Source organism: Porites lutea, chromosome 6 (assembly GCF_958299795.1).
Source record: "Porites lutea chromosome 6, jaPorLute2.1, whole genome shotgun sequence".
Taxonomy (NCBI): domain Eukaryota; kingdom Metazoa; phylum Cnidaria; class Anthozoa; order Scleractinia; family Poritidae; genus Porites; species Porites lutea.
Window position 1 is genome coordinate 13,389,387 of NC_133206.1, and position 71,727 is coordinate 13,461,113.

The 71,727-nt window shown below is 39.3% G+C and overlaps 4 protein-coding genes across 5 annotated transcripts; 3 read left to right on the forward strand and 1 right to left on the reverse strand.

Moving 5' to 3' along the window:
- Positions 1–6,674: 6,674 nt before the first annotated feature.
- LOC140940198 (uncharacterized) lies at positions 6,675–12,910 on the forward strand. The gene is made up of 4 exons (XM_073389115.1): positions 6,675–6,730; positions 8,350–9,363; positions 10,767–10,875; positions 12,523–12,910. The coding sequence occupies exons 2-3, from the start codon at positions 8,416–8,418 to the stop codon at positions 10,854–10,856; spliced, it is 1,038 nt and encodes a 345-aa protein (XP_073245216.1). The 5' UTR covers positions 6,675–6,730; positions 8,350–8,415; the 3' UTR covers positions 10,857–10,875; positions 12,523–12,910.
- Positions 12,911–14,589: 1,679 nt separating this feature from the next.
- LOC140940197 (cAMP-dependent protein kinase type I-alpha regulatory subunit-like) lies at positions 14,590–26,684 on the forward strand. Of its 2 annotated transcripts, none has more exons than XM_073389114.1 (9): positions 14,590–14,745; positions 18,781–18,939; positions 19,035–19,126; positions 19,222–19,283; positions 19,540–19,586; positions 21,695–21,793; positions 23,769–24,011; positions 25,203–25,284; positions 25,760–26,684. In XM_073389114.1, the coding sequence occupies exons 1-9, from the start codon at positions 14,692–14,694 to the stop codon at positions 25,930–25,932; spliced, it is 1,011 nt and encodes a 336-aa protein (XP_073245215.1). In that variant the 5' UTR covers positions 14,590–14,691; the 3' UTR covers positions 25,933–26,684. The 2 variants fall into 2 exon arrangements, with proteins under 2 accessions (XP_073245215.1, XP_073245214.1); XM_073389113.1 differs by lacking the exon at positions 14,590–14,745 and adding an exon at positions 18,431–18,634.
- Positions 26,685–28,057: 1,373 nt separating this feature from the next.
- LOC140940196 (short-chain dehydrogenase/reductase family 42E member 1-like) lies at positions 28,058–40,108 on the reverse strand. The gene is made up of 11 exons (XM_073389112.1): positions 39,888–40,108; positions 35,713–35,814; positions 35,151–35,208; positions 34,407–34,522; positions 33,461–33,536; positions 32,922–33,004; positions 31,679–31,816; positions 30,076–30,141; positions 29,549–29,612; positions 28,925–29,001; positions 28,058–28,414 (listed from the first exon to the last, which is right to left on the reverse strand). Exons 1-11 carry the CDS (start codon positions 40,083–40,085, stop codon positions 28,163–28,165), a joined length of 1,230 nt encoding a protein of 409 aa, XP_073245213.1. The 5' UTR covers positions 40,086–40,108; the 3' UTR covers positions 28,058–28,162.
- A 135-nt stretch (positions 40,109–40,243) lies between these two features.
- On the forward strand, positions 40,244–42,550 carry LOC140941900 (D-inositol 3-phosphate glycosyltransferase 1-like). Its single transcript, XM_073390904.1, has 2 exons — positions 40,244–41,447; positions 42,194–42,550. Exons 1-2 carry the CDS (start codon positions 40,244–40,246, stop codon positions 42,286–42,288), a joined length of 1,299 nt encoding a protein of 432 aa, XP_073247005.1. The 3' UTR covers positions 42,289–42,550.
- The last annotated feature ends 29,177 nt before the right edge of the window (positions 42,551–71,727 follow it).

Below are 71,727 nucleotides of genomic sequence, written 5' to 3' on the forward strand. Positions count from 1 at the left end.
ACATTCCATGTTTTGCGCAAATTACCTTTGTTTTACCTGTAAGTCCGCAATGCACGTAAGACTATCTTCAGAGTTCGACAGGCAGTAAGGGAGGAACATAGTCGGCCCCTAAACCCTCGGTGACTATGACCTTGTCCATCTTTATGGACTACCTGTAGGACAATTTTTTAAATCATCTGCGAATCGGTTCGCCTTTATTCTGGGCCCAGAGGTTTTTCTTGAAAATTTTCTCCGCGAAAGAGCGAGCAAGCCGACATCGCTCGCTGACAACTAGTTGAGAGAGAGGGTTTTTTTTCTCCCTCTCTCCTCGCCGCTTCGGGATCTCTGAGACAACGAGTAGTTCGCCGCCAATTGACACGGTGATCTGTTCATTTCCGGGAATAGCTTCGACCACCACTAATTTTCATTTCGTGAATGGGTTGGTGCGCTACGTACCAATTTTCATCATAGACACGAAAGTACAGCATCTGTAAATGGGTTCTCCTGCAATCTTCGCTGGTCTTTGCCAAAGGTAGATAAAGCAATCTCACATCATCTGCGAATCGGTTCGCCACCAATTTTCATCATACGCACGACGATGAATCGGTTCGCCGCCGATTTTTTCTACGGGTAGACACGGCGATCTGTTGATTGCAAATCTGTCGCAAGGGCGCTCTGGGCAGCTTCTCCCACGGCAGTCATGCGGTCTCTGAAATGACCGTCCGTCATGACAAAAGCTAGAACGGGCTTCCTCCCTTTTGAAAAATCAAAATTTGTGTCTTGCTGTCTCTTCATATGTGGGGAAAATCCCAGACGATCGGGGATTTTACCGTTTCCCGACTGTCCCAGATTTTGCCGACTGATGAAAACTGGAAATCGTAAATATCCCCGATCGTCTTGGATGGACGGGGACAAATCTGGAGAATCGGAAATTGCTGGGCTCCAGTACCCCCGTCACGCAAGTTTCAATTTTTGGCGCACTTTCCATTTCCGGTCAAATCAGAGAGAGAATTGTGGCGATTATCCGATATATCTGGGACGGTCGGCAAAAACTGAAAGCCCCGATCGTCTGGGATTTTCCCGACATATGAAAACCAGGCTTTATAGTGCTAAAGTGGCAGCCTATTTATAACACAGAAGTTACGTAATCTTAAAATGTCAGGATTCGGGAACTTTCTTATTGGATAGCAGCTAAAAATAGCTTGTTTTCGTGATATTGTGAGATAGGCAGATAGCGGATCTCAACCGTTTTTGCGGTGTCATTTCGAATTAATACATCTTTTTTTTATGGTCGTCAACTCAATTTCAACTTATATCCCGGTGCTTGACGACCATTAAAGATGTATTAATTCGAAACGACATCGCAAAAACAGTCGAGATCCGCTATATCAAGAACACAAGCTATTTTTAGCTGTTAAAGCCTGGTTTTCATATGTCGGGAAAATCCCAGACGATCGGGGACTTTTTTACGGTCGGCAAAAAGGGAAAGCCCCCATCGTCTGGGATTTTCCCGACATATGAAAACCAGGCTTAACCAATAAGAAAGTTTGCGGATCCTGACGTTATAAAAATTAAGATTGTTTAACCGCTGTGTTATAAATAGACTGCCACTTTAGCACTATAAAAGAGACATCACGACACAAATTTTGATTTTTCAAAACGGACGACGCCAGTTGTAGTTTTTTGTCATCACCGACGGTCACTGCGTTGATTACATTTCAGAGACAGCACTGTTGCCGTGTGAGAAGCTGCCCAGAGCGTCCTTGCGACGGCCCTGCTTTAACCACCCGGTTATAGATTTTTATTCAACAGATCGCCTTGTCTTCCCGTGCAGATGATGTACATATCGTCGTCTCCGTGACGAAACGTGGTGGCGAACAGTTTGACGGAAATGTACAGTTCGCCCTGTCTCCTCTTGACGTACAGATCACCGTACGACGAAAATTGCCGCCGAAAGCAATTCACTGATGCTGTACATACCGTCGTGTCAATGATGATTATTGGTGGCAAACCTACCCACGGAAATGTACAGATCGTCTGGTTTCCTTGATGAAAATTGGTGGCGAATCAGATCGCTTTATCTACCTTCGACGAAGACTGCCGGCTAACCTATTCACGGCTGCTGTACATTGGTGTCTATGATGAAAATTGGTACGTAGCGCACCAACTGATTCACGAAATGGAAATTGGTGTTCGAAGCGCCTATTCCCGGAAATGAACAAATCGCCGTTCCGAAACTGAGAGAAAAAAAAACCCTCTCTCTCTCCTCTGCGCTTCGCAACTCGTTGTCAGCGATGTCACCGCTTCGTGGCTCGCTCGCTCTTTCGCGAAGAAAAATTTCAAGAGAAACCTCTGGGACCAGGATAGCGGTGAACCATTTCGCAGATGATTTGAAATTCATCGAACAGGTAGTCCATACAGATGGACAAGGTCATAGTCACCGGAGGTTTAGGGGCCGACTATGTTCCTCCCTCACTGCCTGTCGAACTACGAAGGTGCGTGTATTGCGGACTTACAGGTAGTCCATGTAGATGGACAAGATCATAGTCATCGAAGGCTTAGGGGCCGACTATGTATCTCCCTCACTTCCTTTACACATCGATCCAAAGGAATAACGACGTTGTCGTTGCCCAATGTGTTGTGTTGAGCAGACGTACAGAAAAAAAAAAACAACAACAACAACAACAACAAGAAAAAAAAACAATAGGGTTGTTATAAAAGGAAGGTACTAATGGGACACATAACAGTTATAAGCAGCACTACAAGACAACAGTTTGTTAGAACTATATCTTTTCAAGAAAAATGTTTCAAGTATCTCACGAGGAACTTAACTTCATGCAGACGAGCGAATGTCCAATGCAAGAGGAATGCGAGATCCACGAAGTTGACGACGAAGAAGAGCCCATGGATACGAGCAACGACTCGTCGATGGAAGGGCAGTGGCTGAGAGTGGCCGGTGATGTATTCTATGAGAAGCCTCCTAAAGCCATGGATATGAGTTGCTCTCCGACAGAGTGGCCCAGTGACCGCAGAGTTATCGATGCGTTGAAAACCTACATTCAAAAAACTGTGTGCGATGAATTGATAAATACCGAGTCTACCATGAAAAAGCAACTCAATGGACCTTTTGTATTGGACATGATGATAATGGAACAAATTTGCTGTTTGATGCAGGCAAAGCTGCAAGAGCGCCTTTGTTGTACAAAGCAGACAATGCAGTCTCCTATAATGGAACGTGTAATTTGTATGATGGGGCTGCAAACGAGCGTAAGAATAGTGCAGAATATCATGGAAGATATCAACGGGACAGTGGACAATATAATAAGCGAAATCTTCCCGACAATGAGGCGCTGAAGTCTGTGTTGAAAAGAAGAACACTTGTACTCTTTTGATTATTTTCGTATCAAGCGGGTCTGGAGAGACAGCGGTACCGCAAGCAATGTATCTTTCACTTAAGAATTTTGTAACAAAGTTGAGTTAACTATGGAAATGTTTTTATTGTCGTGAATAGTGCTACATGCAATACATTAAAGGAAGTGTTGATGTACAATCAGCTTTGAGTAAATGCTTATCAACATGAGATTTTGTGATGCGATCGGACCTTCTGACTGTAAGACAAACTTAAAGCAAGGGGCACACATACACCAACCCACGGCCTGGGCAATACCTCACGCATGCACACAGCCATATAACGCGGGCAGTGGCAGCTATGGACAGCTGTTTCGCCCTTCTTGGGGCTCATCAGCATGGCATAGCTGTCGGGTCAATGAACGAGGAAAATCCCCGTGTATCAAAGACCCTTTCTACTGTAGTAGGTTCGATTGTCACCATGATTGGAGATGATTTCCCTCAGGTAGTGTGGGTATATTTGAAAGTGTGGTAAGTGGGCCTTTTAAGTTGGTTTCCCTAATAGAAGAAGAAATTCGATGTCTAACTTGGACAAGGGTCGTTTTTGATACTGAAAATACTGTACAAAGCCTGATTTTCAATGTTAAAAGTCTGCACATATACAATTCTCACTACTTTACTTAAAATTTAGCTGGGATGATAGGCTAACCCTTTAACTGAAAGAATCCGCTTTATAATGTTAAAGAATTCGACTTTTTAACTAACGAAATGACGATTTTAGTCACTCAGCTTTGCCAAAGTCTATGCCATTTTCTTGGCACATTTCTGCCTGTTTAGCCCACCTCAACGGCTCCGCAGTGATATACGTAAATGTCCAACGAGTTCTCCCGAAGTCTGCTGGATAATGATTTATCCGGGGGATAGTAGAAGTTCTCAATGGGGTGGTGGCTTTTACGGTTATCGGCTAAAATTTTGGCTCTTTTACGGCTATCGGTTAATTTTTTTCAGTTACGGTTAAGGGAAAAGTTGAAAATTAACTTCTTTTGTTTCAAAAAGTTAAATATTAATTATCCTGTATTTTGTTGTATCTTTAAATCAAAATAAAGGTCTTCGGATCATCTCGGGATGAAATAAGCTATTCTTTTGAAAAATTTTAACATTTGATAGATCATACTTTTTATAAAGTATTGCACTTCTGATATTATTTTACACATAGAAATGTCAATAGTCAATTTAAAAATAATCTTTGTGAAAAAGCAAAAGCAGACACGCGAACGCCCAACTCAAGGCCGGGGCGCGACATTCATTATAACAGAAATGGCCGTTTTCACACTAGAGAAGGATTATTCGTGTGAGACGGGTTATCCGTTTGATGATTCGCGTCAGATAGGTGATACGTCTTAATTTGGCAATGGAATAGTTTTAATTTGGAATAAACAATCCGCCTGACTTTTGAAGACAGGATTATCCGTTCCAGATAGCCTGTGTACAGCCGCCCCCTCCCCTCAGAAAAAAATCGGAGAAGAGGTGTCTGTGGGGAGGGCGCGACTGTACACAGGCTAGTCTCAGACGGATGATCCATTTCTAGGTCTAGTGTGAAAACGGTCAATAACAAAATTTCCGTGTCCAGTGTTTTTAATGATAGCGAAGGACTGTACGGAACGACTGTCTTGCCGTTGCCTTGTCCGTAGGCCGCATTATTCCGCACGGCTGATGCCTTTCGGGTCATGTGGTCCGAGCGAGTTCGCCACTGAAATGTCTTGATGGAGATTGCGTGGGAAGACGCCGAACAGGTACAAGGCATGGCGATGTCTACCATAGCGTCCGAGAAAAACAGGGAATTGTTGTTTATCGGCAACGTGTTTTACAAACAGTGACATCTCTGCGTGTTGTTTCACTAGAGTTTTGAGGGCACGGCCTCCTGAAAATTGCAAATATTAATCCCCAGCAAGAAGCCACACTTTCGCTATGGAAAAAATTAGTTCCCCAAGAAAGCGCCGGAAATGGAGCCTAGGTCTTGGTTAACACCTAAAAGGCGCTTCCCCTAACGTGCGTACGGATTCACAATAGCCGGGAAATAAAAAACACAACCATAAGTGAGTTTAGTACCTTCCTTAAAAGTAGCAAATCTAGGGAACACTTTCTTTTACGGTTAACTCTTTTTTACGCTATTTACGGCTAACGGTTAAATTTTTTTAATTTTTACGGCTATCGGCTAAATTTTTGGCCGTTTTACGCCTATCGGTTAACCCCATTGAGACCCTCATAGTAAAGATGATGTGAACTGTGACAATACAAATTTAAATGAAGATATGCTAGTCGCCGTGGTAATTACAATTTAAGCAATTGCAAATTAACCCGTAAAAAATGTCCGGACCTCATCAAATTGGCCTGCTCCCAATGAATGGGTCTTCATAGCTCAAAGGGACACAGAGGCCATGGGTTCGAATCCCGTGAAAGTCCCGAAATTTTTATTCGGCTTTAATAATTTGCAAATATTGCTAAAATTGCAATTAGCACTGCGACGATGATATCTTCATTTAAAATCCAGGGATAAGCTAGGGATAGTCTTATCCAACTTTTGAACAACCGGACCCAGCAGATTTTAAACGCCTGGAACAGGCTAGAGCGTATCTAGACCTCTTGCTTTTAGCAAATAGAGAAACTGGAATTGTTGGAATCGGAGTCTGATTACGATTTAAATCGGAGCTTCCTTGAACCGGGTTTTAGGCAAACTCGATTGCTTGCTTTAATGATCGGTTTGGTTAAGGCGAGTGTTCTAGAGTATGGCTAATGAAATATTGAAAGGTAAATTGAAAAGCACAAAATTTCTACATAACTCATACCTGCCAAAGAGGCCAGACTCGAGATAGTTTCTTTGGTCTAGCCTAACATCCCAGATGGTACCATCACGTGGTCTGAAATGGGAAAACACAACTATAGACATTATAAAAAGGTCTAGTATGGATCTTACATGTAGAAGATAGCAGAAATTGCATTCCGTAGACGAAAATAAACTTGTCGGAACAATTAGAGTAGAGGGAATCTCTCCGGTGGTTATCTGGCCTGCGAGCAGGCTCACTACTTGTGCGAGTTCGGGGAAAATTTTGGCGGCTGAGCAAGAGGAAAAGTGACCTTTCCTCGTGCGAGGGCAGTGGAACCGCCAAAATTTTCCTAGTCCGAAATGTCATGCGTTAACGGGGTGAAGACATGTGACAGTTTCCCCGATCGTAGCACAAGCTCCAAATATTACTACAAAAAACCCTACAAAATATGAATAAAGGCCCCAGTCCCCGAACTCAATTACACAAAAGGCATGGGAACAAGCGAATAATCTTTTTTCCAACATGGCGGATGCTGTTGCACGAGTAGCACAGGAAGAATTGCTCATCAACCAATTCCAGTGGGTAGAAATATTTTTTTGTTCCTTCTTGAGTATTTAATGGATAGTTTTCATCACCTGTGTTAGTTACTTTGCATAGGTCTGGCTGGCTGGGTTTATAATTCAAAACTGTGCATTCACTATTCAACATTCGTTTTTCGTAATCTAATATTCAACTTCTCTAATTCAACGTTGTGTATTAACAATTTCACGTCCATATTTCAAATACTATTCACATGCAAATATTTTTTTATTACACTACGACGTTGTCTGAAAACGATGAGTCTCAAAATTAAGCTTACATAGGTCGTGTGAAGCTTTTTATGTGTATTAAACTAGTGTCAATTATAAGTATTTTACAAACAACATTTGAAAATTTATCTGAACGCAAATATGAAGTTTTCATTAAGATGTCCATTTGTCAAAAGGATGCACAGGGAGTACAGTCTGTACATGCCCAAAGTTGAGTTGTCTCCTTTGCAGATGTTATTTTGGTGGTTATTGAAGTCATTTTGATACAAGTTGTTTTGATACCAGTTTATTTAGTAGAGATAATATCAATGAGCTCGCCCCCTAGTGAATTAGCCCTGTATGTTTGCCCCCTACTTTCCAAGTTCACTATGCAGTGGAATAACTCCAAATTCTATTCAAATCACACATTTAGACATTTATTTAAAACATACCTGTGAATTGGCTTGTGTTATCGAAGGAAATCTCTGTAATGAAAGTGAGGAACACTTCAATAAGAAAACACCATCTACTTGTTTCAAATCCAACCTAAATCTAACTCGTAAGTCATGTATCATACTAGCCAAGCTTGTGTCTCTTCTTTGGCCTGTCAACACTGTATATTCTACTCATAATTAACCTGAGATTAGACAATCGCTTGGTGCGAATTGGTTCTCTGGTAATGTGCACTTGATCTCCCACTGGTATTTGTTAACAAAAGGAAACGAATTTAACCGCTCGTTTCAGCAGATGTTCATAGGGAAGAAATGCATGATAAAGCCCTAAGAACATCTGTGTGGTGGTAAAAGTTGAGTTTCCAACTCTAGGATTAGGGTTAGGGTTGAAGATACAAGATCTTTGATCACACCTCTTCACCTGCCATTTGAAACAAAATCTCAGCTAAGATCAAGGGTTGCAAGGGGTAATACAGATCACCAGCCATCCAGGTACAAAACTAAGGATAGATCAACAGCTCAATGTGACAGGGCTTGTAGAATTCATGTAGTGAGTGCTGTTGTAGGATTCAGTAAGTTAGAAGTATTGATGCAGTCTACACTGTTTCATAATAGCTTGGTGAACTCTTTAAGTTGTTAGAGGATACTGTAACATTTATTTTCTACAGACATTTTAAAGTATATTTCAGGTCATACATCCAAATAAATGGCAATGAGTTCAATCAAGTTTTAATTGTCAATAATGCCGCGAACAGTAATGACAGATTATGTGCAATGGTGAAATTTTGCACAATTTGACCTCAAATCACATCTTATCATATAACTGTAATTCAAGGAAAATTGAGTGATTTGTACAAAAGCATTAAGTAAGCATTAATTCTAAAGTTTATTAAGCTTTTCCAAGCTTTTACACTAATAATATATTTATTTTTCTTTCACTATCAATTTTGCTTGCAGGTAGTGGCATTTCCCCATATTAAGCAGTAGGAAAAAGTGAAAGAAGAAAAGCAACAGAACAAGAAAATGAAATCTGATAAAGTTCATTTACAAAAAGCAAAGAAGAAAGACCATGTCAGATATATTGAGGAAGACCGAGAAAAGCAAGATTCAACAAAGAAAAGAAAAACTGAAGATAACTGTCCTGATGAAAGAGAATTAATAAAAAAGCAGAAGAAAAGCAAGAAGGATAAAGAGCATACAGCACTGTTTGGTTCTAGTGAAAGTGTAAAGGAATTAAAAGAGAAAAATAAAGATATATTTTCTGACAGAAAACGGTATGAATGTACCACACATTTTGCAGCCTTGAATGAAAGTAAGGACTTCAAAGAAATCTCTGACAGTTTCAGCGGTAGTAAGAAAAAGAAGAAACAGAAAGAAGAAAGGGAAATTTATTTTGCTCAGGTGTCAGAAGAAATGGACAAGTCAGTGCTCAAACATAAAGAAAAGAAAAGGAAATCAAAAAAGGAGATAAGTGTGGAAGGTGACTTGAAAATTGGTTGCAGTGATGGGATTGTAGATAACAGACAGAAAAGGAGAAAGCACAAAGGAGAACCAGAAGGAGAATACTCCCTGGATATTGGAAGAAGGAAAAAGGAGGATGCTGAAATCTTAGTTGGTGATAGTGATCAAGTGAGTGAATTGACAGATGTTGTTAAGAAGAAGAAGAAGAAAAAACTTGATTATGGTGATAATGTTGATAACAGCAAGAAGACAAGAAAAAGAAAAGCAGAACCAGAAGAAGAATACACCCTGGACGTTGACAATAGAAAGAAAAATGAAGTCAATGGAGAGTCAGAAGTCGTCAAAAAGAAGAAGAAAAAGAAACCAAAAGATGATCCAGGAGGGAACTCGAAACCAGCTATACATCCAGGTCTTAGTTACCTACGTACATGGAATAATGACAAACAAAATTGGAACTTTAAGAAAGTGCGTCAAGTCTGGCTTCTTCAGAATATGTTTGACCAACAACAGGTCAGTAAAGCTAAATGCATCTGCTTTACTTTTTCATTATGTTTTCCCTTATGTTTTAACCATTTTTTCTTTAAAATATGCCAATTTTCTTAAAAAAGATCCAAGAACATGGTAGGTCCATTGAAGGATATAAAGACTAGCCCTACTGTACAGGGTGCAGAGGAATTATTTGTGACCTTAATTGCAGTTAAATTTTTCAGTTGGCTGCGCCAATCACCTTTGTTTGCTGTAGAATCACCCTGTTACATTTTTGTTATGTAACATATTTACATGTACTGCAGACCAAAAGGACTGAGGATGCCAATATTGGCTTAGATTGTATACTAAAAACCCTTAATGACTGATCCCGAGGGAAATAGTTAATTTTGTTTCCTGTGAATCTCATTGTTTGACAACATTGAGATTTCCTGAAAAAGACATTAAACCTCGCTGTAATAAATGGCAGAGGTCGGTGAACTTTAATGGGTTTTTTGAATGCGTCATCTTTCAGGCGACAGTCGCTCTCACTAAATGATGGATAATGTTTTGCCAGGTTTGTAACTGGATCGCATGACAGTTTGATCGGTCAAGTTCAAATTCGATTCCACAGTAAACAAAGGCGATTCATGCTATCAGCTAAGTAAAATTTAACTGCGGTCAAGGTCACAAATAACTCCTCTATACCCTGTATACTTGTGGGCAACGGACAAAATACTTGTTTTGCTGTTTCTTTACCAAAAATTTATGTCCTGTTTGGGATGAGATCTCAAGTCCTGGTATTCTGTGGCACATTCCCGTATAGGCCCCCGTGCAAGGGCTAAGAAAGGTGGATGTAAATCTTACAACCTACATAACAAATAGTTTGTTTTCAGTATCCACTAGTTTGAGATTTATCACACAGCTTGCTATCAGAAGAAAATGGTAACATCCTTTATACTCTCTACACAGTTACTCTTTAATACCGGAAATTAGTAGAGGATGGCAGACAAATTTTGGCCAAAAAATGACCTGGAAACAAGATTTCGCCTAGCCTGCGTAGCAAGCGTTTCCGCGCGGTTTCGGAGTAAAGAACAAGGAACGAGAGTCAAAGACCGCGCAAAAAAATGGCGTGAGTAAAAGGGGGGGGAGGGGTGGGGAAGAAAGGAAGGAAACCTACTCCCTCCCCCTACCCCCTCTTTCATTTTTTGGCTGTCGTTCCATTTTTCGCGCGGCCAAAACCGAAAATCCCATTCCTCGGTCTTCCTTTACTCCGAAACCAAACGGAAACGCTTACTACGCAGGCTAGATTTTCCCATACCCCAATCCTGCCTATACCCCTGATAATTTATGCCACAGAAAGTTGTTCATCCGGGATGAAAAACTCGTCACGCCTATCCTGTAGGCAAGCCGAGAACAGCCATCAAACCTTGATTTTTTTTTTTTAGATTTCTGATGAGGACTTCTGTATTCTGCTCAAATATTTGGAAGGCTTAAAGGGAACAGCCAAAGACAAGACAATTGAAATGGCGGAGTAGAGAATCGATAGTGGCACAGGTACATACATGTATTCTCTCTTTCTAAACCTGAGGTACTTTTTGAGCCTTAAAGGTTCATGCAAACTGATTGTTTGATGGACTGATATTTTTTTATTACTGCTTTTGCGTCATTTGTGATTGGCTAACTAATTTCACGCCACTTTTTTTTAACCAATAACAAGTAAAACGAAAGCCCTCTGTGACACTTTTTCACGCGATTTCCCGCGTTTGACACCGCTACCATCTTGCTGGTTTTTGATTGGTTTGTTGGATTGGCCGCATATATTTGGTTTGTTACTTTGGGACAGCAGTACACGAAATGTTGATTACGTGAAAAAGTGATAACACTACATTGATAACGAAGAGTAAATTTGTACCACAAACACAAATTTCTCTTGATACTACTTGAAAACTCCACTTCTGATGTTCAATGTCATATTTGGATTGAAGTTTGAATAACGAAATATTAGTGTTCTGGTTCAAGTAATTACCCCCGCCCTTCGAATTAGAGCCCCCATCTCGTCGAAGAATTTAAGTTTTCGAAAGCTTCCAGGACACTAATTTACAGTACTTTGGTTTTAGTTTTTATGTCAGGAAATTTATCGAATTTAAAACTGTGGAAACTGCCATCAAATTGAGAGAAGCCTAAAAATAACCACTTAAAACATAAAAAGAAGATATAAACAACACAACAAATACAAAAAATGAAAGAGACAAATGGAAAAACTTAAAGAAGATTAAAACGTATTGCAGTTGTGATTTGGGAAACTTGTTCAGGGCCTAACAGTTTTGTAAAGGTCGTTCATGTTTTGTAACGTTTGATATAATGCTTGGGAGACATAACTGTTTGACAAGTTTGAAGCTGAAGTGATTTCGTAATTTTCAGCAGTTTCCTCTCCCGGCAGCGTTAAGTTCCCTAGTAAATGAGGACACGTCATTGGCAATATATTAGAGACCTTTAGATACACCGTTTTCGTGTACGGTTACGGGTAAATTACCCGTAAACTGCCGCTTTTTAGCCCATCCGCTTATAAGCCCCCCCCCCGGTTATAGGCCCACCTACATGTAAACAAGAAAATACATCCGATTATAAGCCCATCCGGATATAAGCCCCCCCGTGTTGTTACAGTTTTGATTTTGTTTTGAAATTTAACTGAATTCGATTTATTTCTGCCTTTTTAAGGCTTCAATTGTAAGAGTAATAAATTTAAATCATACGTCGATCAACAGTGCTGTTGCTCATTTCGAAACGTTTTTTTCGTCCACTTATAAGCCCATCCGGATATAAGTCCTCCCGTTTATAAGCCCACCTAAAACCCTTTATGAACTTGTATAAGCCTAGGGCTTATAAGCGGCAGTTTACGGTACCCGTTCACGTAGCCGTAAATACGTGTAGATTGCCTCTTACCCCGCGGGAGAAACGGGTAGGCTACCGGTTAGGATAGTTACGCCATTATCGCATCTGGGAAATAATGGTTGCCTTTTATAAAACTACGAGGCAAATATGTTCGCTTACCCGTACCCGTACGCTTAAACGGTGTATCTTAAGATCAGTATTAACACAAATCAACTTTAAAGATGGCCGAGACGTAGCTCCTTTAAAGCACTCAGTAAGTAATCTTGTCTGATATGTACGCTGCTCACCTTGTTGCTATTTTGTGAACAGGCGAGCAAGATGCTGTGGTGGAATCACGAGTGCGACAAGTTCTTCAGCTGTTAACGAAGTAAAATTAATTCAGCTGTTCAAGATCTCTGCTGCCAGATAGAAAGAACCATTGCCCCCTGCCGTGGTACGAGCTGACGACGACCGTGAGCTGACAACCTCGTTTCCAGGATCCTCTCCTACTCGTCCCTCAGAGCGAGAGAGCTCCGGGGGGACTTTAGGAGAGGATCCTAGAAACGAAATTGCAGGAGCTGAAAGTAGAACACCGTATTTATTCGAATAAGCGCCCAACCTCGAATTAGCGCCCACCTCGAATAAGCGCCCATCCTAAAGGCAGAAAAAGTTAATAAGCGCCCAGCCTCGAATAAGCGCCCACTCCACCCCACCTCCCTCCCACTCCCACTTAAACTCAAGTAAGCGACCACCCCCACCCCCACCCCCCCCCCCCCCAAATTGAATAAGTACTAATAAGAGACTTCCCCGAAGACGGAGTTTTCTACAAAGTATTTTACAGGAACCTTGCCTTGTTACGTCTTCGCGTTTTGTCATTACCATTTATTGTTTTGTTGCAAAATAAACCTACTACACTTGCTGAAAATGCTGAAAATTTAATAAGCGCCCAGCCTCGAATAAGCGCCCACTCTCAAGGTCCAAAAATTTAATAAGCGCCCAGGGCGGTTAATCGAATAAATACGGTAGCCTGCGCACATCGCTTTCCACGCCACAGGGAACATTGCACGGGAAACAACCGCGCAAGAATCATTAGCAACAAACCTTCTATAATGACTGAATCTGACAATCTTCTGCCAAATCATCCTCTCACCTCCCCTCACAATGCCCTCATTCCTCCCCCCAATATCCATGAGACATAAGAAGACTGACCAAGACTTCGTTCCAAGGAGCTTCTCCTCGTAATTTCCGAGCGGTAAAGGAAATAGTCGGCTGGACTGATTGTGGTTTTAAGAAGAAACGCTTTGATGCATTAACGCTTTAATTGACTGGATATAACCAGACTTCTACAATAGTACCAGACAATAGTACACTACACATGGCCGCGAAGGCATGGGCTCCTTCTCCATACTACGTAAAACTGAAACAACCTTACCAGGCAACAGACACAGATGACAGACACGATAGCAACTAAGTTATCAGCTGATTTACGCTTTGTTACGTATGCATTTCTTATTCATTGAACAAAGAATATTCTTCTTCTCGGCAGGACATGTCTATTCCGCTTTAGACCGCGTCTTGTGATACTTTTGTAATTTACAACCTCACTTATGAAGTATTCTTCGTTCTAAGCATGAAAAATGTTGAAGTTTTCTGACTCAGTTTTTGACATTAGCGTAACATAAATCACCGTTTATCACTAAGATATCTTTCATTTTTGTTAAAAACATGTAGTAAAACAATAACAATAAAAGGGGGTGGTAGGCCTACTCGACTTTTACCTCATGCCAAAATGCTGCTCGTTCCAATAAAGTTTTTTTCCTCTGCTGGGTAGATTATGCTCTGGAAGGTTCTACATTTTCACTGAGCAAATGTGATTTTTAACCGCATGTTTCACGGCTGAGAGGTCATGGCACAGATATCGATTTACTGTGCCGGCAGGATTTGTCCTCTGATGCAAGCGCATTTTCTTTGTCTTCGTCAAGTCTTGAACAGCCATCGTTGTTTTTTTGGAAATTCGAGGGTCTATTTATTTATTTTTGAGCGACGGTAGAAAGATGACTCCGTCCCCAGAAACGGTGAGTGATCTATGATCCGATTTATGCAGGCTTACCCATTGGTAATTACATAGTTGGATGCTTAAGGCTATTTCACTTAGCGTCCAAAACCGAAATTTCGTTTTCGTCAAAGAAAATTCCATCAAAAAATAGGCAAAGAGGAAATTTTGCCTGATCCAGACGGTCTCCGCAAGTTGCTCAAACGTCCTTTTCAGTGGACCAAATTCTCCACTAACGGGGGTAAAGATGGGGGACGGGAAAGCGAAACATTTGACAACAAATTAAAATTCCAATTAAGTCTTGAATTTAAATAGTACAACTAATTATTTTAAACGAAACATTTTTCGAAGTTCCGCCTGACTTGTAGCTCAGCCAAGAAACAAGAATGTTTCATGTTACTTGAGTTTGTGTGGACAAGACGGTTTTGCGCTGTGCCCGGGCCATAATGTCGATAAAAACAGCTAGCTGTATCGCAAAACTGAGTGAAGGAGACAGAAAGGTGAGAATGGGGATGAGGAGTCTAATTCTCGTTTAGTAGCCTTGCCTTGTGCTCGCCTTATGGTTTTAAGTTTGCTAATTTCTAGCTTCTTGCTCTAAGGAGAAAAACTATACACATACTCTTCACTGAATCAGTTGCACAGAAGTATTGCCCCTGAAAGCCATATTTTGTGAATTTGCAACTTACACCATCAACAAAGCTCGTGCGGGTAGAGGAAGTAAAAATCCATCGGTTTAGAGCGGATTCATTCTGTCGATAAATTTGTTGAAATTAAAGACAGTGACTGTACTTAAGTGATCAAAAGAGTGCGACCCTTCTAATACTTCAACGTTTCCGCTTAAAGAGACTTGCTCGAGGATGATCTTATTTTAAAATGATTATAATTGAAATAGTGGTATGATTGTTAGATTTTGTGATCATAGCCGTGGTTAATTGATTCGGCCATGCTTGAGAAGGGCGACAGGTTGCTTACAAACAGACCTAATCCACGACAATTGCCAGAAATTGCGTCACTCATAGCTGAGTTATTGGCACCTCACATGTTGGAGAGAAACGCTTGCAAACATCTTCCTTTAAACACGCTTTTAAACTAAATAGCCGATTAAAAAGAATAGACAGATCGATTTTACATGGCTCTTAGCCAAGTGGAACGTGATTAAAATTGTAAGTTTCAAAGGCTTTTTAAAATAACTTTAGCAGGTTCTCATTTTGCCGTCTTGTTTTGGCAGCAGACAGTTTGTGTCATACAGGACGGATCCGAGTAAACTTGTAAATAGGCAAACGGGAAGTCTAGCTACAGGGGCATCCAACGACTCTTTTCTGTAAAATATCTGTTCGGAGAAGGAAAATTGCCGAGAATTTTCTCTAGCTTGAGTGAAGGCTAAAAAATTCTAGATACGGACCTTTCCATTCGTGTATAATTTCCGAAGGTTATCTATTGAATTCCGTACGATTTTCTTAAGTTAATTTCTCGCATTTCACTTCCCAGGTTAAGCTCTTTTTTAGAGAAAGAAATCCTAAAATTTTCGGATTCGAAAATGTGATGGGAAAGGAATACTGAAAAATTCTCACTTTTGAAAACGTTCAATAGCATATAAAACGTTCGGGAAAATAACACGGAAGCCCTTGTAATTTCGAGAAGACGCAAGTTGCCCTGACCGAACAGATATAAATTTATAGCGCCGCTTAAAATGCATTTTTAGAGATCCAAGAGTACTCTGGATAGCCTAAGGGCCTGTTTACTTGGATGTGGAGGACCCCATGTCCAGTAGATAGGTGAGGTAACATGTGGCGGGTCACCCCACCTATCATGTATAACGTGATCAAATTAAAATGAGAGATTGTATCCCCCACCTCCATGTAAACAGGTCCTAAAAAGCATTTTCAATGCCGTCCGGTTAGCTCAGTTGGAAGAGCGCCGGTCTGCTGACCGGGGGGTCGTGAGTTCAAACCCCGGCCGGACCATCAACCAAGGTCTGTGAAAAACTGGTGAGATCATGCTAGCTGTGAAACTCCTTTCTCAGTTCAGAGGCGGTGACCTTGTCGCCTTCATCCCTGTACTTCAGTTGGAAGAGACGTAAAAGAACCCGTGACATTGTTCGAAAAGAGTAGGGGACGTAGGCTCCGATGTCATGGTCTATCTGACTTGTGCTGTCTTTGGTCTGGGTGGGCGTGGTGTGATCAAAACATGGACTGAAGTGGGTACAAGAGTGCGCCTTTACATGCTGACGTCCGATCTCACCTCTCTGGTTCCTCCGCAATTCAGCCATTGGCTGCAAGTGAGGAAAGTTGGTACCGCATATTTTTTTCAAGGAAGAACCGTCGATGGGTGCCCCTGTAGCTAGCGCTCCCTTTGCTTTTACGAGAACGCACGTGGAACTGGAATATATGTGACAATCCGAAGTATCTCGATCCTTATCAGTCCTTATGGCACAGCCTCGTCCCCAGGTCTTCTCGTTTTCCAATATGGCGGTGGCATATTGCTTCTTGCATTAAGTGATTCAAAAGATATGCGACGTGACCATTTTTTTTTAAACCCTTGCAGACTAACCTGACCTTATGAAAAAATTTCGAAAACGCTATGTTCAAAGATTTACAGTAAATGACATTGAATATTTACAACCCTACCAAACGACTATGTGGGAAAACGTCACGTCAAAGGCCAACTGTAGTAGCCCGGGGGGAGGGAGTACTCTCTTATATAAGCCATATAGGTATGTGCCACCCCATCGGGTAGGGTTTTTGCGCCGTTTTAGTCTGAAAACGGGTATACACTTTGCCCATTTTGGTCTGGAATCGGGTATGGTTTTCGAGGGAACTACGAGAGTGTATGAACGTATTTACCGTTTCAATTCCAAATGAGTAAGAAAGAAGGAGAAATATGCGAATTCGAAACGGATTTGAATAATTTTTTTGTTTGCACTCTAATCTAAGTAATGATAACATAGTTTCTAACTAAAGGCCAGGTCTGAAAACGGGTATGGATTTTAGAGGTCTTGTCTGAAAACGGGTGTGGATAATTACATTTTTTGGTCTGAAATCGGCGTGATCCGGATTTGAAGAACCGGGCGGCACACCCCCACCAAGAATTCCAAGAAGTACCCCCCCCCCCCCCCCGGGTGTAGTAGTCTCTATTTTTCAAAACTAAAGCAACTGTAGAATTCGAGTTCATCATTCGATACAAACAAAAGTAGCGATAGAAAAGGGTGCTAAATACTCAAGTAACAAGGGTTGTTTTTGTTTTTTTTTCTCGAAAGTACGGTAGTCCGGAGGCCCTTGTTATCCTTCACTGAGTTAACTGTCTGCAATGCCGGAAAAAAAACCGTTTCTTTATATTCGTATTGTCTTAACTGCCATTTTTTATTTTATTTGTGAGGATGATCCCGTCTTGGAAATAGTTAAAAATCTCTCCAACGTTTTGGGGATTCAAGGTGGCAGTTACGCGAGCAGAATCATTCTGGAACAAGAAAAAAAAAAAGCCTGTAGGCTTGTACAGACTATAATATCATACTCAGAGTACCACATCATTTTAGTTCCTGATCATAATAAATTTCCTTACTTGTGTGCAACAGATAGGCTTATCATTTCTCTCGTTGTGTACCTTTATTAAAAAAAATAGTTCCACAAAGATAACAATTTTACGGTTTAACATCCGCACGCGTTCGAAACCGAGGATTTCTCTAATTTTTCGTTGAAACATGATGCACTTAGCGGCGGCGGATCGATTTAATGTTCTTGATTAAAACAGTAGAGAGGAAAAGATAAAGACATGACTTATTTCTGTAGATCTGTGTAAATTGACGTAATATAACGACGCAAATAGGTACTAATAATATTGCCAGAAATTAAATTTAAAGGGCTGCAAAAATGCGGGGGCGACAACCTATATAAAACATGTCAGCTATTAAGCGGGTCTTATTTCTGTTATTTCTTTTATTCTCTCATTAAAAGAACCAATCCTCTGAGATTATTTGCTTATTTTTGTTTCTTTTTAGTCTTCGAACAAAGTTTTCTCTTTTGCATTGGCGTAAAACGAGGAAAATCTTGGTGCTATAGTTTTTGTCAGCTTCACAATTTCTTGCAGTTTCTCTGAATAATTTGACTGGAAGTACCCACGCATTTATTTTTCGACGTCATATTGACGTCATAGCGCAGCAGTTATTGGATAAGTCAGTGTGACGTCACGCCAGTTCTTCTCCGAACGGCATTAGCAGCAAAAATGGCGTCGAAAAAGGAGGATGGAGATGCAGCAGCGCTGAGACAGTGTGAAGTCTATGTCGAAAAACATAATATTCAAGCTATTCTTAAAGACTGTATCGTGCAGCTGTGTATTAAGAAGCCGGATAACCCACATAGATTTTTTCGAGAATATTTCGAAAAGCTAGAGAAGGTGTGTTGTGTTTTTAGCTCCGTCCATAATCGAAGCTTTGTTCCACCGACATTTTCTTACTGGTATTTCTCCATGATATTTGCCTTAGAAGCCCGGTAGACTAATAAACAGCAGGCCAAGAACCTTATGTATTTTATTTCCGTTAGGAACATGAGGCAGAGCCGCAAGACTATAGCGAACCTGAACAAAACCATGAAATCGAAGATCACCTCGGGCCTGTTGGCGGCTTTCCTAAAATGAAGCGTCGCGGTGCTGTGAGCGCTGGGCCAATTTCTGAAGATGAAGCAACGTCGTACGTGAAAAAGGTAATTTAGACGAAGATTTTTTATTACATCTTTGAGAAAACTGAGCATTATTATTTTCAAAAAAACAAAACTGATGATGGTTGACTTGAATGTAGGTTGTTCCGAAAGATTACAAAACCATGGCTGCCCTTTCGAAGGCGATTGCGAAGAACATCCTATTTTCTCACCTGGACCAAGAAGAAAGGAGGTCAGTGCGATGAAAATATCACAGCTTTTAAAGCTACCTCTTCTTAAGAAAAATGGCTGATCGTAGTTAACGAATGATGTTTTTCTATTCGACAGCGATATCTTCGACGCCATGTTCTTGGTGAAACACAGTGCTGGGGAAACTGTAATCCATCAAGGTTAGAATACAAACGCGTTGATATTTTTTAAGATAGTTCTGTGTTGACTTGACTTTTACATCTTACCTATCACAAAACGTCCCTTCTCAGAGGATTGTACAGGCCAACAGTCTTGTTCTGTATCGATTTTCTTTTTTGTACAGTACGCTGTTATCTACATTTTTTAGTTTTATAATGTTCTGTATGCAGTAGAGCGTGTTGCACTGGAGCTCGACGTTTCAGTACCTCAACCAAATTTTCTTTTTTGCCGTTTTAGGCGACGAAGGAGACAACTTCTACATCATTGACAGTGGCGAAGTTGATGTAAGCATAAGTATTTCTCTCGTCTGTTTACATATCTTCAGGTAGCTGTAAACAGTTGATGGAGCGGTATTACCTCACACAAGACATTCTTTTTTTTCACCTTAGCCTTTCAAGAATCCAAAGTTCTATTCAAATTTGTGTGGAGAAACAAAAATTGGATTGAAATTGCCAAGACATTGAATTTTTGCTGACAATTGCTATAATATCAATATATTTCGTGTTACAGTTTGTTTCTTGTCTTTTCTTTTCCTGGTATTTTTTATCATATAGGCTCATATTGGTGAGAGGGATGATATCTCATGTTGGTTTATACAGTAAAACATGTACAGAACAATGCTTTTTTAGCACAGAAACCATCTTTAGTTGTTGGATTTGTTTTGACCGAGATATTCCAAGTCCATGTGATGCCCTTCCATATTTGAAATCAGGAGCTCTTAAACAGTCATCTTCCTTTTCTATCCCCTTCCACTTCTCAGGTTTAAAGGGACAGGGTCATGGTTCAGCGCATGCTCATTGATTAAATCACCTGTCCAATTTATTATTAATTCTATTGGTTAATAAAGCCACTCACAAGTATCTCAGCGATCTCAGAGTGTATTTGAAAGTTGAAGTGTATTTCAGAAACACTTGAAGTAGGATGGAGGAGTACTAAAATTACCAACATTGAACTCATTGTTGACCCGAAGGTTTTATTCCATGGTTGATTAATTTACAGCTATTTGCAAATATTTAAGTTGGTCAAGTGCAAGTGACTGCCAGGGGATTGTGCAGATTGGTTCTTCGACAACATCATGGCATGATCGTATTGATTGCATAGATGATTACAGCATGCCCCCGCAGAAAAAGAGCATTTTGATTAATGAGCATGCGCTGAACCATGAACTTATCCCTTTAAACTTACAGTACAACCCGAGAATAATCAAGTACTTTTTTCCTTGACATCGAAATTTAAAGAAAAGCTTGGTTTTACAATTTTCCAATTCTGTGATGTGATATGTGATGAATACAAAAGAAAATTAATGTTCTTCATCCTACTTGACTAAAATACTACCCTGTGAGCAGAGGCTACATTTTCGCTGTGTGAGCTGGCATGCGAAAAGTAGCCTCTGTCGACAACTGTTTAATTTTCTATCTTGCATGTGTGAAATTTGTCACACGATTTGCAAGCAAAATTAATCGTCAGGTCTGTTGTCAAATGGTGCGGGTTTCATGGGAATGAAAAAATTGTGACAACTCTGATCTGCTATGCAAGACTTAAGCTAGACTCATCCAATGCTCTAAACCGGTCAAGAACATGAAAAAACCTGTTTTTTAAATTTATTTGTCCTGATTTCTGGACAGATTTGCCTCCTACTGATGAACAGTTGGGACACGTAGATATATTTTTTAGCAACTACTATAATTTGCAGTCTGTCTACTTTGAATTGCATGGTTGTTGGTGGAGGCTACTTTTCGCATGACAGCTCACAAAGGGTACTAAACTACCAGCTAGCTTTATGACTCTCTCCAGGTCAGGGCATTATTTTTAATTGAAGGGAGGATAGTAAAGTCTCGTTAATGCTTCATCCAAAAAGGCTTTGAGAATTTGGTGGTACTAATGTTACAGTCCCATCAATGGGCTTTGAAAATGACCAAATGTTTCTAAGTTTCGGCTGAAAGATTGAAGTCGCCAATGGCAACAAGTCGTGTAAACAGGGTGGATTCAAGGTGTACTTTTAGTGTTTCTCTATACTGTGCAGGTGGCCTATGGAAGGTTTATTTTAGGCAACTTCAGGAGTGACTATTTATTTTCTATTTGGAAGGGGGATACATTAGGAAGGATTTGAAATTTCTACTGTGTACTACAACCCCCAGCTTGTACCAATGTGCTGTCATGAATTCACAGTATAACAACCTTGGGATGTGCATTTAGCTATTTGCAAACATTATTACAGTGAGATGTAAGATAAAGTGGGCCCAAGCATGAACATGATTTCACCATCAAGGTGGAGAAATGAAGAAAATGTGGGATATAAAATTCTCTTATTCCTTGTGTTACAACTTCCATGTAGCATTTTTCCTGCAAGAGTGCAATCAAGAATTTGTTAAAATAGTATGTTTTTTGCTAGGTGTTTGTTAGTGACGAGTATGTCTCTACCATTGGGGAAGGAGGGAGCTTTGGTGAGCTGGCTCTGATATATGGCACTCCCAGAGCAGCAACTATTAAGGTTGGTGATACTTAACTTACTTATGATACAGTACTGGATTCCTAAGATCTAAGTTTTGAGAGGCAAGGCAAGGCAAGGCTTCAAGTGACTCCTGATCAATCATCAAATTCTCTGTTTGATGAAGTTAGATGGAGAAGTTATGACATCATTAGTGGGAGTCACATAGGGGAATTTTTTATTTCTTTTGTAAGTGCATTAAGGTCTTAAAATAGAAAGAAGTCGTTACATCATGTTGCCTTGGTAGCAAAATTTTTCAGTAACCACAAATCAAAACGTCACTTAAAAAGTGAATTTTTCTGGGTTGAATCCAAAAGGACCGTATCTAAGTGTAGAAAAAGAGAAAGAAAAATTTGTGTTGTGTGTGCCTACTCCTTAAAGCGGGTGCTTGTAATTAGGAAGTTCCATGTCACAGTCGTGCAACAATGGCTAAGAAATGTACAAAAAAGCATAATGCTCATGCAAAGTTGTTTGCCAATCTAAACCCATTGCTTTTTTGCTATCTGCCTTCGCTATTGCAAAAACTCCCTGTTGGTGTGGGGGGGGGGGGGGACAGGGGGGTGACAACCTCCCACTTCCCGTACCCCGTTCTCCCACCTCCCGTACCTTTTTGTTCCTTTGTCTCCCGACTCCTGCCCTTTACTGTATTTTTCCCGTCATCATGTAAATTAAAAAGATCAGAAGCCCGGGTTTAGTGTTAAAGCTGTAGGGTAATTTGCCAAAGGTGAAAATTGTTACAAGTCAGTTTTCTTAGTTTAACTGAGTTTTCACTAACCTGGTTATCTAGGTTTGACCACCGCTTCTGACATCCCACTACAGCGACAATAGTCTCAGTCCACTGTGCAGTGTAATAGCTATTGCAGTTATCAAAGATGCATTAACATGCATTTAGGAATCCTGAAATTACGGGGATCATGCCAAAATGAAGTCGAAGGGCCAGACGTTACGGTAGAGTTCAGTACTCCTGTCTAGTTCCCAGCGTCTAATTGTACTAATTGCATATCCACGGCGGTTAGTTTTCGTTATTTTTCGTAAGTAGTCGTAAGCTATAAAAACTGACTTCAACGAGACAATAATTGCATGTTCGTTAACCATTTGCCTTTTAAGAAATAAGCGTTGACAGGCCAAACACGACTCATAAGCTCGTGATAATGTGAAACGTGACCTTGAGAGTCTGCTTGAACAGTGGTTCTCTTTCTTTTTTCTCTCGCGCGAAGGTTACTAGCACTACACAGTGCAAGACGTGTAGCATTCTAAACTTTGACTGAGTAAATCTTGTTTTTGCCGTACTAAGTCTTGTATTTAGAGGTCATGAAGCAGGTTTGTTACATGCATACTGAGTAATCATTTCCTGTGGTTTATGCTTCTGTACTGGGTGTCCCTGACGTGTACATGTGTCACGCCACCTCATTCATGAGGACTCGTGACCTATGATGTAACCGACTTGGAAAGGTTTCCAATTTCACCGGAAGTAATGCTCTTTTTTCTATCCCGAGTGCAAATTTACGTTTTTTGACTTTTCTTGCATTAAAATTTTGATTTAGGGCCTCGGAGAAAGTTAATTGGAAGTCAAGAAAAGTTGTTGGGTTCGTTTCTTTGACTGGATGATGAGCAGTGACAATTAACAAAAGCTTGCCTTTTGGAATTTCTCTCCCGCTTCCCGCCATCATAGAGATCCCGCTTCCCGCCCTTTCTTCTCCCGTCTCCCATACCCCTCCCGCCCCCCTGTCCCCCTCCACTGGTGTGATCCAGAAATTCTGCTGCCATGGTAATGTGAGGTCACACTTCTCTCTATTCCAGTAATTTTTTTAATTGCATTATTGGCTTGGACAGCCTGTGTTTTTGTGAGTTACATTAACATTAGCCTTGGCATTATTTCACTGTGTTGAAAATCCTGATTTGATGCAGTAATTTGTTTGTGTTTATTGTGTAACATCCATCTCATAAGTTTAAATGCCTTCACCTTTCCTCCATCCAGTCCAAGACTGATGTGAAGCTCTGGGCCATTGATCGAGTAACTTATCGGCGAATATTGATGGGAAGTCAGATTCGAAAGAGAAAGATGTATGAACAGTTCCTAGAAAAAGTCAGTATCCTTGAATCACTCGACAAATGGGAGAGGCTCACTGTCGCTGATGCTCTGGAGGCTGTTACTTATGAGGATAATGAAAATGTTGTGGTCCAAGGAGAACACGGGGATGAGTTCTACATAATTGTTGATGTGAGTTATTTCTTCAGTGCTTTGCTTTATAAATATAATCATTTACAATAACTGAGCAATTTTTCACGCATTTATTGGTCAAGAGCTATGGTCAGTAAGAGTACAGACCATTGAAAAAACATATGTGATGGTGGTGAAATTTGTTTTCCCTTTCTTACATGTGCAATTTTCCAAGAAATCTCAGTGGAAAGGGAGATTGAGAACTGTCACTAATTATAATAAAGAAATCAGTTTGAAGTTTGAAGTTAAAGTTTATTTATTCATCAATACAGAGCAGTTCGAAAACTGAATTGCACATTTATGTTACATAATAAAGTTGCCCAGAGCTACTGTATTTTTTGCTTACAAGGTGAAGCATTTTTTCTATGCAAGTTTGCTTGATTCTAAATCTGTTGTAATTTTGGGGTGCATCTTATAACCAAGTTTTAGGCAACAAAACAAAATTGAGGCAAATTTTTTACTCAAAAAGCTCTAGCTGCTCATCCTTTTCTTTGTTATTTGTTTTTAAAGGACTAACGAATCATTTTGCATTCGAAACAAACCATCTGGCATTGATCGCTTTGAACTGAATGCTGATGCTAGGTAACCAGGCAAATTTTTGAGCACGTGCTTGACCTTGTTTAAACTGGATTACCATTTCAGTCATAAAAACTGCTATCAATATGGGTCCTGTGTAAAAATAAATGAATAAGTAGATAACCTTTTTCACTGTTGTTCACATAGGTGAATGGTGGTAATCAGTGTCTTTGGAATAGTTAAGGTGCCCATCGCCAAAAATCAGCAGCTGTGCCTTATAGCTGGGTATTTGGCTGTTAACTTAGAAAAATCGCGTGGAATAGTTTGTGGTACGTCTTATAACGAGTGCACCTTTGTGTACAGGGAAAAAAATAAGGTCGGGGTATTCTCACAGAAGCCAATAATTTCGGAATCCTGTCAGGGCCACACAACTTAGAAGGATTGAGTTATGATGTCAACAATTTCCCATGGTCTGTACTCTTATCAATCAAGCAAGTGACGTTAACATGTTCCCCTGTTAAAATGTTTAAAACTTTGCGATGTAAACAGTCACCTGTGATTCATGGTTCACTTGAGTTTTGAACATGTTGATTGTTGTTCATTTGTTTCCTTTCTAATAAGTTAAGATTTTTTGATTAACAAAGTTGTTTTGTTATTTTTTCATTAACACTATAGGGAGTAGCTGTGGTTTTGCAGCGTAGATCACCAAATGAAGATTACATCGAAGTCAGCCGCCTAGGTCAATCAGACTACTTTGGTAAGTGGAATATTCTAAACTATGGTGGTGCCCTCTTGCAGGATCGACATGGGTATCTTCTTTCCATTTTGCTGATACATAAAGCTGCTTCATGGCTCTACCCTCTTTTAAGGCACCTGCCCCAACCTGATTTATTGTTGATGAGTTTAACTCGACCTTGTCCAATTCCCTGCTTCAGAAACTGTAGGGAGAATGCTTACAAGATTTTAGTGCAATGATTTCTGGTATTATTTGGGTTTGGCATTTGTTATGATTGGTTTGTTAGCCCATCAAAACTAATGCTTGTCCACCTTAATGATCCCAGATGTTTTTGTACTGAAAGCTTGTTTCTGGAGTGGGAAATATTGTTTTTGCCAGTGAAACAAGAACATAAATTTGAGTCTTACATTGTTCTAAAGAAGTGTTCTTCAACTTACAAGGGTTTGTAAATTAAGCTGTATGTGACATGACTTGAATACAATATCTGTTCTTGTAGGTGAAATAGCTCTGGTGCTTAATCGACCTCGTGCTGCAACAGTGCGAGCAAAGGGAACCCTCAAGTGTGTCAAACTGGACAGGCAGCGGTTTGAACGAGTGTTGGGTCCATGTATTGACATCCTCAAGAGAAACATTCAACAATACAACAGCTTTGTCTCTTTAGTTGTGTAAAAACGTTAGCATATCAAGTAAAGAAATGTGTGAAAAAGAGATGCATTGCATAAAACAGATATACAGTACTTAAGATACCCTGTTGGTCATCTCAATACTATGACAGTTGGGTCAGGGTCATATAAATATGTTTTTTAAGTTATTAAAGTTTGATTTGATTAATGTCTGTCAAAAAAATGGTTTCCCCATTGTTCAGCATTGCTTTTCTCTTTTTTGTTCTTGTTGTTGCTAGAAAGGAAACTTTATTTTTTGGATAACAGCTCAAGCTCTACTATGTGATGAAAGCTATGCAATGTCTGCTTCATTTACTGTTGTATTTAAACTTTTGTTTCTTTGGTTTTTTAAACCCTTATGTAAACTGGGGCATGTAATTACTTGTAAAAATATTTTACATGACAGTTTCAAAAATGTGCAAAAGTTAAATGTACATGGACTTGTTTGCAATAGATTAATTATGAACACAAAGTGATTATATCGGCAGAAGTATAGACAAGAAAGCGGTGATTTCCTTATCGAGTTTTAACATTTTGTTAGTGTAAAAGACCAATAAGAAGAACTTGTGATCAAAGTCTACTATCACTGCAGTGTGCATTAGAGTTCTTCAGTGTATTATTAATAGGCTTTACTTGTAGCTTACAGTGTTTAAGTTGTTTCTGAATATTATTTATTTAAGTTTTATCGTGGTTTGTTCAAATATGGTAAACATGTGCTATGTGACTTAGTAATTTAAAATAAAAATATCTATATCAAAACATGATTGAATTTGGTGTTGATAACTTTACAAAAAAAAACTTATATTGGCATGCATATCATTAATCCTATACTGACAGTTCTCCATACTTTTGAAATAGTTATGGGGCCTGCAAACGGGGATTTGTATAAAAAGTATGAGGCCTCATGAGGCCTTGTACACAAGTATCCAACTATTTTTGAAAACAGCACCACTTGTATTCTTTCAGATCAGGTAAAGCGTCCATAAATTACAGCCTTCATGGTTAACTCCATTGCCACTGCTTTTAGGTGGTTGTAGCAGTGTTGCTAACATTGGATTTTTTCTTCTTTTTTGCTGCCTGCGTTGGTTGGTAGCGAGGCATTCAATCTTGGCATTTTTGTAGTAAGTGGAACTTCTCCTGAGCTTTTTTCAATTAGCCACGGCTTCCGTTTCAGACACTTGACACCTTTCTGCTTCTCTCAGTTTGAGATAACTCTGTATTAAGCTTCTGTGATAGCCCTGTAGAGGTTTCTATCATTACCTCTGCTGCACTTATGCCAACTCTATCGCGCTCTATCTGTCGACCACAGACCCCCACAGTCAACTAACAATCCACTGTGCACCACCAAAAGTTAAGAGGAAGACTGGGTGCAAATTTGAGGAGCATTTTTTTGCAAAAACCTTTGTGACCTCAAAGTTTCCTGAATTGTGGATTTTTAACTACCAGTCAGACATTTATTTAAATTTTTAAATATTTCTTGAATTTTCCATGAAAAAGGCTTAAACTATAGGAAAATATAGGAATTTGCCCAATTTATAGGACTTTACAGGAGAGGTCTTTAGAAAAAGGATTTTATAGGAATTATATAGGACTTGCTTGACACCCTGCTATAGGATACAGAACCAACTTCGTGTCTTGAACAAGTTGTGCGAAAACACAGTTTATTTGAAGCAACCTCAGTTCCATGCAATGCTTTTCATCATAATCATTATCAGATCCTTGTCCCCATGTGGGAATCTTCCTTCGCCAACGGTCTCCTTTATCCAAAAAACAGTAGAAACCTCAACCCACTACCCCAGCCCTCACCGTGTATGTCTCTTTCCCTTGCCTTCTGGCTACCATGCAGAGATGATGGGTGAAATAGCTTATAGTAAAAAGAGTGGTATTCATTCACAGAGTTCCAATTTTAAAGTAGACAGCTAGGGCGTAATGTAGGTGACTTAGTAGTTGAGTGCAGCAGGCAATTTTAGGCTTCACTTCCTTACCTTCCCCTTTTCTCTTCAAAAAGTAGATGGTTTAAACCGGGGTAATGTAGGAGTTGATAACAGAAAACAATATCATTGTTTATCATTATTTCCCATTATTTCACGGTCAGGGTATCGAACCAATTGACTTTTAGGGTTAGGGAGCTGCTACATGACCGGGTTTAAACCAGCCAGTTGCTGGCACTTAATGAGAAGCCTGCATTTAATTGTGACTAAATAATTCATTATTACGCTTGAATTAAAATAACCTGGTTAGGAATAACAAGAAATAGAAGAAGTATCTACTCTGGGAAGATAGCTTAGAATCAAACACGCAAACATAATTCCTATGATGATGTTAACTGTATGATAAAGAAGACGCGAGGGTCGCCTTCTATGTTTGCCGTGTCCAGTCGTTTTAAAATGTTCTACTACTCCATCCAGAGAATACTTCTTTGGACTATAACCAAGGTGGCTCCGAGCCTTTTTCATGTTAAAGTAATGTGTTACAGCAGTCTTGTAAACCTGTAGGGAGAAAATAGAAAACAGCTTGTCAAACCAAATATAGCCTGCGTAGCAAGCGTTTCCAATCGAGTTATTGCGCGAAAGTTAGAACTGGAGAAAAAAAGATGGAAGGGAGAAGGGGAGGGGAGAAGAGGAATTCCTTCTTTTCCCTCCCCCTCCCCTGTCATTCCTTTTTTTTGCTCTCGTCTCAACTTTCCTGACAAACTCGCGCAGAAACGCTTGCTACGCAGGCTAAACCAAATACTGAAAGTTCACTCATTCAAGAAATTGTGTTTTGTTTGGAGTGTTGTGTAAAAATAGCCTGCGTAGCAGGCGTCGAAAGGGGTAGGGGGTAGGGGATAGAGAGGAAGGGAAAAAGGGGAGGGGGATTGGGGAGAGGGGGAGGGGACTTTCTCCCTCCCCCCTCCCCCTCCCCTTTTTGCGCCTGCCACGCAGGCTATGTAAAAAAGCTTATTGCTCTAAACTAAATAAAATGGCTTAGTTAACCAAAGAGTTATTGATTTCAGTTACCTCTGTTCTGGTAAGCAGCGGTTGAAAGTTATAGATGTATTTTCCAACAACTGAGTGCACTATTTCTGTTATAAATGCTGCAATAAAGAAACCATATTAAATGATTCAATCACTTGACATAAACATGTGAATGAAGTACGTGAAAAACATTACCAAACAAAATCAGATCTGAGATGCTGGTGTTTGAAGTGCTGTGTTGAAAATATATATTAAGTTGTTAAAATGAACACACAATAAAAAATATAGTTTCAAATATATCCCTGGAGTGATCAATGCATAAAATAAATTATGCAGAGCAAAATACAAAAGCAATTAAAGAATAAAAGTTGTAACTCGTAGTTTCACACTCCAACAAAGCAATCATCACACTGAATTGTGTTTTCAGTTTAAAGTTAGAAATTTAAAATTCATGGGCGGTGGGAGCAGTGCGTTAGGTGATTAGTCGCGAAAAACTTGTTTTCATAACAACACCTGGTTGTAACCAGCTCAGATCTTTTGTTGAGAAGCGAAACATTGTAGGCAGCCAAGATACAGAGTTTCTCATGAGAGCCCATCATGTTTACTTTAGGGTTAAATTTTGTCTTAATGAAACTGGGTCACAATATCACGGACCTTAATACTCACCAAAGATATAAATCAAGGTTATGGGTAATTTTAATCTTGGAAAGCTATACCCAAGGCCTTCAACCTGTCAACAACAACGTACAACAACAACAGTTTATTAAGGTATTTTCATTCACATACGTGGCATTACCTATTCTCTTAAAAAAGTAAATAATTATAATTAATTGGTTAAGTCAAAAAATTGAAATTACATGATCATGTCTACAATTCATAGTCTCAAAAATAAAAGCAGCGAGTGATTTACAAATAAATGGATCAATATTGTTGAAAAGGAACAAAATTTTTGATTCCACATCTAAATCATTAAAAAACTTATATATTTGGTAACGATTTCATCAAAAAATTTGTTGCGAAGCGTATCATATAGAGTGCAAGAAAACATAACGTGACATCCATTTTCAACTTCATTGGCTTGACTGCTTACTCCATGAACTCCATGAGTCAATCAAACTCCATGAGTTTGCTTCCTGTTCTGGCCCTGGTTGTTGTTACATAAATCTTAACTTTGGACCTAAACTGTCACTTACTAAAGGTCTGAAGAACTCAAAGTTGTTCATAGGTGAATCATCAGATACAAAGTATGCTTCCCCTGCCTGGAAAAAAAGGTACAGTGACTGTGCTAGTTACACACACAATTTATACAACAGGGCATTTTACAGTTCTGTGCTCAGTGCCCTGGCCTTTGAATAGAAGTGAGGCTGGTGGTGACCTTGTTCTGTTAAAAACCTTCCTGCTTTTCATCGGCAAATCGTGGTATTCTCATGCTACCAAGCCTGTGAACATGATCATTCACATATGAAAAACAAGAAGGTTTGTAACAAAACAAGGTCACCGCCAGCCTCGCTTCTATTCAAAGGCCAAGTCACTGCATGAGCACACAACTGTAAAATGGCCTATTCATACAAATCAAAATACACCATAAGCTGTCAAAACAGGCACATTATTTTACGAAAGGTTTAATACAGTCCAAGCTCTCGTAAGCCGGCACCTGGGAAATTAAAAAAGGTGGTCATAACTAGAGGTGGCCTCTTACGAGAATGAGATCTCATAAGCAACCAGTGGTTATTAAAAACAATAGAGGGTGTCCCTTACTAGGGTTTCGGAACTCATTAATAATTCATGAAGAAAAACAAAAGAAATTAATGTTAAATGAATGTCTTTGTATCTGGTATAGACACAGCTAAACTTTACCTCCAATTTTTCTTTGGACCAAAGTAACCCCAAGATCTTCATCAACAAACCGTTAGTGCAGTGTACGGTTTTATTGAAGTGTCGATTTATATGAATAAGACTCTGACTGGTCTCTTACGAGAGCTTAAAAACAAAGGAAAAGTCCAGTTGGGTAATCTCAAAGGTAGTTGCGGTTGCTCATAGGAGCAGTCGTTTGCCAGAGCTTTTCATCTGAATGGACAGGTTCACCGTTCAGTGCATGCTCGTTAATCAAAATGCTGTTTTTCGTCCGGCCGAGGCATGCTGTATCGTCTATGAAAGCAATATGATCCTGTCATAATGTTGTCAAAGAACCAATCTGCACACTCCCCTGGCAGTCACTTGATCAAGGTAGGTGCAAATAACTGTGAATTAATCAACCATGGACCCTTTGGGTCAACAATACATTTAACATTGGTAGTGTTGGCATAATCCACTAATTTTTCTGCAATTTTAGTGCTCTTCCATCCCACTTCAGGTTACTCTGAAATACATGCACATCCACTCTGAGAATACTGAGATACATGTGAGTGACATTATTAACAGATAGAATTAATAATAAATTGGAAAAAAGCAATCTAATTACTGAGCATGCGCTGAACCGTGAACCTTTACTTCCCTTCAAGTTTGAGTCACAATTCAAATGGGGTTTCACAAAGTTACAAAGGTGGTCGTAACCAGAGATAGTCAATAATTACAAAAGTGGTCGCAAGGAGAGCTTCAAAAGTAATAATTTTTCTGTAGTCATTCCAGCTGGAAACTCAACCTTTTACCACAATCAATACCTTCAATGTTGGTCATGTAATGATTCACCCTCCAATATTATGTGGGGGTGGACGGATGGAAGGAGGGCCCGGTGCAAGAGGAAATTGGGTTGGTAATCCTGTGGTTGCATAATTTTTCAGAATGTCAGATACTCACAGCAATTGCATTTTTAGATGCATGAAGAGCTTCTCCTGCTAAAACATGAGCTTGAACCAGATTATTGACATGAACAAAGTCAACCACAGAGTCGCCTTGTCCATAAGTGAAGCTAAAAAGTCCTTGTTCGATGTATGACTGAGAAAAAAAAACAATATTATGCATTTAAAGACATGATCGTCTGGCCATTGGTGAGCATATTGCTCATTAGAACTGTTGTTTATGTAGTGACTGACATCTTGAAAACCTGTGGCATGGGAGTCGACAGGTTGTCAAAACGTCAGTCACTGCCAACCATAGTCCTTGATCCATGCTTCACCTAGTCATGAAATGACTCCAATCCAGAGTTAAAATCTTTGACAATATTATGCATTGGTTAACAAAAATACTGGGTGAGGTATGTGCATCTGTAGCGTAAGAAAGGAAACTTGGCTTTTTTTAGTCAAATCTGCACAGATGCAAAATAAACTTTTGGCCAATTACAGGGAGAGATAATTTAAAAAAAAAAAAAATCACTTGCCCTTTCAGCAAGCCCTTGTTAGAGTTTACAAGGGCAACACAGTCATGCAGGCCTACTAAAACCCCCTTTTTACTGACATTTACTTTTAAATGTTGCTTGCCCAGGGACTGTAATATTAAACCCACTAGCCTGATGGGTCATTCTGCTAGCCGCTGGCTATCAGACAGCACATTTGTTGTACCCTGTAATAATGAAGAGATTCCTAGAAAATGGGTGCTTGTGACTGTTTACTAGGTCGTTACGAGCACCTTTTTCTAAAAAAACCCTTCATTATTATTACAGTCAATATACTACCTGCTTTAGAACAATTAATATATTTAATAAATTGTGATTTCATCATTAAAAAAGCTTTAAAAATATTTCCAGGCCCAGTCAGAACTGTTTTATCACGATAAGTGCCCGGGGGATTCCCACTGTTCTCTGACCTCCAGATAGTGCGTCCTGTCACTCAACCTCACTGCCTCTTTGGTAGTTTGTGTATTTATGCATAGCAAATATTTACTCCATAAAATATTCCTTCCTAATAATTAGCTGCTACAGGGACACTGACAAAGAATAGGGATATAATATGGCACTTGGAACAAAGACACCCACAATAAAGAAACATCAATATTCTTGCCTATACACACACTACACTATATTAGTAAAAGCAGTCATTATTCAAAAAGCCCCACTAATGTATAATCTTAATATTATTCAATAACTTAATTACCGGTATCTTACCACAATTCTTGGCAAATGCCGTAATTCACCTTCCCCATAAATACCAGCTGGTCTCAGAGCACATGTCTTTAGACTGTTTCCACCTGTAAAATAACAGAGATTTTAAATAAAGACAACTACTAATGTATTTAAACTGGACTAGTCTGTAAGGTGACGTTTATTAAGGCAAATACTTGGGAATCGTGTGTAACTGTGTCACAGGGCTCTCACCAAGATTTCAAGTTGCTGGGTACAGCACTGTACCTGTAATTAGTAGGTGGGGTCCAATTTATTAAACAGTTAGTTTCCTATGACAGTAGCAATATTGTAAAATTAGAATGAATATTATTTATTATAAGGGCAATTAACAGCAAAAATATTAAAACTTCAATGCAGAAATGACTTAACTTTGAAGTTAGAAATGAAACTTGAATTTTTTGATAAACAGTTTACATACAGATCACAATCTTTTATTAAGTTCATAGAGGTAAATAGTAAAATATATTAGTAAGCTCATTCAGTAAGTTCATAGATCCAAAATGGCAGGATGGAATTTTTACCTTGTAGTTGTAAGCCATTAGCACTAAGAATAGCCTGCTCTGCTATAGACTTTGTTCGTGAATAATGATCTGGATGCTGATGCAAATAAAATGACAATGAATATAAAATATATACATATATAAAATATAAAGAATATGTTGTGGTCCAATTTTGTCCTTGATTTAAATTTTATTTTTCTTTGTCTTTAGGTATGATAATGTAAGATATTTATGAGTTTGAAACAAAAGAAAATAAAATTCAAACAAAGGACAAAATTGAACCACAACAAATATGTCAATAATATTTCACATATAATTTGTACATGTACAACAGAATGAAGAAGCAAGGGAGGAGGAGCAAGGGATGGTGAAGTGGTGAGAGCCGTCGCCTCCCACCAATATGTGGCCTAAGGTTCAAATTCCAGCATCGATGCCATATTTGGATTGAGTTTGTTGTTGGTTCTCTCCTTTGCTCCAAGAGGTTTTTCTCCAGGCACTCCGGTTTTCCCCTCTCCTCAGAAACCAGAATTTCCAAATTCCAATTCCACCAGGATTTAGGTAGACGAAGAACCACTTTGTGGATGTACTACCTCCAAATCATTATTTATTTTATTTTATTCATTTAAGAATTTAAATGCAAAGAAGATCATTGCAGTTTAAGACAACTTAAAAAACACTTGCCAAGAGAAAGCCTGAAAGCCTGTGTGATACTGTTGAAGCACTCTAACCAATAGGGTTTATAGATACTGATTAGATAGTGATATATGTTCACTTTCTTTAAATATTTTTTTTCAGATTAGCAAATTCAGACCTGCAAAATGAGAATTTGCTTTTCAAAATTGTACTCTGTTCATGGACTGCAAATTGATTAATCCAGGGCAAAAACAGATTTAGCCACATAATAATAATTATCGTGATCTCTCATGTTAATATATCCCTATTACAAAAATAATTTACATGAACTAACCTTATCTAGTGGTAAATAAGGTAAAGATTCATCCCCATTTTGTATTATCTGTCCACCAAACACCACATTATAAGTACTGGTATAAACCAAGTGTGCCACATTGTATTTGCAACAAGCTACAAACAAACAAGCAGACTTTTAATCAATGTCATCTAGAAGTTACAGTTTTAATGTACCTGCGCAAAAGTAAATACAGATCATTGTTTGCAAGACATATTAATTTCCTGCTATTTTCTGAACACTCTACTGTCTCAAAGAATCAGATGCTTTAAAGTACATGTGTGTTTTCTCCTGGTTTGCCATTTCATTAACGCCCAAGTCTACAGTGTAAAATCATTTTAGAAATTCCTAATAGTTCAACCCTTCAAAAGTAATAGAGTAGTAGAAATACCGGTCAGCTCTCCACATTTACAAACATATATGTTTAAGGAAGTAAAACATAAGATAGAAGTGAGAGTGGTACTGTAATGGATGGGTGAAGGTTGATCAAGTAAGAAAGAGAGGTGTGAATCGGGATGTTGAGAGTTAAAAAGACACAGCTTTTAATTCATTACAAGGCTTTTTGGTCACAGTTCAAATGGGGTTTCACAACTCATAATGAGAGCTGGTCATTTGTAAGAGTGTCTGGTCCGAAGAGCTTCAACTGCATTACATTTCAGTTTGCATCTTCAAGTGTTTGTTTTCCTGTGGTAAATAAATAACAAGCACAATAATATTATAATTTTGTAAGGAATTATATCTGACCTTCAATGACAAGTTTGGTTCCTAAAACATTCACCATCTCTATCTTCCTTCTGTTTAACTGAAAAAAAAAATGTTACAGTCTAAAAATTGAGAAGAACATGTTGTTTTGGCCATGTTTCCTGTTTACTGGCATGAAAGAAATGGTAGTTTTAATTTTCATACAAAATAGGTCTGCTGGTAATCAGGCGAGCTCTGATGTCTCAGCCTTTACATATTTTACACTTGATGACTAAATTTGATTTTATGGCAATACAAAATTTACCCTGTGAGCAAAGGTTTCTCTCTTGCATGGCTTTTAACATTACCAAAGTCATTCACGTGCCTTATCAGTTCTGTACTTGGCCTGTTTTATACACAGGACGTAAACAAACCAACTACGTGACAGACAAGCCATGTGAATGACTTTGTAAATGCTACAAGTCCTGCAAGCAAGAAACCTCTGCTCCATCTGAGGTATACAAAATTAAGCTTATCTGTTGGAATCAACTGCAGACTGCCTGATCCTTGTTTTCACTTCTAAAAAAGGTTTGAACCATGATCTTCCACCCCTTAAAACACATACCTGTTCTCTGCCAGACATTCCATATGATGCACAATGAAATACTGTATCAAACTGATGGTTACTGAATAATTGTTCCACATCTTCCTTCTGGGTTAAATCTCCCTGAAAACATGCAATCATTTGAGTAAGCATTGAGCACAAAGACAACATAAATCCCTATAAGATTCAAAAAAGATAATTCTTAAAAGGACTTGGTTCCTTGAGTTCTGTGTGCATAATAAAAAATTTGACCAAGCATTTACAATGCCCAGACATCCAGTCCACGTTATTTATGTGTGCATTTCAGATATCAAACAGGCATGTCTATTTTTTTACCAATTATCTGACAGGCTATTTGTTAAAACACACTGAATAGTGAATTTTCTAAGGAAAAATAAAGGTAGGTACAAAAGTCGGACCGGATCAACTCGGACCGCCAGTCCGGGTCGGATCAACTCAGATTGACTCGGACCAACCCGGATTGAATAAAAAAATAAAAATGAAATAAAATTGGACTCGGATCAACTCGGATCATAAAAAACAACAACAACTCGGATTATAAAAGGAAAAATAAACTCAGTCGGTATCACTTAACTTTCACCCGCCATTTTGTTTTTTTCTCACGAACTCATGGTTGCGTAAATTAACTTAATTTTTATTATTATTAATTTTAATGATATACTAGTGAGCAGCACACATACACTTCCAGTGAACATTTTCAACTTGGAAGGAGGAGAAATCATACTCGCCCGGGACAAAGAAAATTTTCGTACCCCAGGCGAGAATTGAACTCATGACCCTCCGAATACTACATGTTTATCGGACGTTCCAACCACTGAACCGGAGGGTCGCGAGTTCGATTCTTGCTCGGGACATGGAAATTTCCTTTGTCCCGGGCGAGCATGGTTTCTCCTCCTTCCAAGTTGAAAATGTTCAATGGAAATGTATGTGTGCTGCTCACTAGTGTATCATTAAAATTAAGTTTCAGAAGTCCTGCAGAAAAAAAACAAACAGGAACAAACAAACAAACACTCTTCGGTAACTATCTAAATTCGGTCAGCAGACCAGGCTTTTGATGCTTTTCATTGAGAAAGATGGTCGAGATTTTACCTTCCTCGAGGTCATCCATATCCGTGAAGCAGAGCGCGTCGTGTAACGCAACCACAACCACGAGTTTATAATATGATCTGAGAGGAACTGGCACTAGTAAAACAAAATGGCGCCTTAAAGCCACGGAGAAAAAAAGGATGATCTGGCCTTTTTTACCCTCCAAATGGGTTAAACTTTCAGTTTTGCTGATTTAATTTAATTTTTTTGATTTCTCCGAGTTGATCCGAGTCCAATTTTATTATATTTTTGTTTTTTTATTCGATCCGAGTTGGTCCGAGTCGATCTGAGTTGATCCGACCCGGACTGGCGGTCCGAGTTGATCCGGTCCGACTTTTGTACCTGCCTGAAAAATAAAAACCACTATAGAGGAGAATTAACATGTGGCGAGGTGAATTGCTTCTTACATGGCATTTCAACAAAGACAACTGCTGTTTTGGCAATGTTATAAAACAATATGGATCTTGCTTTTTGCTGTGCATACATTGAGTACCAAAGCGATTGTAGGAAGTTTGGAAAGCACTCAAGAGGAAACTTCCTGTGTGCTTCACATCTCAATAAAAATCATTGTCAAGGCTGTGCTCTAAAAAAAACTTTAGGGAGCTCAGTGCTCTAAACTGTGAAATCCAGGGTGCCCAGCATATGATTTCTATAAGAAAAAAAAGTACATGTATTCCTTGTCACCCAAGATGGTACACAGGCCACCATACAAAGATAGATTCTGGTCAAATTTGCTTTGTGGTTAAATTTTTTTAACCTGGGTTGATTCTCAATTTCCCTTGTCTCCTAGCATGTATTAGGGCTAGGAAACAATGGATATTGAGAATCAACCTAGGTTAAATCAAAATTAACCTGAAATCAAATTTGACCTGAAACATGTATTGTGATGGTGTCCACCCTGATGTCATGTAGTGTGTGATGTCATGGAGCATTTTGTGTTTCCAGTTACAGTTTCCTCAGTTAACACTGAGGAGCATCTAGCTTGCTTTGGCCATATTTCTATCTGTTTGCCATGGGTTTTTTAGCCGCCGTTTTAGGAGTTGGTATGTGCTCTTTGCAATGAGTTTTGAATGCAAAAAGTATTTTTACGGGCAAATGGAAGCAATAATATTGTGAATAATTGGCCATTAGATATGAGCAAAAATCAAGGTAACAAAACATGCCTTGCTCGCAGGCGAGTTTATATCATATCGACTTAGCTGGTCATCTAATCTTTAAATACGATGAAATAAGTTTATGTTGGGTTTTCATGGTCAAAACAGCAGTCATTCTTCTGAAAAGTATCTTTGAATTTGTGTTTAAGAGGGCTCAATCAACTTTATAAAGGGCAGCTGGCAGAAGTTCTAGGGGAAAGGCTTATAATAAAATATTGTTGTTGTCTTCACAGTGTGTTTCACGTGGCATAGTGGAAACGAAACAGCCTTCAGATTCCAGGCAATATCTGTTTTCCTTCTTCTCTTCTTTTCTTTTACTTCCAGTTTTCTTTTAAGCTATTGTAGTCTTATCTTGTTTCTTTATATAGCTTAAGTTTTTTTAGTTATAAATTTTCTTTCCCATTGCCTTATTTCCTGCGATTCACGTATTTCTAGCAACAGTAAGAATAGCTGAGCCTGATCGGTATGGGTACCTGTGGATGTCAAATCAAGTTTCTGTCAAATTGTGGGTTTTTTAGGTCAAATCCTCACATATCAAGAATTTTTGCATGGTAACGCTATTAGCTAGCAAGCTCAGCACAGCTACAACAATGACAAAAATGAGAAAATACGCTTTAGCAAAAACTCTGAACATTCATCACACTATTTGGCAGGTTTCTTTACCATCATTGCACGACTAACGTAGACAAACTTGACTGAAATGGCAATGCGATTGTCATTTTAATCTAACGATTGTTCCTTCATCAAGCAATCGTTGTGACTTGGATTTTGTAGGAAATACCCATAGAGAAGCTCAAGGTTGGCATATGACAGGGTAGCGGTAAGTGCCTAATCTAGAAAAGGATAACACCCTTGCAGAGTCCCAGGTCCTGGGGGGGCACTCCCTTATATAAGCCATATAGGTATGTGCTGTCTCAAAGGATATGGTTTTTGGGCCTTTTTGGTCTGAAAACGGGTATAGGCTTTGCCCATTTTGGTCTGGAATTGAGTATTGTTTTCGAGGGAACTGCGGGAGCGTATGGACATATTGATCCTTTCAATTTTAAATGACTAAGAAAGAACTAGAAATATGAGAATTCAAAGTGCATTTGAATAAATTTTTTGTTTGTGCTCTCATCCCCATTATAATTCTAAGTAATCGTGACATAATATTTCTGGTCTGAAAAAGAGGAAGGATTTAAGAGGTCTGGTCTGAAAAACAGGTGTGAAAAATGAAATTGTCTGCTCTGAAATAGGGTCAGGGTTTGGAGAACAGGATGGCACACTCCCACCAAGAATTCCCTTCCCGGACCAAGGTCCCAAGAACCCGGGGGGGGCGCACTTGGGTATTTTTTCTGGTGGGTATGTGCCGCCCGGGACTCCAAATTGGCACCCCGTTCTAAAAAAATTATTCCCTAAAATTGATACCCCGTTCTAGAAATGGGCCATTTTTTTACACCCCGTTCTAGAATTCGCCCTAAAACTGATACCCCGTTCTGGAAATGGGCCAATTGTTTATACTCCGTTCTAGAAAGTTTGTGAATTGAAATAGCCCTGTTTTTTTAAAAGGATTTTTCTTTATTTGTTCGACTTATACATCAAATAAATGCTTCTTCATAATCAGCAACAATTTTAAGCAGAAGATAAAGCGGTGACCCACAATTTTTTATACCCCGTTCTAGAAAACGCCTCTGAAATGGATACCCCGTTCTAAATCAGGAGCTTCACGACCCCGTTGGGCGGCACATACCCGTATAGGTAATGTATGGGAGTACCCACCCGGGCCCAAGAATGACGGGAATGGAAACACCTGTTTACAAAAGAACAAATAAATTCCATTTTGCCCGCTATTTACCTTTGATTGTATTCAAATCAAAAAGAAAGATTCAGAGGAAATAAGATTAAAGCTACCGTAATTTGCTTATGGATTTCTTCACAAGGGTTTTCAACACAAACCTGGATGCATTTCATGCGAGTGTAAGCCATCTCATCAAAGGGCCAAAAAATGTCAAATAAAACCACCTCTGCTCCTTGCATCTTAAGTTCATTTCCTAGCTTGTGACCAAAGTAGCCTCCGCCTCCCGTAAGAAGGACTTTTTTCCCACGAAATATTGCAAACAAATTCTTCTTTAAATCGACCTGCTCACTCTCCATAACGCCTAGCCGACCATCCAGCCCCAGCCCCAGCCATTACATAACCAGCAAAGACTCCGCAATATTACTAAGCAGCAGATAAACGATAAAACAACTAGACCATGCGCAGATTTCCTAATATGGCTCTAGATAAGGCGCAACAGAAATAGCCGGAAAATATGGCCGAACCTGAGCGGGCCATTGACATTTTGGCTATTTGTGATGAGTGGAAGCCCTCAAAGGGTGGATTGTCTGCTTTCAATAGAGAATTGGTAATCAATTTGGCAAAATTATCTGGGGACAATGTCAATATACATTGCTACGTGTCCCAAAGCGATGGTGCGGACAGAGAAGACGCTAAAAAGAATGGAGTGAACTTGGTGACTGCTCAGAAAATTCCAGGAACGGGAAACCCTCATGAATGGCTGAAGTTTCCACCACCAGAATTACCCAATATTGACATAGTAATTGGCCATGGTAGGAAATTTGGATTACCTGCCTGTTTTATAAAAAAATTCATGAATAAGTTAAAATTGCCATGCAAACTGTTGCAGTTTCTGCACGTATGTTGCCTTGAGCTTGGTAAGTACAAAACGTCGAGAACGAACGATACAATCCACGAAAACGAAGAAAAGCACAAAGATGAAGTAGACCTCTGTGAAGAAGCCGATGCCGTTGTATCAGTGGGAACGGCGCTACAGCAGAACTACCAAAGATTTCTACCAGCTGTTAAAGTACATGCTTTTACTCCAGGTATTTTTGACAGTTTTGTGTCGAATCAGCCTCCAGAGCAGCTACCTTTGGCAGAAGATGAGGAATTCACATGTCTGGTTTGTGGTCGAGCATCCAAGGAAGATCGTTATCTCAAAGGTTATGACATTATTGCTGATGCGATAGGAAATCTTGGAAAGAATTTTAAGTTGGTATTTGTTGGTTCGCCTGCTGGTAAACAAAGAAAAGTAGAGAAGTGGTTCCTAAAGGAAACCAAGATAAAACGCGAGCAACTGACCATTCGCGGCTATGTTGACCAAAAGCAGCTGAAAAAACTGATTCGCACTTCAGACATGGTTGCACTTCCATCTCGTACAGAAGGTTTTGGTTTGGTTGCTCTGGAAGCCATTTCGGCTGAAACTATTGTTCTTGTATCAAAACAAGCTGGTATCTCCCGGGCCCTCCAAACCGTAGAGGGTGGTAGTTCTGTTATTGTTGAATCACATGATGATCCTGACGAATGGGCTAACAGAATCCGACAACTGTCCAATCAGACCCTTCAGGAAAGACGTGAAAGAGCTGTTTGTCTTCGCAAAAACTATGCAAAGAAGTACTCTTGGGGAGAAGAATGCCAGAAACTATTGACCTTGATTAAAACATTAGTGATAAGAGGTATGTCGGCTTGAAAAGGTTTTTGAAAAACTGTTTTATTTCACCATAGTTAGTGGTTTCACTATATAGTCTCATCCTCGGGAAACCTGCAAATTATATGACAATTTTTTGAGATGGTGCTCTTTAATGGTTTGCAATTCTTTTCACTTGCCTTGCCACCAGAATTTGCTTTACCAAGTATAATGAAATGATATGGAGGCAGTTCCTCTAAAAGTCTCTCCTTCAAACAATAAGACGGACAGATCACTTTAATTGCAGCCCTTCTATACACCTTTCTTTGGGCAGGGGGGTTTGGGGGGGATTATACTGTATTTATTTGTTGTCAGTTTTGTTTGTTTATCAATGAAACATTTGAACGTGCTGGTTACTGCTGATTTCGATTCAGAAGCATTGTGGGTCAGTAATCCAGCTTTCCAAAGTGAGTTGTTACTTGAAGTCTGTACAATGTGTAATGCATTTAGCAGAATCATAGTCAGTGGAACAAACATCATGATTTTAATTGACAGATGAACTATAAGAATGTGTTTTGATTGGCAGTCATGCCAATGATCAGAATTTAATTTAATACCCTCAACTAATTATACACAATTCTTCTAATGATGGTTACTACACAGATTGTCAAAATGTTGGTCACTGTCAACAAAAACACTCACCTGGATGATCATATTCCACCCACTTCTTAACAATGAAATGGAGGCACCCTTTGATTTTCTAATAAGTATGTTTCTAAATATCTACATGTATAGGTGATAACAGCCAGCCCTCAGAATCAAACATGAATGCCACCACAGCAGCTGCCCGGGTAAACAGAAAACAAACTCGAGCTGAGGTTGATGGTTAGATTCAGAAAAGCATTCCAATGTACTTACAAGCAGCTCTCTGCCAATGTTTTGAAAGGATGAGCCATGCCTTGAGATGGGGCGATGTTTTTCTACGAGATGATCCTGTGACAGGCAATGAGCGACTGTTTTTAAAAGTTGGCAGTTCCAGAGCCTATCAAGACTATGATCAAGAACAGGGAGAGCATCCATTGCTACCAGGGGCAGTGAGATTGAACAAATTCTTTGCAAAATATGGGCCCTCAGAGGCAAAAAAGGCTTATTCACTATCTGAAATATGGATGGACGCGTGTTGTTTTTTTGCAACCATAGCAGTGCTGATCTTAGGAAAGCTATGCTCAAATCACTATGAAGATTCCAAAGCTTTAATTGGTGCTATTTGTGCTCTTATATTTAGTTTTATATTTACAACTCATGAGAGGGCTCTCCATCTGAAAAATAACAGAGCAGGACCTGAACAATTGATGAAAATCGATGATCAGAAAATCAATCAATCAATCAATGACAATCGATTAATTATTGTTGATTAGCATCGATTGGTATCAACCAATCAATGATCAATCGATAATCACACTTAGGTGGTGGCAAACTTCATCGATTGCCATCGATTGGCACAAAATTCATGTCTCCGTATTTTCAGGTATTGCAGGAGTGTACGCAGATTGTATGTTATTTTTAAACCTCAGTAGCAAAGTTTGAGAATTGTTCATCCATATGGCTCCATGAAAAACAGCACAAATAATTAAGACAATTAGCATATCTTGTTGTCAGTATTACAAACTTGATCGATTTAGCTTCGAGTTCATTGCAAAGATTCAACTGACCTGGGACGCAGTTGTTGTTCAAACATGATTAAGCTTATTGTTATTTCTTTTTCTTCTTCTTTCTTTATATGTCTGTGCAGACGCCAACCTCGATCTTCCGTGCAGAATTCCCAAATAAAAAGCAATGATATCAAAATGTGTAGCTTTATTAGTACGATGTTTGACTCAATAGGTAATCGATTGATATTGCATATTGATAACAATCTATTATATTAATTGATCGATTCCCATCGATTATCGATTGACATTGAAATCGATGATAATCAATAATCACAAAAATTTTCATGATCGATTGTCCATTGATTATCAATATCAATCAATTAATTGATATTGATTGACATCGATTGTCATCGATTATTGATTTCATCGATTGTTCACGTCCTGAACAATGGGATCAGAGAAGCAATGACTGGAAATACGTCTGCTGTTCGCAGGCTACCCGACGGGCGACTACGATAAAACTCTCTCCTCTGCAGAGGCCTCTTTGTGTTGTGGGCAGGCTGGGGAGAAAGAAAAAGAGAGCACGTGTGTAATGATGGGAAGAGAGAAGAGAGGCCTCTACCAAATAATGTGCCCTTCTCTGGCCTGATTTGCGGTTCTGTGGTTTTGGCCAAACCAGCCAACTATTTGGATGATTTTGAATGCTGTTGTGAAGATAATAGTAGAAAGGGTAGTATACGCAATCTGATGGAGTTTCCATTCTGTTTCACGGATTTTTTACGATTCATGTTTTTGGAGCTGTCGTCCGCCATCTTGGATAATCATGTTCAGAGTTGTCAACTGTAGTTCTCTCCATTTAAGAGTCGGAAACTAAGTTGAGGCCCAATTCCGGTGAATTACTCGTATTTCAAAACAATATTAGTCTGTAGCTGCAAGGAAGCCTTTCTTTGATTTCCAACTCCAAGCTTGGAAGCATCGAACAAAGCCGGGGGGACTTTGAACAGTAATAATTTAGACTTCGAATTCACCTTGATTTTAAGGATGTACTGTAGGTTTATATACGTCCTATTTAGACGTTTATCTTTAAGATCACCTTAATAGTTTGGAAAACTACGCTCAAATCGGTATTTTTTGTCTCCAAGACCAGGGTTGTTGAAATGACAAAAGATTCAAATACAGAAATTCAATGTCAGCACTGACTGTATAAAACACCAAACAGAATTTCAGAGTACTGATTAACAGCATTTTCTTAGTTTTGAACGTACCAAGTCAGCGTTTAGTTGAGCTATTTGAATGCAGCCCCCTAATCTCTGTTAAGATGCTTGTGGTGATAATATCGTGTACATTTATGGTAGAGGTCATGAAAGTTCGTGAACGAGTTACAGTCTTTATGTGATTTACTCAGCCCTTATTTTACTGATGGAGACTTGTGAGTCTGTGGACAAGTCAAGATTGACATTATGATGTTATTATTAAAATATAACTTCTTCAGTGATTCAGTGTTTTTTAAATTGAAATTAACCATTTGCCTTGATTTTGAAGTGAGGTGCTTTTGGGACTCAGGGAAAGAATTACCCAACCTAACACACTGAGAATGTTTTGCATGAGGTATTTCTTGCTATTGCAAGTTGTTTATCAACCAGGCCCCGGTTGTTCAAACGTCGGATAGCGCTATCCACCGAATAAATCACTATCCAGCGGATAGCGTAATTGATTTCCGTAATACTTATACGCTGGATAGTGATTTATCCGGTGGATAGCGCTATCCAACGTTTGAACGACCGGAGCCAGTACAACTGTGGGTATCAACAATGTTATTCACAATAAAAAAAATCACACAGATTGACAAGCTGACAAAGATGTAGAGGAAGCGCAAGTTGTAAAGAACTCCTGTATCAGATCTAAAATGGGACTCTCCCCAAACCCGGAGAGAGAAAGCCAGGCTCGTCATGTTCTACAGGGGAACCCATGGTCTTGTAGACATACCACCCCTCAAAGACTTACTCCCCATGCCATGTTAGAACACTAGAAATTTCCACCCAAAGAAGTATCAACCCCTGACCTGCAATACCAACTGCTATATGGGAACATTTTACCCCTCCACTGTCAATCTATTGAATGCTCTCCCTCCCGCCACATTGGACCAACCGAACATTGCTAAATTCAAAGACGAGCTTGACCGTTTGAAAAAAGGGGAGAGTGAGAGAGTAGGAAGAAAGGCTCTCTTTCCCCCCTTTCTCCTTATGCCTTTCCTCTTCTCTTTTGGACGCCTGCTAGGCAAGATACCTCATAAATACGTCTCTTTATGTGTCAAGCTCTCTATACGCAATTGATTTCTATTTAAGTCTTAAAATGACAATCTCTAGTATGAAATTTAAATTAACCTTCTAGTTTAATTACAATCAACTATCAAACATCAGCTCAGGTTAAAAAATTATAAAGGGACATATGAAAATTAATAAAACAAAGGAATAAGCTATTAGCCAATCAGAGGAGACCTTACGAAAGCTGCTACATCACTGTTTATTTCGCCTAGTTCTTACTCTTGAAACGAGTGAAATGTCCGCCATTTTTTGTTTTCACAACCAAAACAACTCTGCATTATTAAACCTGCAAGGAAGCTGCACTTTTGACGTCATCGGTTGATTAATCGCAAAATTCTTCCAAATTTGGTCATCAGTAGCTGGTTATGGTGAATTAAGCGTGCTCTTTTAGCCAATCAGAATCGGGGAAATATTTTGAATGAATTATAATTTTACTTAATTTGCTCGTGTCGGAGCTGGTTTTCTTTACTGCTCTTCTCTTCGTATGTGAAATGTCTCCACTTAAAGTATTCTTCGAAGTCTAGAATGATCAATACTCGATAAGGATATACGGGAAGGGAAACAAAGGTAAGCGTGGTGTTACTTCAGAATACTGTGAACACTGTGGAAACGCCTGTGCAGACTTCCCTTTCTTGTAGATGTCTTCTTTCTTCACTTTGCCTTTCATGCGAAGCTAAGCTTTTTAGTCTGGGGTCATAGAATCCTGACATGACAAAAGTGTAAAGGGAATACATTATTATATTTTTTTAACTCATCTTTCCCATTTTAATGTTTATTTTACCATGTTTAATGTCTTTAATCTACCTTATATTTTCGTTTTTATTACTGCGATTTTAATGTCATGAAATGTGTGCACTCTTACTGCAGATGATGCGCGCACAAACAGTTTCAGATTATTTGCACACTCACATACGCACACACCCAACCTCTACGCCAGTTCTTTTAAACTTTTCCAACAGATACTTAGAAGATCGAACACACTCTTAGTTTTATCTGTCTGTTCCCCTGTACTTGTACCAGTTAAGGACTTTAGTTTTTAGGTTTTTGTTTTTTCTCTAGAAATCTAGAAACACAAGCTTGCTGATGTTTTTACTTAAATTTTTTAGAACATTAGAGTTTGATATTATTATAAATAAGCTTTTAGTAGAGATAGCGAAGGTTTTACAGCGTATCTCTATTTAATAATATTCTAAATTGGCTTTTTAAGTAGAGAGATTCATATCACTATGTATTTTAGGATCGTATTAGGTTTCGTATCGACCTTTTTTTACTTCTAAGTATAGCTTCTCAAGTGGTGTAGGTTACGCTATGCGCCCTATACTACTCATAATGTGGACAGCATCCCAAAGTTTCATACTGCGACATAATAATAATAATGGTTTATTAACAGTGTATCCACCTAGTGGCTCTTCACCTGTTAAAAACTACAATATAAAAAATGAAAAACTATAATATACTACAAAAAAATTGAATTGAAATCTACAATGTAAAAAGCAAAAATATCGGACTATAAAAGGATATTGTATAAAAAATAAAAATGTTATAAAGATTAGTAATAGTATTACAACCCTATATACAATTTACAAACATCACAAACTATTTACAAATGTTATTTAATAGATAGGCATTAACTTCCCTACAATATACTTTGAAATCGCTACAGTTTCTAATATTTGCTGCAAGGACATTAAATAACTTGGCAGCAGAGTCTTGAAAAGTGCCCCTCTCCATTGGTATAGTTAATCTTGTTGCTGCTCCTGACCGCAAAGATCGCAGATGTTTAACTGTATCTAGTGGTACGTAAGACGGCCAGCTGGGGGAGTACAAAGCCTGGTGAACGAATTTGAGAACGTGGAAATCTCTTCGCTGTCTTACTGGTAACCACCCTATCTCAACAACATCGTTAATGTCATTTACATACCTATTCAGGACAAAACTAGCAGCTACTAGCTGGACACGTTGTAAACGTTTTAATTGAAATTTCGACAATGGGTAATAGACAGTGTCACAATAGTCAAGTTTTGACAGCTCCAGTGACTCCACTAAGTACTTTCTGAGTCTATAACCAGCAAAGTTCTTAAGTTTTCTTATTATTTGTATTGTTCCGTAACAGCTCTTGCACGTTGCTTTCACGTGCTCATCCCAATTAAGATGCTGGTGGAAATGGACACCAAGAAACTTACTTACATTTACATATTCTAATGTACTATCTGAGATTGTAATAGCTGGTCGGTTCTTATCTAAACTATGTCCATGTGACATCTGGCTTGTGGATAGCAACATCGTCTTTGTCTTCTTCGAGTTAAGTGCTAGACGGGAGTCATTAGACCAGGAGTTCACAGTGTTTGGAGTTTAGTTCTTGCGCACATGTTTGTAGCTCAGGAGCTGGACAGCTAGAGTATATTGTAGTATCGTCAGCGTATTGAAATGAACCAATCGAGGAAGGGAGATGATCTTGCAGATCAGTAACGTAGAGATTAAATAACATTGGGCCGAGGATCGACCCTTGTGGCACACCGAAACGTACGTTCACTGAATCAGATGTACGATCATTGATCTGTACGAAATGTGACCGGTCACTCAAGTAGCTATTCAACCAGCGTAGAAACGGCTTCGAGAAACCAAGCGTTGATAACTTAGTTATAAGAACCTTGTAGTTGACTGTGTCGAACGCTTTGGAGAAATCGACCTGCACCATGAGAGTAACCTCACCTTCTTTCATCGCTCTTAGCAAATCGCCGCGCATACCCATTAGCACTGTATTGGTCGAGTGTCCCTTACGAAAGCTAGAAATTGTATCGCGGAGTACTGATTCAGATTCACAAAAGGTGGTCATCTGCAGCGGGACAAGTTTCTCAAAGACTTTTGATAGTGTGGGGAGAATTGAAATGGGACGAAAGTGTTCCTCGGACTTCGGTTGATCTACTTTAGGAATTGGACTGATCCTCGCTTTTTTCCAGGCCTTAGGAAAATAGTATATCCTGATACAGTTGTTGATAATAGCTGTGAGGGGGCCAGCAATGGAATCAGCCACCATTTTAACGAATTTGACAGGGATACCGTCGGGGCCAGTAGACGTGTCGGAAATGATTAAACGAAATAGACTTTTTGACGTTTTTCTCTCGGTAATGTCAATCATATGTTTGAGAAATCTAGAAATTCGTTTTGCAAGGTTATTTATATTCTTTATTTTACTTTGGATAAAATGCCCGCTTGAATTTTACTGTCAGTTATTAAAAACAATTTCATGACTTAATCAGTTCAGGAGCCGCTCCTGATCAGAAGTGTTTTATATGTACATGTATATGTGAACTGTAAATCAGGAACAATACCTATCCTTTGAAGTTGAAACAATATTTCCCGGGTATGCTACAAACCCTTCAGGTAGTTTTCATAAAAATAGTTTAATGACCATATCCCCAGTTAGCTCGCAAGGTCAATTGGTTAGAGCCGGCTGTACCGGTACCGCAGAAGCCAGGGTTAGATTCCAAATAGTCTGAACTTTTTCACGCATTCTTTTCGCAACTCAATAAATGGCGTATCTCCGGAACTAAGATGATCTTCTCTGTGTTTAAGTACAACTTACAATGATGTTTGTTTGTTTGTATGCTGTTGTTGTTGTTTTTTTAAGAGAGAAAAAAAAGACAAAAACTTCTACTGTTTTTGACCATGCGATCTACATCCGACGAAAGTGCGTAAATCCGTAAGAAATCGGCGATTTCTTAATTTATTTGATGTTCCTTTTCATCTCCTGTTGAAAACTGGAGAATAACTGAAGATATAGTAGATATGTTCGCTCTTTTTAATGTTTGCATGCAGGTTGAGGTTCTCATCCATTCCAAATGTGGCGGTCACTGAACTGTAACAAATCGTCAGTCTCCGCTTTTACTTCTGATGTGTAGTGAGTATACTGCAGTTACGTTCCCCTTCTATACGTAGCGTCTCATGTGCTGATGTCTTTTACGTTAATTAGACACTCAAGCAAGAGAGAAATCGTTCTCTCTTAGCCTGTTCCAAGCGTTCAGATAGTGGAGAGCGGTGCGAAGTAAAGAAAGCGATGAAAAGTAGAGGGGGACTGGGGAGAGAGGTGCGGGAACGCTTGAAAGAATTTTTTGGTTCGCGATGTGAAACGGACGAAAGCTTTTGGTAAGTTTGATTACTGAATTTTGTCCTTGAATTAAATTATTTTGTAACAGTTCTGCCCATGCAGTCGTACGTCCATGACTTAGCCATTGTTTCCCCTTAAGCCTGCATGGTTTTCACACCGAAGCGAAGCAAGCCCAAGCGCAGGCCAAGCACAAGTATTTTAATCCTTATGAAACTTATTTTACCACCTTTGCGGTGGCCTTCATCTCAGTGACACAGCACTCGCATAATTTCGTTTGTGCCGCATTCTTTAAAGTTGTGTTGCTGGTAAAACCCAGCTTAGATTCAGCTAGTTGAGTTGCCACTGGGGAGTGCAGTGCTACCGAACACGGTCTGTGCACGCGGTAGAATACTCTGAAACAATCCTTCAGGTTAGAATGCTCTTTTGTAAAGGTTTTTTAGTGCAACTGAGTTGTTGCATGCTCTGAATATGCAAATATGCAGTTTTCACGGCTTTTCGGCGCTTGATCAGGCCACGAACCGTGTGAAATAACCTGATTTTCAGATGCGTCAAGTTCAACAGTATAGCTAAAATTGAATTTTTGAAAATGTACTTAGATTACTTTTTCATGGCACAGTCATGTCTTCCATTAGTAAGGTATCAAACTAAAATGTTTTCTAGGTTAAACTCTTTTATATGACGCTTCACTGGCGCTTGAGGTTCATGCATTTTATTGCTGGCCTATCAACGGTTTGGAAAGCTACAGTAAACACCCGAACATTAGAACACATGATTTCGGGATTCAGGCTGATCTAGTTCTTATTTATCGGGTGCTTAGAGAGAAATTAGCCTGAAGATTTTCTTAATATGCTCTTGAACATTGTTCCAGAAATACTACACATAACATGTTACTAGAGGTTTAGTTACTGAGCATATTTTATTTAAGTAACTAAGAAAGTAAACAAATCTGTAAATCAATAAATAAAATAAAAATATTGTAAAAATATTTTGTAAACGTCTAGCAGTAACTATAGTTACATTGCCTTCTTATTCTGACGCCCTCTCCCTTATTATATAAGAATAAGTATTATTTATTAGGCTGAACTGGTTCTGAAATTTCAGCCTGATGTTCTTAACCCATTTGTTCTTTTATGCGAGTGTTTACTGCATCAGTATTTGTTTTTCCACGAGGTTTTTACTTTTATTAGGGGAAAAGGTTCCCTGCTAGCAGAGGTCTCTCACGACGTGAGAGACCTCTGCCAGCTGGGAAGGGAAAAGGGTAAATAACGTAGACTACGAGCAGTCTCTCTTTTTTCTTGGTCCGTCGAGCAAAACGCCCGAGACACGCAAATGACCACGTGTGTCGTTTCTCGCGTCTCGCAGCTTCGCCGCTCAACGCTCGCGCGCGCGTGCACTTCCCTTACTAAATCTGAAGAAAAAGAGTCTATAAATAACGGGACGAACGCGACCTTTCTGCTAGTTTTTCACTAACTTCAAGAAAATAGGTCCCAGCCCTTGGGCCTTTGAAGAGTCAAAAAATGTAAGGAATACACGCTTCACGACACCCTCAATATACACCTGCAGAGTATCATTTAGAGGCTACAATATATTTTTCTATATTCTATTTTAGATGTTTGACAAGTTGAATATTTGATAATGGCGTCGTTATGGACATCTCGCAAAATCAAAGACACTATTTTGGCTTCTGAATGGGGATCAAGCAAAGGGGGGCTTTCTGCCGTAAACAGAGAGTTAGCAATTCAGTAAGCCAAATGTCCTGAAGTGGAAATCACTTTCTTTTTACCACAATGCAGCCAAATGGACAAAAGGGAAGCCCATGAAAATAGTGTAAGGATCGTGGAAGCAACGTGTCGACCTGGCTTTGAACAACTGGAGTAGCTTTGCTTTCCTCCAGCAAATTTGGAAATCGACATTATTGTAGGTCACGGAGTTAAACTTGGTAAACAAGCACAAGTCATCAAAGACTTCAAAAAATGTAAGTGGATTCAGGTTGTGCCATGAGAGGACACAGAGGCTCAGCATATGATTTCCATAAGAAAAACAAGAATTCCTAGTTACCCAAGCAAAAGAAGGTACACAGGCCACCATACGAAGAACAAGGGGTATCTTTGAATTCGTGTTTAATAGGGCTCAATCAACTTTATACGGGGCACACTGGCAGAAGTTCTAGCAGTCTAAGGCCTATAATAAAATATCGTCGTTGCCTTCGCAGTGTGTTCACGTAGCATAGTGGTAACGAATTGGCCTACAGATTCCGAGCAATATCTGTTTTTCTTCTTCTCTTCTCTTCTTTTCTTTTACGTTTAGTTTTCTTTTTAGTTATATAATTTTGCAGTCTTGTCTTGTTTCTTTTTATAGCTTAAGTTTTTTAAATTTTCTTTCCCATTGCCTTTAATTTCCTGCGATTCTGTTTTTCTAGTAAAAATAGTAATAGTTGAGCCTCTGTATGGGTACCTGTGGATGTCAATTTTTTACACATTTTCTGTCAAATTGTGGGGTTTTTAGGTGAAACCGTCACATATCAAGAAGTTTTTGCATGGTAATGCACAGCTACAATGATGACAAAAATGAATAACTAAGCAAAACAAAAATGCTGAACATTCAGCACACTATTTGGCAGGTTTCTTTGCTGTTATTGCCTGACTAACATAGACAAACTTGATTGAAATGGCAATGTGATTGTCATTTTAATCTGTAAGATTGTTCCGTCATCAAGCAATTGTTGTGACTTCGAAACACCTTCCCAGAAGCTCATTAGGTTAGCATATGACAGGGTAGTGGTAAGTACCTAACCTAGAAAAGGAGAACAAGTTCGCAGAGTCGGAGGTCCTGGGGGGTACTCCCTTATATAAGCCATATAGGTATGTGCCACCCCAAAGAGTAAGGTTTTTGGGCTTTTTTGGACTGAAAACAGGTATTGACTTTGTCCATTTTAGTCTGGAATCGGGTTTGGTTTTCAAGGGAACCAAGGGAGCATATGAATATATTTATCCTGTCAATTCCAAATGAATAAGAAAGAACTAGAAACATGAGAATTCAAAATGCATTTGAAGAAATTTTTTGTTTGCGCTAGAATCTAAGTAATCATGACAATATTTCTGGTCTAAAAATGGGTATGGATTTTAAAGGTCTGGTCTGAAAAATGGGTGTGAAAAATGACATTTCCTGGTCTGAAATAGGGTCAGGATTTGGAGAACAGGACGGCACACTCCCACCAAGAATTTCCAGGAGTACCCCCTACCCCCCCCCCCCCCCCCCCCGCCCCCGGACCAGGGTCCCAAGAATGACAGGAATGGAAATATCTTTTTACAAAAGTTCTAACAAATAAATTACATTTTGCCTGCCATTTACCTTAATTTGATTGTATTCAAATTAAAAAGAAAAATTCAGAGGAAATTAAAGCTACCGTAATCTGCTTATGGATTTCTTCACAAGGGTTTTAAACACAAACCTGGATGCATTTCATGCGAGTGTAAGCCATCTCATCAAAGGGCCAAAAAATGTCAAATAAAACCACCTCTGCTCCTTGCATCTTAAGTTCATTTCCTAGCTTGTGTTTGCTTTTTTCAAAGATGAACTCACGACAAGAAAATTGCTCAAAGCTTTCTTTCTACAGTCAAAATTATAACTAAATATTCTTCGGAAAGTTTTTTCTTTCTATTTACGGTGAATTAATATCGACTAAAGGCTTTTTAAAGTTCTGTAAGCTTAAGCTTATATCAAACCTCATACTAGGTCAGATCAGTGTCTCAGTTAAATCTTAATACAAACGTGCATAAACTAGCCTCATAAACTGCGCTGCTAGACTTCATGAAATTAGATATAAATACAATAATTACTCAGGCTTACCATATTTCGAGATGCAGCTCCTGAAAGCTATCAAGTAAGGCAAGGATGGCTTGAGCCTTTATAATTCTCGTACGCATCCAGCAAGGTGAAAAACAAAAACGATGCCATCCGAATTAATCGGATTATTGGCTTTGACAAGCGACCCATTTCTCAACCAAAAACCAAATGAACAAACCAGCGATGAATAAGAGAACACTCTTGATAGCACCTGTATTTCATTTTTTACATCCAGTGGAAAAAGACAGTTAAAAACATCACAAGTTGACTGTGTTTGTTCGCCAAACGTATTGTAAAAAAAAAACTCACATAACTCAGACGATAGTCTGCCGATTAATTGTCTCAGTTCTGCAAACCAACAGTGGGTTCAGCTGGTTTCTGTTACTGTCCTCTTCTTTAAACCCCAAATTATCAGTAACTCCAAGTTGAGTGAAGTGGTGCACTTTCAAAACATCCAAAAGAAACCACTCTCTGGAGAGAGCTCAGGAAGTAAAATTCTTTCCCCAGTGGAGCGGTGAGGGACAAAAATCCGTTATGAGCATGAGCAGTGATATTTGTGACTTCTACACATGCGCAACCGGATGTCAGAAATTTTCTGACATCCGGTAACGGCTGCTTACAGAACTTCCAGAGCCCCTCGTTTCCCTACCACGTGACCAAGAAACGATGGGCTCTGGGGACGAGAATGCTTTCTCCTGGGCTCCCAAAGTAGCTAGAAAGTGTGAGAGTAAACATTGGTATGCCTGTGGTGCGGACGGACGGGCAGCGGGCGGGCGGTGTACGGTCAGGTGATTACCAAATTTTCTGGGATGGGTAGATTTACTTACCCATGGTGCTCCGCAGGCACACTTCGCGCGCCAGAGCTCCGCTAAAATTTAATAATATTTCTGTCTGATTTCGTTAAAATGACTGGTCACTAGGTTTTCGCCTAGCGCGGGGCACAGCCCAGTACCAGGCCAGTCCAGTGTCCAAAATGGTAGGGGGCTTGCCGTCTTGGCCGGTGTAGCTGGATAGCCGAGGGACTGCCCTAACAGTGGGTGGGTGGATCAGGCCTGGGGGCCAAAATTAGTGGGGTAGGGAGGGGGCTATTTTGACACAACCCCTTCAGTAAGCGGCAGTGTTCACTAGAGGCTTTGACTGGCAAGTACCTTGTTCTTAATTTGCCCTAGCCACTGAGCTGAATCGGGCCTCTGCTGAGAATGATAATGTTAATAGCCTTAGTCTCTATTTTTATATTTTGCACACATTGTCCCACCTCGAATAGCCTTGCTAGCTGCGGGCAATACTTCTTTAAGTTTATTTGTTTATTAATAAAGTTTTGGTGTTGTTGTTGTTGTTGTTGATAATTGCAGAGCTCAGTGGCAGACACAGACAGTCACCCATTGTCCTGGGTGGGGAGTATCAAAGTCTTGGTATCAAGGACACACTTAGCATAGGACCTGTAGACACTCACTGAAGTCATGTTTACATAAATTTTGTCAGATTTATTTATTTATTTATTTATTTATTTTATGCTTTGTAATTAAGGTTGCAAATGAAAATGTGCTTAAACTGTGCGTTTTGGTTCAAAGCCATTGGTACTATGAAGTCTTCATCTACATGATATCTGCAAGTTGTTTCTTGGGAAAGGTTGCCTATCAGGTCAATAGGTTTGTTCAAGAATTTTTTTAATACATTTCTTTAACAGTACATCAATGAATGAATGGTGGAATCAATATTTTTAATTCAACTTAAGTAACCCCTTCAGAGTTTTGACTTGGCTTCTTGTTGTTTCGTCAAAAATATGTCCTGTAAAAACTGAAAGGGGAAGGTCCAAAGAATTTGGAAATGGTATCTTCTCATCTGCATTAGCCCTTCCGTCTCTGTAAATAATCCCCATTCCCCGTTTTCTTTGACATCTTGCTTGAATATTAGTTTATAAGTGTACCTTAAAGCCTCTTCTGCTGTAATTGTTCATTCAACTTCTTTCACAGTAAAGGCATGTCATTGTAGAAAAAAAGAAAACGCTCTGTCATTCGATTAAGTAGAGCAGATGCTGTTTAATTTCATGAAGCAAAAAACAAACATGGAAAAGTAATTATTCAACAGTAAGATTGTTTTTTCTTGTTTGATCATCATTAAACTTCCCTTCAGTTTTCTTGTGCATTATTGGCTGTGTGATTTGACTGGTGGATCGATTTTTGGTGCACTCTCGATCCTCTTTTCTCCCTCTACATGTAAATTTGTTTCTTATTCAGTATCAAAGTGTTGACCAAATTACTCCAGAATTATGCTGCTTGTGAAAGGCATCTGTTCAACCAAGGTGCCCCATACAGTGGCGGATCCAGACCTTCAGATAAGGGGGTGGGGGGGGGTATCATCCAGACCCTGAGATTTTTATACTGGTTTGGTCTAAAAATAAGGGGGGGGCCGGGCCCCCCGGGCACCTCCCCTAGATCCACCACTGCCATAGAGAGAAGAGCATTTGCTATAGCTATGATCTATCATGTGGGCAACTATTCTGCAAATAATTTTAGGTCTGATTTGACCGATCTATATGGATGTTTGTTACCAAGAAAATATGTCTCTACTTACAATAGTTTGGATTAATGCAGATTTTTAACATAGAAATTAATTGCTGTGAACCCAGATTAGTGTCTGTTAGTAAGAGGTGCATGTAAGCTTATAGGAGGTGTCGGTTAACAGATCTAGAGGTACAGTACCTGATAGACATTGGGATTTTTTCCCCTGCTCAAGTTCTGTGCAAACTAAATGTCATACATGTTAATGCTAGCATTTACAACACTAGTTTAAGAACATGAGTGATGTTCAGAATACTGAAAGTTTAAAAATATTTCTTTGTCTAACAATGTAAATTATAATAATATAATCATTGCTGTTACATTATTATTGTATCAATTACAGTGAAACCTCTATTAAGCGGGCACCTTCGGGACCTTCCCAAGTGTCCTCTTAATAGAGGTTTTAAAAATTGCACAATGTTTGTTAACAATCAACACTTAACCGTTACTCTGTACTATGAAAAAGTTGCAAGTTGTTTAAGAAGCTATCCAGAGTTCAAGTTCATTACCTTTATCAACTTTAATTTGTTTGTAAATGCAAAAACATTAACTGACTTCAGTACTTATTTCAAGGACATAATCCAATACTAGTGTTGTCATTTCAGCCCGGTGTCTGCTTAATAGAGGTTTTCAACAATAGAAATTAGCCAAATACAACTTATTTTAGTGTCCGCGTCCGCTTAATAGAGGTGTCCGCTGAATAGGGGTTTGTTATAAAGGGAAATATTAGACGTCCATCTTGGGACCCGGCTTAGTATCCACTTAAGAGAGGGTGTCTGCTTAATTGGGGTTCCGCTGAGGAGAGGTTTCACTGTAAAATATTATAGTCATTGCTATTACAAATTGTGGCAATACCATGCAAAATACTGCTTACGATGCAAACAAACTCAGCCAGCACAGTCATAGCTGTTTGCTTGAAAGGGAATTGCCTTTAATGTAAATAGCAGGGGGGAGGGTTGTCCAATACTCACAAATAGACTCCATTGGTGTTAGTGGTGATAAGAAGGGTCTCCATTGGTACAAATAGTACGATTGGTACCAATGGAAAAGCACCCTATTCCAATGGTTCTATTGGTGACTATGCATCTCATTAAGGGGACTTAGATTATTTTGTCATGTGATCTGGCTGGGTACAGGGCAATTCCAATGGTCCATTGGTACCAATGGTACGATTGGTACCAATGGAAAAGCACCCTATTCCAATGGTTCTATTGGTGACTATGCATCTCATTAAGGGGACTTAGATTATTTCCTCATGTGGTCTAGCTGGGTAAAGGGCAATTCCAATGGTCCATTGGTACCAATGGTACGATTGGTACCAATGGAAAAGCACCCTATTCCAATGGTTCTATAATTGGTGCCTATGCATCTCATTAAGGGGACTTAGATTATTTTGTCATGTGGTCTGGAATGGTACAGGGCAATTCCAATGGTCCATTGGTACCAATGGTACGATTGGTACCAATGGAAAAGCACCCTATTCCAATGGTTCTATTGGTGCCTATGCATCTCATTAAGGGGACTTAGATTATTTTGTCATGTGGTCTGGAATGGTACAGGGCAATTCCAATGGTCCATTCTTCGACTGGAACGCGACGATTACGAAACTTTTAGGAAACTTTCAAAAAGATTTGCCCTAAGGCAACAGATCATAGAGAGCCCTCTAGTTTTGTAAACACTATTATTGCTCACACCTTGCTCTTGTAGTGTACTATTTTTTCTGTTACCACTATTAACATTCCTTTGAGCTTTTATAAAAAGCTTTACAGCTCTATTTGTAAATTTTTATTATAAAATATTAAAATCTATCAGGATCATGGTGCAGTCTGAATGGTATGATATTTTAATATACAGTAAATTCCTTAGTATTTCCAACATTCTGGTCGCCATAACCCTCACTAAACAAAAGGTATGCTTTTTCCAATTTTAGTCTTCCCAAAACTCAGAGCCTGATTTAAACTGCATAGACACATTGTCAGTTCAAACTACAAGCTAAAGCAAGAGAGCCCACACAAGTTTGTGGCAAAAACTGTTTTTGCAATTTTGTAAAATACAGCAAGAATTATTACCATTTACTGATGTGGTCTTTAAAATAAAATTGTGATCCTATCTTGGATCTTGTGTATTGTTATTCTTTTGAGTGAATAACGAAAAGTTTTGCAATCTCGCATTGAATACTTATAATAATTATAATTATAGTACATCATAAATTGAGATGTAACCTCCAACACAGGGGCACACATGCACTGAATCACTGAAGTGATGTGACTGACAGATTGCAAGTTAAAAATGAATAATCACCAAGGCTTGGTCACTGAAATATTTACTGCAGCTGAGGGTTATGTACATGTATGCTCATCACTGCTGCTTTATGTTTCACAACTCAAGGTTGTGCTGTACCAGCACCCAGTTGGCCCATGGTGCTTAACTATTGTTCCAGGGCAACTAGGAAATTTTTACATAGAAATCATGTGCTGGGCACCCAGGATTTCACGGGTCCGGAGCACTGGGCTCCTTTCAATTTTTCTTAGAACACAGCCTTGCTACTTCAAAAAGCCTTGGTGTATCTTTTAATATGGGATAGACTAATGTTATTCCTATAAATGAGGAAGCTTCATGGCCCCTTACCACATACAAAGATACTGTCCACCCTACTGTAACAATAAAAAAAATTTTTTTTTTTAATTGATCTGCACACTTGTTGATCACAAGATAAATGCGAGGTCCCAGCTAAGAACCTGGAGGACAAGTTTAGGTCTTACGTACAGTGTGCAATATACAAATCCATTATTTTTTAGTCATATCAGTGATTACAATAAACAAGCCAAGGGCTGTAATACTGTTTAAAGGCTACAATTTTATTGCTTTTTGTTGCCTGATTTAGCATAGTCTATTTTGGGGGTATTATATAGCCTGAGCCAAGCTAGGGCAGGGCCCATTCAGGGCAAAGGGGCTTCCCCACTTTTTGAAAATAAATAAATAAAATTAAGTACAGTGGAACCTTGATATAACAAAGGGCCAAGGGACTGGCAAAATATGTTTATTATAACGAGTTTTGTTAACTTTTATCTAGGTTCTTTTTCATATTGCCTTATATTTTACTATTACTGGAGTAAAAAAAAATAGTTTGTTAGACCGAGGACTATGTTATAGAGGTTCCATTGTAATATACATTTTCATATGAATAGTATCTTTGTTGGAATAGAATCTTCCAGGATCTAAATTTATTATTGGTCCGTTTTGATCCCATGAGCAAGCCTCAAAAGTCAATCGTCCTAGATTTCTGCATTTTCAATCCAGCAAAGCTATGTAGCATTTACAACAATGCGGAATAGTCTTTTTTGATGAAGGTTCTTGATTAAATCTGAAGACTACTCCATGAACTACGGTTTCTTAAAACGAATTATATCAGCTGATGATGTGGTCTCTGGCACATTTCAATGACATGCTAGACAAAATGAAGGCATTACAGGAACCTACAGTGTAATATCATGATCTGCAAACCTCTAGTGGTGGATTCAGCATGTGCAATCACGCTCAGCAGGAGAAAGGTACTTTTCAGCGGCTTGAAATTTATGAACATGACTCTGCTCAACAATGACTCAAGAAAGGTTCAGTAATCTGACAGTTCTATACAGCCACAAAGAGAGAACAGCCAAATTTGCTCTTCCCCCCCCCCCCCCCCCACCTCAATGTAGGTTGTCACTGGCCCCCGCAAGTTAAAAACTGCTTCCCAGGCCCTCTTAGGGGTTTTAACTCTTAAAAATGCTAGTTTCTAATAATATTTTACAATGGAAAAAAACCAGCAAGAAAAAGCCACAGAGCACAATCAAGGATGGACCTCCATGATGAACATAATTTCCACTGTGTAACACTTCTTCCTAGAGGCAGTGAATTTATGGCACACTGTGTTATCAGCAGAATCGTGCAACCTAGTGATGTTCTGAACCATTTAGTTTTTCAATACATATTTAGTTAGTTGCAAATAATAATTTATTAATGCAGTGATAACCCAGTACTCTATGATCTACAGACACCTACTTAATTGGACACCCATATAATTATAACAGGCAGTTTTGTTTGTCCTGAGGAAAAGCATACAGTTTTTCTTTAAAATTAACCGGCTTAGTACGCACAGTAGTTAGCACAGTAGTTAATGTGGACAACAACCACTTTTCTGTGTTTCAAGTAAGAAATTCCTATATATTCTTAATCCAGCTTTACAGACACTGGTTACCCAGGCACTTTCTATTTTTCTTGTCACAATGATGTGCCAGTTGTAGACATTGTACCAAGTTCACGGATTAATAAGATTTTATTATTTGATTTTGATACATCTTTCTTTCTTCCCCTGTTTGTAGTCCTGTGATTAATTTTCTGCTTCCTACTCAACAAGTTTCACATCCTTGGCTTTTTGCTACAGTCATGGTTCCTACCCTTCTTCCTCCTTGTTCCTTTATGCTATATATCAAATAAATCACCGTGAATTTTTTCCAGAGGGCTAACTTAATATGGACACCCGGATAATGCGGACACCCAGATAATATAGACATCATGACATGTCTGTATTAACCTTTCCACTGTATATATTTTCTTGTCTAGCCAAAGCTTCAAAGCTGGTCCCAGTAAAGAGAGCATCCAAAAAATGCACACCTGGGTTTGAATAATAAATAAATTTTAAAAAAAAACGTTACATACAACAATTTCATAAAGTTATCTATAAAAGTTATGGGAATTCAAGGGGATATCATTGACAATAGCTGGATCCCGGGGGGGGCACTTGGGTATTTTTTGGGTGGGTATGTGTGGCGCCCGGGACTCCAAATTGGCACCCCGTTCTAGGAAAAATTTCCCCCCAAAATTGATACCCCGTTATAGAAATGGGCCAATTTTTTATACCCCGTTCTAGAATTCGCCCTAAAACTGATACCCCGTTCTAGAAATGGGCCAATTTTTTATACTCCGTTCAACGAGAGTACAACAGTTTGCTTGTTAACGCATTGAACCGTATTTTTAAAAGCAATCTGTCCTTGAATACTTTCAAATGGCTGCTCGCAAAAGTGGAGCTTTCGTGCGTTCGAAATATTATACCCCGTTCTAGAAAACGCCTCTGAAATGGATACCCCGTTCTAAATCAGGAGCTTCAAAATCACGACCCCTTTGGGCGGCACATACCCGTATAGGTAATGTATGGGAGTACCCCCCCCCCCCCCCCCCCCCCGGGAGCTGGATGAGGTGAAATCTCTGCATTTTTATTAGCATTGCAATTTATAAGTTGCAATAATGATCTGCAGTCAATCGATAGGGAAGGCATAGGCAGACACAGCCTTTTCAAAAAAACATGAGCTACAAAGAATGTGACAGCCTTTAATGTCAGCACTGAAAATTATTAAATTGATATACCAAATCAAGAGCGAGCGATCCCCTTAATTATCTATTTATATTGAAAATGAGTAACTTAACTTTTCTGACAAAGAGAACTTAACAGATACAGCTCAGATAGGCAACACTAAAGTAACAATTAAATTTTCAATAATAAAGGACAGCAGTCCGTTTAAGATGGTAAAAAAAGACACATGCATATGACAACGAGCTGGCTGCTTTAGAACTGACACTTAGCTGAACTGAAAACTGTACCCACTCTGATTCGCTGTGCCCGAAGAGATATAAAGCAAAACTTTATCTACACTTGGATAAATGAGCACTCGAGAGTGGCTAGAAGGCAGGTGAAATTGGTGCGGACTCTCGATCGTCTTGCCTGTGTATTATTATTATAGCCGGTCAGTATAAAACACGGACTGCGGACTGCGGTCCACGGACTGCGGACTGGGTATAAAATACGGACTAGGTATAAAATGTGGACTCCGGACTGAGTATAAAACACGGACTAGGTATAAAACGCGGACTACGGACTATGTATATAAAAACAGCTTTAGAAGGTAAAACTGAGAGAAATAGAAAGCGGACTAGCAAAAACAGTAGTCCCAGCTTTAACATTCCCTTGGCTGTTCACGTAGTCTGTTCTTCCCACGGAGAAGGAAGGTTATGCCGGTACTCAAGGCGACTGAAATTAAACTCTGAATTTTATAAAAAGAAGGAGTTTGAAGAGATTTCAATTTGCAGTTTTACACCAATAAGAAGCACCGAATTAAAAAAAAATAGTATTGGTGTTAGTCAGATCAGTAAAATTCTTATCGGATGCCACAATTCCGTTTCAAATAAAGCCTTGGGAATATGAGGGACTGAATGAAGAACTCAGACGAGAAGGTCAATGCGATGCACAAAAGCAGTATTTAGGTGCGAGGGATTACTCACATACGTGAATAATAACCGAAATGAGTCATCCAACGTTATATTCTAAGCGACGATTATGATGACATGATTTACACCCTGCTCCTGATCCCCGGAAGGGGGTACTACTGGGAATTCTTGGTGGGGGTGTATTGCCCGGTTCTCCGAATCCTGACCTTATTGCAGACCAAAAAATTGTCATTTTCCACACCCGTTTTCAGACTAGATCTCTAAAATCCATACCCATTTTCGGACCTGGCCTAATTTAGCCTGTTCCAGGTTCTCAGATAGTTAGGGAGACTCCCCAGTTTTCTCCCGTTTCATTTTCGTGTTTTCGCTTTCTCGATTCAGCGGACCCAACTATCTCAGAGCCTTGAGCAGGTTAGGTCTAATTAGGCAGAAATTTTGTCCTCATTACCAAGTTAGAGCGGAAACAAAAAAATTCACCAAATGCATTTGGAATTCGCACATTTCTATTTCGTTCTTATTCATTTGGAATTGAAAAGATAAATACGTCCATTCATGTACGCTCCCGTAGTTCCCTCGAAAACCATACCCGATTCCACACCAAAATTGGGCAAAGTGTTTTCAGACCAAAGAGGCCTAAACCTCCTATCCTTCCATTATAGAAGGGAGTACCACCCCTGATCCTGACGCCTTTCATGATTGTTAGAGACCAAGACAAGGTCTAAAAATGGGTGAAGAAAATAGCATTTTGATCCGGCTCATGATTCAGAGAACCGGGCGGGACACCTCCACCAAGAATTTATAGGAGTATTTACAACTTTAACTCACGTGTCTTGCTATTTAGCGATCTTTTGATCTTATTTTTCCTTACCTAGAATCAATTTGCACGGTTTTTACCAAAGTAGTCAGTAGTCCGTATTTTATACCCAGTCCGCAGTCCGCAGTCCGCGTTTTATACCTTGTCCGTGTTTTATACCCAGTCCGTATTTTCTAGTCCGCGTTTTATACCTAGTCCGTATTTTATACCCAGTCCGCAGTCCGTAGTCCGCAGTCCGCAGTCCATGTTTTATACTGACCGTTATTATAGCCAGTACGTATACAAATACACCTACCAGTAGTCCGAATCTCCGTCGGCACAAACTGCATAAAATACGACTTGGTGAAGTGTGTTTTTTCTCCTTCTCTGAGGCTAGCTGCCCTTAGTATTTGACTTTCTCATATTCAGTCGGTGCTGGTTCTACAGAGTCATCGTAATCTACGATTTCCTTCTTCACAATTCCAGAATCGGGCGAAGACGAGCGAAGCTTTGAGAATCGCTCGCAGTCTTCTCTCGGTTCAGGTTTGTTTTCTTGGCGTGTTCAGAAAATGACGTCACAATCAGAGAACAATAGCTTTGTCAGTGGAACATAAATTTGTAATGGCGGACGCGAAAAACCTACATTTTCAAGCTCAATATTTTCACTTAGAGGGCGCTAAAGTTCATTTCAATGACCGAAACAGGTACAGCCACTTCTGATAAGCTGAAAAGAAAGCGTTTTTGTGACAAACTTGACATTAAATTTTGATCGTAGTAGCACTGCGAGGTATTGCGTACTTTAGTTATATGCAAATTACCGTAAGTTCTTTCTGGCCAATCATTGAAAACCACAAACTTGACATTAATTTTGATCGTAGTAGCACTGCGAGGTATTGCGTACTTTAGTTATATGCAAATTACCGTAAGTTCTTTCTGGCCAATCATTGAAAACCACAAACTTGACATTAATTTTGATCGTAGTAGCACTGCGAGGTATTGCGTACTTCAGTTATATGCAAATTACCGGAAGATATTTCTGGCCAATCATTGAAAGCCATCTCGACACACCTGCTCGACACATCTTCCCCTAAACAATGGCCTCAACCATACGAGGCTAGGCCGAAATAGAATTCGCTCATTCGCCGGGACGACATGTTATTGTTTCCTGTGACCAATTAGGATAGACCTTGCTCTGCTTATCGCCGGCGCAAAAGTTTCAAATCAGCCAAAGCATGCTGCCAAAGGTTGTCGCCAATTCTTCAGCAGAAATATGGCTGAAGTTGAACGTACTATCGACATTTTGGCTATTTGCGACGAATGGAAGCCCTCGAAGGGTGGTTTGTCTGCATTTAACCGAGAATTGCTTATCAATTTGGCAAAGGAGTCACGGGGAAAAGTCAATGTACATTGCTACGTGTCCGAAAGCGATGAAGCAGACAGGGAAGACGCGAAAAAGAATGGTGTAAACTTAGTGACAGCACAGAAGATACCTGGTACGGCAAACCCTCACGAATGGTTGAAGTTTCCACCGCCAGAAATACCCAATGTTGATGTAGTGATTGGGCATGGGAGGAAGTTTGGCTTGCCGGCTTATTTTATGAAGAAGTTTATACCCTCCAAACTGTTGCAATTTGTGCACGTATATTGTCCCGATGTAGGGAAGTATAAGACGTCAAAACGCACCGCTAATTGTCTACGACCTGATACAATCGATGAAAACGAAGGAAAGCACGCAGATGAAAAAGAACTTTGTGAAGTAGCCGATGCAGTAGTAGCTGTGGGGCCCGCGCTGCAGCAGAAGTATCAGAGAGATCTCGCGGATATCGATGTCCAAGTGTTTACCCCGTGCATTTCTGCGAGCTTTTTGGTGAATCAGGCTCCCCGATGGCAGGGACAGGGGGCAGAAGGATTGAAGGATTTCATATGTCTGGTTTGTGGCCGAGCAGACTTTGAGGATCGCGAACTCAAAGGCTACGACGTTATCGCAAACGCGATAGGCTCCCTTGGAAAGAAATTTCAGTTGAAGTTTGTTGGTTCCCCAGCTTGTAAACAAAGAAAACTAGAGAAGTGGTTTCTAAAGAATACTAACATAACTCGTGAACAATTGACAATTTACCGTTTTGTTGACCAGTCTCAACTGAAAAAACTGTTTTGCAGTTCTGATGTCGTGGTTCGTCCATCTCGAGTAGAAGGCTTTGGTTTGGTTGCGTTGGAGGCCATTTCGGCTGATACTAATGTGCTTGTCTCAAAACAAGCTGGTATATCTCAAGCTCTCCAAACGGTGGAGGGCGCAAATTGTGTTATTGTTGAATCACATGATGATCCAAACGAATGGGCCAACAAAATCCGACATCTGTCAAATCAGAAAGTTCAGGAAAGACGGGAAAAAGCAATTTGTCTCCGAGAGAACTACGCGAAGACATATTCTTCACAAGAAGAATGCCAGAAACTCTTGTCTTTGATTGAGACATTGGTGAATAGAGGTATGTGGACATTATATCACCATCAAATCTCACATGTTCTCTTTCCCAACAAGGTTTCTAGCCTCATCCTTAGTAACCTGCAAATGTTAGTTTGCACTTCGTTTGCCTTGCGTTGCCACCAGAATTTACTTTGCCAAGTAAAACGTAGCCTCCCCCCAGACGTCCTTTGGGGTTCGTTTAGTAAAACGAAGAGCTCTTCTTCAGACCAAATGATTGACAATTCAGCCTTCTACACACCTTTCTTAGGAGAGAGGTGGGGGTGGGGTTGTGATGAGAACTGCGAGTTAAACTTTGTTTTGAGATTTTCCTGTGCAAAAGGTTCTCATTCATCCCTTGCGAAAGGGAAATATTTTTTGCTGTGAACACTCTAAATGTTAGGGGATTCATTATGATCCACCCCCATTTTGTTAGTCAAATTTGTCAGTTTACAAGACAGTTAGCATTAATCTAGGGTTAGTTACCATGACAACTTTATGCTACATTTCATTTCACTTAGCCTGTTGCAGGCTCTCAGATAGTGGGGAAGACGTTAAAGTGTAGGGCGTGCAGACCCTCCCCCTCTCCCTCCTCCCAGTTTCCTCCCGTTTTTTTTCTTGTTCATGCTTTCTCAATTCCGCAGGCCCGACTGTCTCGGACCCTGAACAGGCTACATTTCACCCCGGATTAATTTGAACAACTTGGCCCAGCAGTCTTCATCTCTACATATTCAACAGACAATTATAATTCAATTATTTATACTAGTTTATTTCATTGTATTCCAACCAACAGCAAGGCTATAACATTGGAGGAAAAACACAATGCCTCATTTCACTATGATGCAGGGTTTGCAATCAGAATGTTATAATTATAACATTGTGAATTAATTGACCAGTCATGTAATTAATTAGTAATTACTTAGTGCCTTTAACCAATCACAAAATGCTCCTGTAGAGTTATAGAAGAGATGTCAAACATGCCCATCCTTACCATTCATTGCAACTGTTTCCTGCTATATTTAAATTGCCTAAATATAGCCTTAAACAACAAACTGCACCATTATTTTTGGAATTCAATTGATGCCAGAAAAGTTGGGCAAAGTTTTTCAAGTTTTAATGCTATGCTTGCAAAAAAATTTGCTAACTCTCTGTTTAACAAGATAGAAATTTTTGCGCGACCATACAGAGCGAACGTTAGGATGGGCAATGGACATGAGATGTTTTTGACTCTGATAATGTCTGCCACACAGGTTGTCAAAATGTCAGTCACTGAATAATGAGATAAGAGCTCTCTTTGATTACCCTTTTTCTTTCTTATAAGCATGGTTTAGAATTTATTGCTGTTTTATTTACAGGTGACGTCAGTCAACCCTCACAATCAAACATGAGCCCCACCCAAATGCTTCCCCAGCAAAAGAGAAAACGAGCACGAGCTGAGGTTGATGATCAGATTAGAAGTATTCCAATTCTGGTACAAGCACTTCTTTTCCAAGATTTTAACAAGATCTTTGGGAAGCAAACAAAAATTGAGAGCCGTTGCTTGAGATGGGGAGATGTTTCCCTACACAGAGATCCTAAGACAGGCAGTGAGAGGTTGATTTTAAAACGTGGTGGTTCTAGAGCCTGTGGAGGCCAGGGAGAGCATCCACTGCAATCCAGGGCGGTAAAATTTTACAAGATCTTTGAAAAGAGAAGGCCGTCTGAGGCAAAAAAGGTTGATTCTTCATTTTACTTAGCAGTTAAACCTAAGGTGAAGAATGAAGATCCTGTGTGGTACATGAACAAACCACAAGCAGTGAACAAAATTGGTAAATGCCAAATTACCAACAATAAATCAGCAAAGCGTCCTCGTCATTAAATGTGGCAATGGCTGTTTTCACACTAGCGACAGATTATTGGACAGATTATTAGAGGCAGATGAATGGTACTTATGACCAGGTTCACCAAATTAAATGATCCAGTAAATAAGTCAGAATTAATTTGGCATGTTTCTTTTTTTGTTTGGTTTTGTATGTAAATTATAAAAACAGCAAACTGTCAAGCAGCTTTGAAGACATTGCTTTCCTGAACACTGTAGTTTATGTGATACCATAATGTAGAATTCCAAAAGTAATGGCCCCCATTACTTTCAATTGTAGTAGGCAAAGAGGGCCGCTATTTTAGCGTAGCCGTTACTTTCAGGTAGTTGTTACTTTCCGATGGTTAAAAAATGTTGGTAGTTTACCGTAGTTTCAGAAACTTGTTAGCATTATTGAATTTAAAGGTCTTTCCGAGTAAATACTGTTTATATCCTAAAGAACACTCGACTGTCGAAAAGGGGCGGTGGAAAACTAAAGGCGGAGGAATCCTATTTCGTGTAGAAAGCCTATGAATGCAAGTGAAGGTAAGAAATTCTTGTGAATTGAAGCAATACGTTTCTGAGAATATTCGAACAATTCGAAGCAATTCCTGGAACTGTACGGTAAATAAATTCGGTGTTTTAGCCAATTTGTATTCAGCCAGGCTTTGTTGTATTCATTTCAGCTTAATTGATAAATTGCTTTAGTTAAATATCGTCGACAGGTTTCAGACAAATAATATGTGACGCTGATTCTCACGGACTTTTATACAACTGTAGCTTGATTTCACACACTTTTTTTCACCTACGTGTCGTGTTGCATCAGTTATTTGACACTGTTAATGGCAAATATCCAAAATCAAAAAAAATTGCAACTGATTCAAACTATTTAAGATGTCAGCACCTCACTTTCCATTGGAAACTACTTGGTCTTGTAAGCAGTATAGAAAAGAGCGGTACTGGGGACAACAATTTTGGCAAATGGAAAGGGACATTTCGGTCCGACCGACCGAAATGACCAGACCAGTCACAGTGGACCACCTTCAAAGCTGGTCCCCAATATTCCGGATGGACCAAAGCAAAATGGTCCGTTCCATTTGATGTACCAACCGAAATTACCGAAATTTTGGGTTGAATGGAAAGCGCCCCATGTATAATTTAAAGAAGGATTCAGATAAGTTTGAGATAGAATCACAAATGACTCATCACGTTGTTTAGTCGAATTACACTAGCAGAGTTAAATATTTTTACATGTTCTTGTTAAATTGATTCGTTATTATGAATGGTACAGGCTGATAGTTGGCTTTCACTTAAAATTAACAAGAAAAGAGACATTTTTTCTCATTTCTATTGCAACAAATGTGACGTTAAACATATTTCAAAATCGCTTTTTACTTGGATCAAGTCCTGCTTCAAAGAAAAATTAAAAACAAGAAAAAAAAGGTTTCAGCAAGCATTGCAGCAATTGTAACATAGAAAAAAGCTGATTGTGTAACCTGCCAAGCAATAGTTGTTACTACTTTTTTATATTCTGTACATATATTTCTTCTTAATGTTTTAAAATGAGATTTATATGTTCTCTTAGTTTAGTTAAATTTAGATGCTAGGATTAAGACTCTTAGCCTTGAATAATTATTGTAATACGCTGTTAGGGGTTTGCTTGCTTGAGTATAGATGGTTTTCATAGTGACGTCATCAAATTGTAAAGTCAAAATAGCAAGGTTTTACAAATTCTTATTTACACTAGGTTGAAGATAAACAAAAAGTAAATCTCTGTACAAGTTTCCATTCCTGTAGCATGTTTCATTTTGAAAATAGAGCAATTTGAACTTCCGAGTTTTCACAGTACGTGACACCAAAATAGGAATGCTGTCTTGTCGAAAAAAAGTCTCTCCTCTTGATTTTCAGCAGTATAACCATTTCAAGTATTAGAAGGTATATTAATTATGCACACGTATGCTAGTTCTCGAGTGAAAAGAAATAGCTTTTATAGAAAAAGTGAACTCCAGATGTTTTTGTTGATACCCGGCGGCCATATTGGTGCACCAAAAGGGTGCACCAATATGGCATCTCCATACAAAGCTCCACAAAGGTGCGTGAAACGTTTCGGCAAATAACTCAGAAACTGTGGGCCACAAAGACCTGGGACTTAAAAATTAGTCTTTTATAACATTTCATTTTCTTAGCTTCTTCCACTGGATGGTTTCCAATTTATTTTTTTGTTGCGTGACAGTGAAAACGATCTATAAAGAGTTTTGTTTATTATTTGTCTCATGATAGTCACTTAGTTATTGATCGCAACATTTCACCACATACTGCAGGTCTTCATCAGGTGATAGTGTCAATTTACTGAGTGGAACTATCAGCATTACCATGGTTGGTAGTGAATGGTGTATCACAAACCTCACTTATGATAGGTGGATTTTGATCCAAAGCATTGTTGGCGTTAATAGAAGAGCAAACCTCTCTCAGCAACGTGCAAAGAAACTTGTGTCCAATAGCCTGGGGCTGGTGGATTTTGCTATCGGGCTAGTGGTTTTTGTTCTTAACTTGCCCGACGGAAGGATTGTAATCAATCCTGCTAATCAAAAAGGGTTTTGGGGCTTGTTGAAATGACTTGTGGGCTAGTACATGCTAGCTACAGCTTGCCCGAATGGTAGGCTGTAAAACTAACTTTCTTTGCACCCTGCTCAGCAATCTGTTTAACGCCAACAGGCTGTTGTGTTGTCTGATTGTAGGCATCCACACTTCAGGAATCTCAATTTCACTGTCCCTGTTGATGCTGTTAGGATGAAGTCTTATGTGAATAACCCCTAACCCTAAGAGAGCACCAGTGAAGTTGACCAGTCAATGAACTATTTAACCTCGTCCCGTAGTGGATAATATCTGATCTTTTAGGGTGGGAAGGTGAAATTATCACTGTCATCACTGGTGTAGACTTTCTGATTGGAGTTCTGGTAAAATTACTGGATCACTGGTCTTGCTTGGTGTAGTCACACACTTCTCAGCATAGAAAGTGTTCAAATTTTATCATTTGTGGGGATGAGCCGCTTTTAAAAGAATCCGAGAGGGGTGTCTTTTTATTTCTGGAACTTATTTATGGGACAAATATATATCACAGTGAACTATCTTAACAGACATTCCTATTACACAGACACCTCTAAGAAACATTCCTTTACCCTTTATATTTGACTTTCCGTAAAACAGACTCAAGTAGTTTAAAGCCTGGGCAGAGTGGTTGACCTGTGCAAATAATTTATTGGCTAACTTTGGCACAGATCATCGGCTGAATCAAAATTTGGCACCCATAGAGAACTCATTGTCCTTAACATTTTGAAGTATAAATATTGTACAACTCATGTGACGTATCATGTGAGCATTTTGCTAACAATCTTAACTGACAAACTGGTGACGGGTTTAAGAAAAGAATCAAGCAATAACAATTTTTTCTCACTCATTGTAAATATTTCTAACACCTCACATTTGGAATTTTACTGTCCATTGCACCTCAATAAAGAATTGTTTAAAACTTTTATTTTAAACTTCACATACTTATCCCAAATGTAAGAAAGTAAGGTATGTTTACCCTCTATCTGAATAGCCGATTTATTTATCCAATCCAATTCAACAGCTTCCTTCGTTTTCAATTTTTGGGTCACGTGACCATAATTAAACGTCAAGGCACAAGGGGACCTCAAGATTTACTTTTGGGAAAAAATTCATTTTTCTCTATGTATCCTATCAAGAGATATTGCCAATCACCAAATACTCCTTTGACCCAGGCCTTCAACCCCTTGAGAGGCAGCTCAGGCTAGGCAAGAAGATCAGGAGAAAGGGAAACTAGCCGCCAATCGGTATGTAGCAGCAGCTAGTGCATAGTCAAACCCCGCAATCATGCAAAGTTACTCAAAATATTTCACTCTTCTCCAATTCTAGTAATTCTGCCAAATGTGAAAGTTTTATACGTTTATTTTTTGTGACCTCAGTTTTTTGAGCCGGGGGGGGGTACTCCTTGGTATTCTTGGTGGGGGCGTGCCGCCCGATTCTCAAAGTCCTTACCCTATTTCAAACCAACAAAGGCCATTTCCACACCCGTTTTCAGACCCGGCCTCTAAAACTCATACCTGTTTTCAGACCGGCACAGACAGAAATAAGCGCTAAGAAAAAGGTTTCTTAGAAGCCATTTGGAATTCGCATGTTATTCTTCTTTCTTGTTCTTTTGGAATTGATGGACAAATTCGTTCATAAACACTCCTAGTTCCCTCAAGTACATACCCGATATCAGACCAAAATGGGCAAATTCTATACCCGTATTCAGACCAAAACAGCACAAAACCCTACCCTTAGGGGCGGAACATACCTATATGGCTCATATAAGGGAGTCCCCCTCCTCCCCCCTCCCCCAACGGGTGTTTGAGCAATAAAAGAGACTGCATATTCTGGTTCAGTCAATTCTATGGGTACTAAGCAAGTGACTACGTGGCTTGCG

Bases quoted from the DNA above. Each gene is read 5' to 3' on its own strand.
- LOC140940198 (XM_073389115.1), top strand. From the start codon at position 8,416: ATGAAATCTGATAAAGTTCATTTACAAAAAGCAAAGAAGAAAGACCAT. The intron at 9,364-10,766 runs GTCAGTAAAGCT...TTTTTTTTTTAG, and splicing joins ATATGTTTGACCAACAACAG to ATTTCTGATGAGGACTTCTG.
- LOC140940196 (XM_073389112.1), bottom strand. From the start codon at position 40,085: ATGGAGAGTGAGCAGGTCGATTTAAAGAAGAATTTGTTTGCAATATTT. The intron at 35,815-39,887 runs GTTTGTGTTGAA...GCATGTTTTCAG, and splicing joins CTCGCATGAAATGCATCCAG to GGAGATTTAACCCAGAAGGA. The intron at 30,142-31,678 runs GTGAGTATCTGA...CTTTTTTTCCAG, and splicing joins CATCTAAAAATGCAATTGCT to GCAGGGGAAGCATACTTTGT.
- LOC140940197 (XM_073389113.1), top strand. From the start codon at position 18,464: ATGGCGTCGAAAAAGGAGGATGGAGATGCAGCAGCGCTGAGACAGTGT. The intron at 18,635-18,780 runs GTGTGTTGTGTT...TATTTCCGTTAG, and splicing joins ATTTCGAAAAGCTAGAGAAG to GAACATGAGGCAGAGCCGCA. The intron at 18,940-19,034 runs GTAATTTAGACG...ACTTGAATGTAG, and splicing joins CAACGTCGTACGTGAAAAAG to GTTGTTCCGAAAGATTACAA.
- LOC140941900 (XM_073390904.1), top strand. From the start codon at position 40,244: ATGGCCGAACCTGAGCGGGCCATTGACATTTTGGCTATTTGTGATGAG. The intron at 41,448-42,193 runs GTATGTCGGCTT...CTACATGTATAG, and splicing joins TAAAACATTAGTGATAAGAG to GTGATAACAGCCAGCCCTCA.